This window comes from Patagioenas fasciata, chromosome 2 (genome assembly GCF_037038585.1).
Source record: "Patagioenas fasciata isolate bPatFas1 chromosome 2, bPatFas1.hap1, whole genome shotgun sequence".
Classification (NCBI taxonomy): domain Eukaryota; kingdom Metazoa; phylum Chordata; class Aves; order Columbiformes; family Columbidae; genus Patagioenas; species Patagioenas fasciata.
In genome coordinates this window covers 41,716,346-41,776,719 of record NC_092521.1, presented here as the reverse complement: position 1 = coordinate 41,776,719, position 60,374 = coordinate 41,716,346, and the positions used below count along the sequence as shown (strand labels likewise).

The following is a 60,374-nucleotide window of genomic DNA, read 5'->3' as shown; positions in this document are numbered from 1 at the left end:
CAAGTGATTTTGCAAATGCAATGCTATTAACCAAAAGAAACCTGAAAAATAGAGAAAATTTTTAAAGTTTATATTTTAGTAATAAGTGAATCCAAACCATCATACTTTATTAATTAGACTGCTTTAAACCATTTTTCTCTGTATGTCTTTCAATTCGCTGTTCCTTTCAGAAAAAGTACCAAATGGCTTCTTGAACTTACGTGGGTTTTCTTCTAGATTTTCAATTTATAGATTTTCACTGATCAGCCACAATTTGTACTGGATCAAACTAGGATTTTTCAAGACCTGACCCACTAGTAAGGAATTAAATTGCTGATTTATAACACAGTGACTTTATTCTATCTTAGATTCGCTTTTTTTTCTAACTAACTCAACATGTTTCTAAAAGAGCCATTCATGAAGGAAGAAAGTACAGTCTTTTGCACAGTCAAGTTTCAGAATAGAATCTGAATTTAGTAGACATGCTATGATGTGTTAGACTGGATTCATTCTACTTCACTCACTCTGCCACAGATCTTACTAATAACACTGCTGATTCAACAAAGTGGGATCTTGGTTCCCATCCACATTTGAGCTCATTTGATGCTGTTCTAGCAGTGTGAAGACACCTGAAAAGCTGCTTACTATTCATAAGTCTCTAGGGTTTCTTTACAGTCTTAGAGATGAGGCTAAAATAAGGATTCTTTAAAAATATGCAGTTCATATTATAATGCAGTTCATGTCATGAAAAATGTAATTAATTTTAAATGCAGGTCATTATAAAAGTATGTGTTGTACTTTCACATATATTCATTCCCATGCCCACCATGAGAATGTGCCTATGCTCAGCCACCTGGGACCAAATAACATGAATCACAAAACTCATCCTTCTTCTCCTAGTTTCTTCTGAGTGTATGATGTAATAAGTACTGCTGCCACCTGTTTGAGGATTGAACTTACTTCCTTTTCCTGTCGGTATAACTGGAGTATTTTTCCAGAGTTCACAAAGTGATTTCCTGGAAGATATATCTGAGTAAGAATTCTGAGCCACAGAACAGTCTATTTAAGTGTTTGACCATCAGGAGCTAGGATGGTGTTTCCAGTTAGGGATGCTAGCCTTGATGTGGACAAAGCACTTCGATGTAGTTCTGTTTCTTTTGTCCCTGGCTGCAGGAAGATAGACAGGAGGTAACAAGTACTGGCTGGAGGTATTCTCATCACTGATTGACAGCTTCGCCTTTGAGAAAATGATGGAATCTTGGTCAATCCAATATGTTGTTGCATGTCGTGATTAAAATCATACTTGATAATTTAGCATGCACATTCCCAGAGATTTTATTGTGGATGAAACAGGAAGAAGAATTAAGAAAGTGGTTTTAATATGAAACATCACTGTCTTTTTCAGTGAGAAATCCCAGGAGTTTGCTTTTTCTTTTTTTTTTTTTTTTTTTTCTCCCCCCAGACTATTATTATAGCACAGAACTCTGTGGTGCTCTTCCACCCCAACCCACAGCGTAATGGCTCAAACAGCTGCTCATCTGCATTCATAGAATGCTTGTTCTTTCCTTGTGAAACAAATGCTCACTAACTATAAAAATGGGTCCATGAAACTTACTTGACGAAACACACCAGCTTATCAGTCTAATGTGTTCTTGGACCTTTCTTTCTGCTCTATTTTCTTTTAATCATACTGAACTCTTAGTTAGAATTGAAGGAATCTACTATTTTTTTAAGTCTGTCAAGAACTATATCATCTGGTATCTCATCTGGCAGTTAACTTAGGCCACTGCATGGCATTTCTGTATTTCCATAAATACATATTTTACAATATATTTTTGTAACTAATTATGCACAACTTTTTTAATGGATTGGCCAACTTCTTCCCATCTGTAGAAGACTGTCATTTAGTAAAGCCTGACGTCAGTATCTGCAGCCTTCCTGGTTCCACCCTTTGGTCTCCTGGAAATTTATTCATCATTACATATATTCAGGAAGCTGCTTTTCCCAATGATGACAGCTGCCAGGAGGTTGGAAAAGATCAAGATCAATGTGGCTGTTCCAAATGTAATATTCTTTTTTTGGCTGGGTGCTTCTGGGACAAATTTTTCCCAGAAGTCAAAATTTAAATAGAGAATTAAATTACCTGTGCTCTTTCCTAAACCTTGCAAGTCTGAGGTTCAGGTGTATGCTGCAGATATCATGAAAGCCATCTCTTTTTACTTTCTCAATACTGTTTTTTTTTTCCCAATGCTCCAGGAAGCTGATCACATTAGCAGGCAAGAAATCCAGAGGTGCAGTCACCTCAACACCAAGAAAGCGTAACTACAGAGCAGATTACATTGAAGCTTGTTATGACACTACTCAGGTGGATGGAAGTGTCCTCTGCCATTATAGCCCATGCCACCAGAGCTCAAGCCGTACCTGTGGCCTGAGTGTACTGAGGATGTGTATTGCAATTCTTACCTTGCCCACGTCCCATCTGTAACTGCAGCCATAGTAACTGCTGAGCTCTCCAGGAGGACTTCCACTAGTGATAAAGGCTTCCACATTTCTTACCTGCCCCATGGATTATGAAACAGTGCTCACTAACTGTGAACAGCTCCTGAAGGTCTCCCATGACGGTAACGTGCATATAAACAGCCACTAGATGGTAAAAAAGAAAGGGGCTGCCCCCAGCTGCAGTCCTCTGAAATTGCCTTTATGGATATTTAGAATCACAGAATCATTTTGGTTGGAAGAGACCCTCAAGATCATTGAGTCCAACTGTTAACCTAACGCTGTCGCTAAACCATGTCCTTAAGAACTTGCCATTCTTCCATTATCTTCCAGAATCTGCTAAGAACATGGATTCTGGGATTTTGGCATCAGGAGACAGTCTGGCTGACACCAGACATTTTCCATCCCACTTTCTCACGCAATGGGCATGAAGGGATCACAACCTATATACTTAGTGTAAGACCAATAATTCTTCAAGCTCTGAAAATCAGTGTGCACACTAGATTGCAAACCTGCACATGGAGAGAACACCTTCAAGACTCCAGTTGCCTTGCTGCTGAGAGTACCTAACAGGTGGCATGATCTGGCTAGTTTTTAATGCACTAGCAGCTTTGATACAGGATACAGGCTCAGGACTCTCATGTCAGGAACAGTCCCAGTTTACTGACCTTCAATGGACAAGGAAAACTTTGTTAATCCCTATAGAGTGAAATAATTCTGGTGGAAGATTATAAAAATATATGTACATTTTTAAATGCCCTGTTATTACCTATAATTATTAGGTAAAAGATGAGTCCTAAAGAGTGCACTCCCTGATTTGCTCACGGTAGTACAGATTTCATCTTGAATTAACGTCTTCTTTCAGTTGCTGCCCTAGGCCTTGTGACTGCCTGTCTGCTCCGTGACTCAGTCCCAGAGCTGAGATCATTCTTGTTTCCAGCTGCCAAGGGTACGGGTTGTCCATGTAACTCCAAACCTAACAACTGAAGTTGCAAACAAAATACCATTGCTCCTGGTAGGATGTTCTTACTCCTGTCATCCTCTGGTAGGAAGCTACTGAAATTTTTATGATTTATAACTGAGAACATGTTGAATTACTGAATCAAAGAGTACCTGAAAAAATAGGTTCTTTTAAATTACCTGAAAAAATATGTTCTTTTAAATTACCTGAATCAGGACAAATACACTAATAATTTCTTGTGTTCTTTTAATTTTATTTAATTATTATGAATTTTCTTTGTATTCTTAAAATATAGTTCTTAAGGTACTCTTAAAAATAGAGGATATTTGCTGAGAAGTGCCTGCAGATAAGTGCAGCTGTCATTACAGTCATGTTTTCTACAACATTGTGAGCTATAGGCAGATTGCTAGATAGCCTGCTCAGTTAATAGGAATTTCAGAAGTCCTGCTTTATAGTGATATAGTCTAAAGACACACAACACAACACTTGCCTCCTATACCCTGTAGGTTTATCACAACATCGTCTTTGTCTGAATCATTTACCCAACAAGACAGTTCTGCTAAATGTGCAGCTGAATGTAGCCAACAAGAAAAAAAAAATAAGAAAAAAAATATTTGAGTAAATATTTATGTTCACGCTTCTCTTGCCTCAGCGGCGTGCCTCCATGCAATGATGCCTCAGTGAAAAAGCATCTCCTGACCACCACAAATGTGGCCAGTATGAGAAACTGTTTAAAGTCAGGGACTTCTTCGAGGTTCAAACTCATTTTGTATCCCAGTCACAGCTTATCAGGATCATTAAAGTAAAAGTGAGAGAACAAATCATTAATTGATTTCACATATATGGGTCAAGATCACCTTTGAAACCAATAGAAGTGGCATTTACCTAGAAACTGTAAGTCATAGAGCTGATATTAAAGTCATACTTCATAAACAGCTTAATCAAAGTTGTAACAAATAATTAACTCTTCTATTAACACCACCCAGATGTGGAAATAATCTTATTAATCATCCTGGGTAGAGCAGTGCCTGTAAATAATGTTGCATAACAGTTGGAACTATATAGAGCCTTTCTGTCTCAGTATTTTTCTTTTTCTTTATGTATTTGATGTATGTCTAGATACAGATGGTGCTTTTGGATTTGATTCTTTCGCTAAAAAGAGATTAATTAAAAATTATTTAATAATATGCTTTGTTAATAACAATAGCGATGATAAAAACAAAAGGATTTTTAGTACCTTTAGTGCCCTCGTGCATCTGCACCCACTTGCACCAACTAATATGTGCCATGTTCATCTACAAAAGAGATCAGCTCATGTTGCAGTAGTGAGCCTAACACTGGAAATTTGTAACTTTACATTAGCAAATCTTAGTGCCCTTTCTACTTAGTGCTTGTTTGTATAAATTACTTGTAAATGATACAAAACCAGATTAAAAGGTCCTAATTGTTTTACATGAAGTCCAGATGCGTTCCCCTCCATGTAATAGTGAGAGTTGTGCTGCCTGTTGAAATAATCTGTCAAAATTCCACAGGACTAGATGTATTTTAATATAAGGCTACCACTTCATATTCCATTCCTTCTATTTGTTAATTAAGTTTTTCTTCTCCTCATCTCACCCCAAATTATTCCTTATCATTTGAGAAGGACATAAATTGCTCAGAGTTAAAGGCCTGGCACCAGATTCAGAAAAGGCAGCCTGCCTTATGTTTAAAGCTGGGGAAAGACAGTGAGATGGTTACTCCCACCATAAATTGAAACTTTGAGGGAGGTCAGAGGTAATTTCTGACAAAATGCATTAGAGTACAATAATTGGACATCTAGTAGATTAGAAACTCCTGCTGTATTGGCAGGCTACTATTATTGCACAAAGTTTAAGGAAGTCCCTCAGGCATTCCTAAAAATCATGCATATGATGATACTGCCACTTTTCCCAATTGGTTATGAAAAGAAATCTTAGGTTCGGAGAGTAAAATGTGTCTTTCTTCTCTAATGTTGTATGTCATATGGCCACAAAAGGATCATCAAGATTTTGTAAAAAATAGACAAGTATCGCAACAGTGGTCTGAAATGTTCAAAAGCATTGACTGCTGAGACTTGTAGTGTCCTGATCTCAGAATATGCACCCTATTATTGTCCTCCCAAATTATCACACCACATCCAAATTCTAAGCAGTTTCACATAAAATTCAGTGGAATTACTCTGAAAAACAAAACAACAACCAAAAAAAAAACCACCCAAGCCTGAGATATAGTGTAAAATTATAAAAATAAAATGCAAAGACCCTGAGAGGTCATCTTGTCCATCCCTGTTCTAAAGGAAGTTCAGCCCTCTTTGACTATGACTGACAATCATTTCACATTTTAAATGACAAAGGAAGCAGCTCTGCAGCCTGGAGGGATTAGGTTTCAATCCTGTGACTTCCCTCCTGTAAGACTGAGCATCTGCCATCATAACCCATTAACTGGGGGTGTTTCCCTATTAATGTGTTTCACATCCTTGGTATTTTCTTGCTTGCAAGAAAGTATTTTTAGCTCTTCAGGAAATCTCAGCACTTTGGCTGGCAAAATCTTCCCTGTCTAAATTTATCTAGGCCAGGATTAGGAAAAGTGCATCTTAAAAGTTGCTCTTTGTTCACCACTTCCATGATGGGTTCCCGGATTATTTTTGTTTTACAAGATAATTTAAATATATCTATAATTTCCTGATTAATTGTGTTGATATAATACACAGAGTTGTTTTGCTTCCTTCTCTTTCCCAAAATATGTCTTACTGATTTCTGGTTTTGGGGACTATTTTTAAGTCTTCTTTGCATTTTATAACTCAGTGTTTCAGGAGTTATTTCAGAAATGCAGTATTCAGTTCTTGAGATATGTGTTCATGCAGCCTTTATGGTTGCCTTCGTGGACCTTCATGCAGCTCCACTAGCTGCCAAAACACTGGTCTCAGCCCTTGCATTCCTAGAAAGTAATACTCCAGAAGGCCGGTGGCATTAGCTTCTACAAAAGGGATAACATATAAAAGAGTATAGATCTCCCAATATATTTTTGTGGAAGACTATAATAGTACATTTCATTAATGACTGCTGAAAAGATTTTTGAGTTTGGTTTTTTTTCGGTCGTCCTGAGATCTGGCAGTTTCTCAAGCAAGGTTTGTGATAAAGAGCAACTGATAGACTGATCTTACACCTCTCTTCATATGTCAGTAGAAGAGAAACAAAGTGAATGGTCACGTATTGTATGTATACTCCTCCAGCATGTGATTTGTTATCAGGAGTGTGAACACAGTTCCCTCAGTTTTCACAAGCTAAATCTGGATTGCATTGTTAACTGCTTTTGATGAAATGCAATTCCAGAACTTTTTTTTAAATTCACCTATAAAGTCACATCCTAACTTCTCACATAGTTATTTTTCTTCAGCAGTTATGATCAGAAATAAAATTAATTTATATTGAAAATATCTTAAGTTCTAAAATCATAATTTCAACATTAGTGCAACATCAGGTTTTAGTACACAGTTCCACTCTCTTGTTTTCCTGTTTGAAGAACACTGGCTTTATTTGTAAATTGAAATTCCTTGTAATTTAGTGATAATGAATTTAACAATATTTTTATTGTATTTTTTTCTCAGCAAATAGCATTAAAAATCAATTGCTCAGTAAAAGCAAACACAGACAACTTACTTAGGAGTACAGCTAAGAGCCACTTCATTTGCCACATGACCAAACCACATCAGAGTTTTTAAAATATAAACCCAAATGGGAAGTGGAAAAAAAAAAAAAGCAACAAGCAATCCTTTTCTTTTTTAAAAAAAATCAGATTTAAAAGTTTGGGAAAAAGTTTGATCTGGTTGCTAGTGTTTTCTGCTCAAAGAATATATGTAAGCTGAGTTGTGCTTCCTTGGTGGTTTTCTCTTTGTATTTTCCCTTGGCCTGTATAGATAATGCAAGAGACATGAGGCTGCCAGATTCCTCAGAACTCCTTCAAAGTCCAACATCTCCTGTCCCTGAGGGACCTACGGTCATCCTCGCCACGGAGAACAAAGACTCTGAAGTACAGCTAGTGATCTTTATGCAAGCAAGAGGCATAATGTCTCTGATGGAATGATTTTATCCCATGCAGTCTCACTCATAGAAGAGAAAAACTTTGCAGCCAGTACAGAGTGGGTATTTCTTTGACAGCCCCAGACCTTAGCACTCTAACATTCTCTATTCAAAATCTGAATTTTAGCCAAACTGCACAAAGCTCATTGAAAAGACACCAGAATTTTATCTGTATTGAAGAATCTTAAAACTACAGGGATCAAATATGTACAACAGTAACACACTGTAACTTTATCTCTCCTTCACTTACTCCTTAAAATATGCTATTTCATCCAACCTCCTTTTCAAATCTGTTCCTGGCTACCTGCTGAATTAACTACTCTTCTCCTAATCCTGTTTTCAGATATCTTCCTTTTGGTTGTCCAAGTCTATTGAAGGATTCAGAGTAGTAAGTCACAGCCTTTGTGATTCTGGTAGCTAATTCAAGCAGGAGATAAGTCAGGAACTAACCATGGTTTGTTCACTAGGCGACACGCTTTTTGAGAAAAGCAAGAGGTCCAACAGATAGTCTTTATGTCCAAATCAAACTTGCTTTGTTGCAACATCTGTTTCTTAAACCTTCCCAATTGTTTTCTCAGTACATTTTATCAAGGAGAACTGGATCCTGTTGAAGTAGAGAAAACCAAAGGAACTGGCTCTAAGCAAGGCTTGTGGAAATTGTGGAAATCTCACCTCTGGCAGAACTATAGGGTGTAACATTAGACTGGTTTAGATAACCAGAGAGTAATAAAATTAAGTTAAAGTTATCTCTGATTGCCAGGGAAGGATATGACAGAACAGTTGTGTATATCTACCTCCTCTATGTCTAATGTAGGTCTGTCTTAGTAGTAAGATTATAAAGGAAGGGCTTGTCTTCAAGGCACAGTTCTCTGGTGTTCATGGTGATACTCCTGAGTCCACGTTTGTCCTGGTATTCCCATCTGGAGCTGCAAGGAGACCTTCACTTTGCACCCTATTATCTTGAAGTTAGGCAATGTTTATCCCTAAAAGACCAGCACCCTATATATGTTTCTTAACAACTAAAAATACATAATTTTTCAGTATTAAGATTCCTATCTGTCAATTAAATTTGAAAATGTTATTAGGGAGATATTTTCCCTTCTGCTAACATTTGTCCTGTTTTAATTTATTCTCCGTATAAGGTGATCAATACTTTCAAATAAAAGTAGTTCAAAATCAGTTTTAGAGCCAATTCCTTGAATAATTCTCAGAGCTTGAATAAGCACACAGCTCATTTTACTGATAAATTACAATGATTGAAAGCTGTTTGTTTGTGACTAGTTCCAAGGGCTTTTTGAAGAAAGTGACATTTGAGTCACAGCTCAAAAAAGACATCCTGTTGTTTTCATTGATGGTGGTTTGAAATCTTTAGCTAAATATTTAGTGGCAACCAAAAAACAAGATAGAGGGTGTCATTTTGTGACCATACAAAAATACAGTGCACACAATTCTCAAGTAATTTTTGCAGTTTAGGTAGTCATATCTCACAAGGGCATAGTCAAGTTAGAAAGGGTATACAGAAAGGTAACTGAAATGATGAAGAGAATGAAACAGTTGTCTTTTGGGGGACACAAAAAACCTGGGAGTCCTGAGTTTCCAGAGGAGAAGGCTGACAAAAATGTGGTTGGGGTTTATCTTGTCATAAAGCCAGCAGGAAATGTGAACAGAGAACTGTTGATCAGCTCCCACAGCTCTAGAACTAAGGCACATTCAATGAAACTCCTACTGGAGGTTGGTTTAAACAAAGACAAAAGGAAATACATTATTACACTGCAGACCATGGACTTCTGAAGTTTGCTGCCAAAGAAAATCAAAAGGCAGAGGGTTTCAGTATGTTCAGAATTGAATTAGGCAAAGTCATAAATAACTGGTCCTTAAAAGGTACAAAAAAGGACAGGAAGAAAAGTGCCCTCTAACACTCCTAACACATTTCTGCATGCTGCACAAATACATATGTAAAAGACTGCAGAAAATATCCAGGCTCACGTGGTCTTCCTGAATGAACATCTGTTGCCTCTCTCAGAATATACTGGGCTAACTGGAATCACTGGTCTGTTGTAATATCATGTCTCATATTCTTAGGAAAAAACCATTTTGTTTGTGCCCTGCTATTGGTGCACCTCCTTGATGTTAATAAATAAAATTCTCCTGCCTGATATTAAAGAACATCTTTGTGTTTAAGGTAATATAAGTTACTTGGTCTGCTTTTTACGGATATCAACTGCAAGTAAGTGAATCTATAATATAGTATTATATAAGTAAATGATCTATACTTGATGGCTTTATACTATAAGCGTAATATTTTAAATTACTTGAGATATATTCATAGAAGAATGGCTAAAGGAGGGATAAAGGTTCGAATAAAAACATGTCCTAGGGCAGAACTGTAGAAATGATGGACCTGTCAGTTCTAATAACCCAAGATGAAGATGCATACAAAATTATTACTAGATGATCTATGTCTCATCCTGTAACATCAATACAACCACATATCTGATAAGCAGACTGATGGAAGTATCAAACACATAAAACAATGCAGATTAACAGCGCAGTGCCAAACATGTGCAATGTGAACTTGGTTCACCTAAAAAATAAAAAACTCCCTGTAATTCTACAGAAAAGTAAGACCACAGGATCTTAAACCCGCAGGTTATTTCATGAAGAAGCATGGCGTGTTTCTAAGATGGCATCTGTTTGCAAAGGGCAAAGACATATATCATACAGACATAAGATGTAAAAGAGAAGTCTGTTTTGCTCTTGAGGAACCACAAGGCAGAACATATGCAGCTTTCTAACAGATCCAGCCACTTGGATGGACTACAGTCTTGTATACGTACAGCAGATTATAGACAGACTCTCAATAACTCTCACTCTGCAGGTTTGGTCATATTTCATCATTCACAGAGAGATTTTATGAGCAGTATATACACAGCTCAAGAGTACTCCGCAAGTATTTATTGGCTATCACACAGGATAAATAGCCGGGACTAACCTGGACCTAAGCTAAGTATTAATATGCTCACCATTGTCTTCCAATTCCCTATTTTTTTTGTTGTTATTCTCTCTCCTTCAGTTGCTAGCAAGTACCATCTCAATAATAACACTTTGCTTGTGTTATTACTTTTCTTATCTGACATGTCCATAACTCAGGTACTGTCCCACAGCTCAAACCCAATCTTCTCAAAGCTCTAAGCTACAGATGTGATGCACCAAACTGGACTCTGGGTCACAGAGAGCTGAATTTGAATCATTGGGCTGAATTACATCTCCTGGCTGGGTCATTCTTTGATTAAGTTGGGTGTGGACTCCTCTTGCTTCTGCCAAAGCTATACAGTCACCTTTTCCTTTTGCACAGTTCTTAAAACCTATATTTTTCTTTTCTACTTGTACATAACAGTGTGGCATGATTTAATTGCTGCATATGAAATCCATTTGCTATGCTGATGTAAAAGGTTATTTAAAATGGCTCATACTTTTGCTTGCTACTCTGACATCAAATTATTGTAAAAATAATGAAGCAATTAATTCTTCTGGCTGACAGTAGCTTTGTCTGAACCAAACATAAGTGAAATACTGAACAGAAGAATGGAAAATCCGTTCTGTATATTGTAGTAAGAAGGCTGGTGTCTGAATTTAGATTAAAAATTTAGGCTATAAACATCTTATTTACCACAGAAGTATTTACCTGATATCCTGCTGATAAAGCGATTAGTTGCTGAGTGGCAGAGCCAGACGCTGTTAATTCAGAAATCAACTGTAATCTATAAGAATGGCATTGTGGTAATAAGCAGCAAGCAAAGGTCCCTCCAGTGTGTTTTCTGCATCATGCTGTTCATAAACGGTCAGGTGCTCAGAATGCAACATTTCCAATAATAGCTTCAGGCAAGGCATCCCACAGTGTAACGCCTTAAAATGTACTGAGGACGCAGCAAATGAAGGTACAAATTATTCAATATTCAGTGGGCAGTCAAGAATTAAATATTTCAGCAATTATCATTGAGTCTCAGCAGTCAAACATTTCAGAATGCCAGTACAGTCAAAATGCTGTGAAGTCAAGCCAAGAGTATAGCATATGGCATGCTTTCCTTGTGTAGTGTTAATTTTGTCACAGAGGTCTAAAATTTATGGATTATATTGCTTCTGTGACATGTGTAGTTATTACAAGCCAATTCAATAACAGCTTTTTTAGCACCAGTTTGTATAACTTATGAATACATGAATATATGTGCCATGTTATGATTTGGAATTTAAATTCACACATTAAAATAACACCAAAATAAATGAGTTCATGAAGGAAGTAAGAATAATTCTGAAGTTAGAAAACTGACAAGATGAATACGAAATAATTACATGGGTGAGCACAAGATATTCTCTTAGTGATAAAAAAATCACTCATTTTTGTGATAAAACTTTTCATTACACTTTGTAATGAAGCTGCTTAAGTAATCCACACATCCGATTTTATTTGTTTCTTGATCTATGCACAACATGGTATTTGTACATACAATACAATCAGAGCAGGTAGCTACTTCCTATTAGAGATACTAAAATTCATGTTTTACTTCTGTGGTCATCGTGATTAAAAAGAAGCAAGCATTGCACGTGTATGTCCAAAGAGGAAGGTGACCAAAGAAATTTACACGTAATTCAGAAATGGGGAAGCAAAAGAAGACTCCTAATAAAAAGGGCAGTTCTAAAGTCAAAACATCTGCACGCACACAATTTCAAAGTTATTTTTATAAAAGGCAAAATTGGTAAAAGAAGGCAACCCATCTAAAAGACAACCCTTGTGTCTGTTTTCTGGCTGGCACTGAGACTTTAATTTCCTGCACTCTGAAAGCCTCATGTGAGATACACTTCCATTTTCAGCTCAAAAATCAAGATTTCTCACAGACATCCTGCAGCATCTTCCGAAGTGTACACAGAAAAAGTCTGAACAGTTAGAGGCTTTACATTCTCTTGGATTTGGTGACATTTTAGCAATATTCAGCAGATGCAGAGGCTTCTGCCAGTTCAAAGAAATACCTTTTCCAGAAGAATAGCTAATACATGTTTCTCTTGGAAGGAGATACAATCACTAGATGATACTAGACAGTCCCTTTTGTAGAAAAAATCTGTTGTCAGAGCACATCTTTTCATATCTAGTTCCTAATAAAAACCAGCAGGTAATGGGCACAGACTGAAGCATAGGAGGTTCCATCTAAACACAAGCAGAAACTTCTTTACTTTGAGGGTGCCAGAGCACTGGAACCAGCTGCCCAGAAAGGTTGTGGAGTCTCTTTCTCTGGTGACATTCAAAACACATCTGGACACATTCCTGTGTGATCTGCTCTGGTGAACCTGCTTTAGCAGATGGGTTGGACTAGATGATCTCCAGAGGTCTCTTCCAACTCTAACCATTCTGTGATTCTGTAAAGGTCAGGAAATAATTTTATTTTTAAATAAACAAAGCTATTTTAAAATAAGTTGTAGTTACTCATTACATATTGCTTCACACTTTAAATAGTGGTGATTTGAAAGAAAATTTTCAATGTTGTTCCACAGCAGATGCAGGTTTTAAACAAGAGTATTCTCTTGGAAATTTGAGAGAATTTTAGAAGAAATCTTCCTTGTCTCCTGGATTCCAGAAAACTTTTTTTTTTTTTTTCTTTTGGACATGCTATTAGACAAGCTTTTCATTAATCTGGGCTGCTAGAGAGTTCAGAAATACATTTGAAAACATTTTAATCTATGTGAGTTTTTTAAATGACATACCATGGACTTCCCCTTCAGCAAAAGACTGTACTTTAAAAACATTTGTCCCCAAATCTGGAGAAAAAAAATATGTGTGTACAATGGAAATAAAATTAAAAAGAAATGGTAGAAATGAAAGCCAGATCTGGTTTAAAATAAGTAGTAAAACACATATGTCACTATAAACCCGCAATAATATTCATTCAGAAATTATAAATAAGTAATTTTCAGGTCAAAACTACTTTAAAAGCACTCTACTAACAAAACCAAAGGGATGTTCTGAAGCAGTCCTGGCTAACTGGGGAGGTCCCAGTTCATTGGAAGTTGGCAAATGTGACGCCCATCTACAAGAAAGTCTGGAAGGAGGATCCAGGGAACTACAGGCCTGTCAGTCTGATCTTGGTGCCAGGGAAGGTCATGGAACAGATCATCCTGAGTGCCATCACGTGGCACGTACAGGAAAACCAGGCAATCGGGCACAGCAAGCATCGGTTTATAAAAGGCAGGTCCTGTTTGACCAACCTGATCTCGTTCGATGACAAGGTGACCTGCTTAGTGGATGAGGAAAAGGCTGTGGATATTGTCTACCTAGACTTTAGTAAAGCCTTTAACACTATTTCCCACAGAGTTCTCCTGGAGAATCTGGCAGCTTATGTCTTGGACTGGCTTCTGAGAGTTGTGGTGAATGGGGTCACACCCAGTTGGTGGCTGGTCACAAGTGGTGTTCCCCAGGGCTCAGTACCGGGGTCAGTTCTCCTTAATATCTTTATCAATCTGGATGAAGGGCTTGAGTGTACCCTTAGTAATATTGCAGTTGTCACCAAATTGGGTGGGAGTGTTGATCTGCTGGAGGATAGGAAGCCCATATAGAGGTATCTGGCCTGGCCAACTGTATGAGGTTCAACAAGGCCAAGTGCCGGGTCCTGCACTTGGGTCAACAAACCCCATGCAACACTACAGGCTTGGGGAAGAGTGGCTGGAAAACTGCCTGGTAGAAAAGGATCTGGAGGTGTTGGTCAACAGCTGGCTGAACATGAGCCAGCAGTGTGCCCAGGTGGCCAAAAATGCCAACAGTGTCCTGGCTTGTATCAGAAATAGTGTGGCCAGCAGGACTAGGGCAGTGATCGTCCCCCTGTACTCAGCACTGGTGAGGCCCTACCTTGAATCCTGTGTTCAGTTTTAGGTCCCTCACTACAGGAAAGACATTGAGGTGCTGGAGAGAGTTCAGAGAAGGGCAATGAAGCTGGTGAGGCATCTGGAGCAAAAGTCTGATGAGGAGAAGCTGAAAGATCTGGGGTTGTTTAGCCTGGAGAAAATGAGGCTGAGGGGAGACTTTATCGTTCTCTACAACTACCTGAAAGGAGGTTGTAGCATGGAGGGTGTTGGTCTCTTCTCCTAAGTAGTAAGTGATGGGACAAGAAGAAATGACCTCATGTTGTGCCAGGAGAGGTTTAGATTAGATATTAAGAAAAATTTCTTTACTGCAAGGGTTGTCAGGCATTGGAACAAGCTGCCCAGGGAAGTAGTTGAGTCACCATCCCTGAAGGTGTTTAAAAGACCTGTAGATGTGGTGCCTAGGGACATGGTTTAGTTCTGGACTTGGCAGTGTTAGGTTAACAATTGTACTTGATGATCTCAAAGGTCTTTTGCAACCTGAACAATTCTGTGATTCTCATGGCAGGAGGTTACAGCCAAGTACACTGTAAGCTCTTTACTTTGTGTTTTAACTTCTGACCACCAAGTTCAAAGCTGCACAGTTCTCTTGCAGGTGGTTTTCCAAAATGAGTGAGGCCTAAAGTAGCCTGGGAAGGAGCCCAGGACTGCTAACAGAGATAACAATTAAGAATGTCGTTAATAAATAGTATGATGTACTGTGGAGCAGGGATGAACACGTATTAGAGGAAAAAAGAAAGCAAGAGGTTACAAAAGAACATGGCTAAGGCTTTGGCAGGTAAAAGGAGCTGGGGTAAATGAATCCTACTGGGAACAGATAAGCAGCAGAAACTATAATCATTACCCTGCAGTCACTGTAGCAACAACTGATATCACGCTGCTGTTAGCAAAGATCTTTGAAAGACATTGGCAAAACACCTCCTGCTTGCAAAGACTCATAAGCTATGGACAGCCCTAATCCCACTGACAACAGCAAGGGACTTTACTCCACAGTGAAAAAATCACTTACCATGATTTTTAAGTCCTGAAAGTGAAGCACCTGTATGCACGGAACTGCTTTGAAAAGAAAAATAAATTCGCAAACTGCTACGCTGTGCTTCTGGTGTCTGGCTTTGTATCTCATTCTGGCCTGGACACTATAGGACTTCTTGAAAACTCCACTGAAATGCCTTAAGGATGATGTTCCCAGAATAGTCTGCTCATTTCTTATTTATTTTCAGTTTGGTAGTCTAATCTCTCCTCACTTACATACAAATCCCTGAAGATTAGCAGGATGTCTCTTGCAGGCTTTTATATCACCTATTGTACAGCCAGTGTTTCCCAGATTCATAAAGATATCACTCGCTTTATCTGATACCAAAAATTCAAATGACACCTTGCCCAAAGCATCCCACAGTCCTTGCATATTGTGTGAAAGACCCTGCTTTCATCTCAGATCTTTCCTCTCCTTTCAAGTCCCTTATTTATGCCTTTGAAGCCATCTGTTGTGTGCCCAAGTGCCATGGCCCCTCTTTTTTCCATCTGTTGCCCCAACCACTTCATTTCTACTCAGCCAACAGAAAATCCTCCCCTGCTTGTCCCTGCATCAGAGTCCTCTTGTAACCATCAAACAGCCTCAGAATGGAGGGAGAGACCAAGAGACCAGCTCTCGGGTGGCAGAAACTGCTTCCCTTTCAAGGCCATGTTGCAGGGTGTTTTTGCTCAGATCCTTCCAGCCTCCACTTTGGCCTCTTCCACGATCTGCCCCAGAGCTCTGGGGAGCAGCATTACATGAAGCACTGCTAGGGAGCCTGCTGTGACCTCACTGCTCAGCCTGTCTGTCTGGTGGTGGTCTGGTTTCAGCTCCAGCACAGCCTCCTCTCTCCTGGCCCCAGGTTTCATGCAGCCATCCTTACTCTCCCAGGAGCAGACCTGCAAGCTAACATCTAACACCACCCAAGTGACATGCTGAATGGGTGCCATCAGCAGCTTAGTGTGGTCAGAAAGGGCTCTAAAGGAGAGGCAGGAGGGTGAAAGGTCTGGGCAGCTGTCTGTGCCGATCTTTGCATCCAGCTCTGGTTTTTCACCTTCCTTCCCTCTGTACTAACTGCTCTTCCTCACCAACACTACCCTAATTGTGCTTCTATGTGGTTCCTTCAGCTCCTGCTCCTCACCCAGGGGGCTGAAGAAGTGGTACAGGGAGGTACAGAGCTACCTAGACCATCCTTTTAATGGTCCTGCAGAAACCCACCCTTTTTTGAAATGAAGATTAGACTGGACTAGAAGACTGCACAGTTCTGCAGAACCTGTGATGCCATCAAAAGTCCCAGACACTTAATGTTACTGAATTCACATTCAAAGTGTGAACTGAATGACCTTTTGAGCCACAGTCAGCCTTCCTTCCCCAAACATGATGACTGCTCTGAAGACTCCAAACATGCTAAACGGCAGTAGTTGCTGTCTTACTGTTCAGTGTTCCCAGGGGAAATGCCAGGCAGGTGGAAAGCTCAGACTGTTTGCTGTGACAGACAGCAGCGGGACAGGCTGCGGTTAATCACTGCCACAGCATCTTCCAGGAGGGAGGCTGGACTGAAATGCCTGGCTCTGGTGGCACACAGGACTTCCTGCAGGACCTGTCTTCCCAGAATGCCTGTGGCTGAACTGAGTGAGAGGACTTATTTCTGATGTCTCGTATAGTTTTATAGATATGTTATCAGTTTTATGCTGAGGTTAACATTGGATAAAGTGAAACCAATAGCCAATTTTAACACAATTCTGAAACAATGAAGTGCAGCACTCACTATGAGCTTTCTTTTGCTTTCAGAAGGTGTAGACACCTCATCAGAGAAACATATTTTCTGTTTGCACCAGGTCTGGTGTTATGAGCTACGAAAAACTACCTGCCAAGCTGGGCACTACTGACTTGGTATGTTGGTTACATGACGAACCATCACTTCATTCAGTCAAAGAGCCTCTTGTATTAGGACCAATATCATCTCCTGTTCTTAATTCAACTCTTCAACCATGTTTTTGTTTCCTCCATGGCCACAAAATGAAACCACAGTGGAACCAGCAAATGTGAAATGACCAAAGCTACGGAGTGGCAGAGCCTGTACCTCTGGCTGGATAAGCCAGCAATGAAGTACAAGTAGTCAGCAGGGATGGCTCCACAGTGAGTGATGGACCATCTGTCATTTCTTCCACCCCACGAAGCTCCTTGCCTGCCAAGAATATAAAATGTTACAATGCTAATTTTATACTGGCTGTGTTTTAAGGTAACAAAACCTCCTGACGGACCTGTCCTGTTAACATGGCCTGGATAATAACTGGTAGTATAGCAGGAGCATGAGTGGAAACAGCCCATGCGGACAGGACACCTAAAACTGCCTGGTCTGAGAGGACAAAACAGGATGAAATGAGGGAACTAATAATGACTAAGTTTGTTTACAATGGGCACCCTTTGGATTAAGCACCAATCAAAGGATTACCAAGAGACTTCTGAGAAAACAGTCAACTTGAGGAGAAATATCAAAGATGGAAGGAAACTTGTGGCTGTGGGGTGAGACCTGGGGGTGGGAAGGCACTCAGCGCAGCACTCCGTCCCCGGCCTTGGATGCTGCCAGGAGTCACCCTGCTGCCACCATCCCAGCCTAATGCAGCATCCTCCCTGTCCCACGGGGAAAGCGGGGCTGACACAGTGGAGTGCAGCAGGGGAAGGACTCACAGCCCGGGGTGCATGTGCGAACTTGTGGGGTGCCCTCTCACCAGCACACAGGTTAGCAGGCAGCAGGGAGCTGCACTGGTGCACATAAAGGCTGAGCAGCCCCATCTACCTCAGGAGAACATGCATGGCCAAAAGAAGGAGGTGCGCTCGTCACCCCCTGGCCTGAAAGAGAGGGGTGCGCACAAGTGAGCCTACTCCTGCGGCTTTAGAAATGGTGGGGATTAGGGTGTTTACAAACTTTTAGGTGCTTTTTAACATCTTGCAAGTGTTTTGTAACAGTGGTTTATCTGTTGGTCTGCTGATATTGATCCAGAATGTGAGGTTCACTGGCTGCCGGCTAATTACATGTCATTAATAAATCAGTAAATCACTTTGATCCTGATTTGAGTTAAACCGCACAAGTCAAGCACATCTCCCCTGCCACACTTCCTTGTGTTAAATAAGTCATGTGCTATTAAAAAAATTGTAATCAATTAGCTTAAGTACCCCTGAATCACACTCAAGTTACAATAGCTCTTTAACTCAGATGATTGACTGTTTCATTTCCTAGCATAAATATAGTTAGAAACTAACAAGCTTCCTCTTGATCTTCTAATTATATCGCTCTCCATCTCAAAGTAAGTTGCTGGTTTGGTGCATTCTTTTGTCATTCCTCTCTATTTGTGCTCACCCTTTAATATGAGTTCGTAACAGAGAAAGGAAATTTCTCATTTTAAATTGTATTTCAGTCTCTTCACATACATCAGTGTCATTCACAAGTGAACCATTCAGCCTGAGGAAGACTTCCCAAATGAACAAATTGTCTACAGTTTCTCATAATCATATGGTATAACTAAGGAAATTAAGAATGCTTGACGTATCTAGAGAGTGTAGAAAGACCAAAATGAAATAAAAGTTCTCCATTCAGCAAAAACATTGAAAAGAAAAATGCAGCTAAAGCTTTTAGTTCCTCAAAAATGAACTGGGAAGTGAGATGGTTTAATGATTAGTTCCAGAGAAACAACAGATCCCCTAGAATTTTACTGAAAATACTAATAATTAAACACAGCAAATAAATTATAAACATACAATACAAATGTACCGTGAAAAAATATACATAGAATTGTTATGAATATAACATAAAGAAAATGACAAAGTTACCAATCACTTAAAGTTTCAACATACAAACAAGCTCTAGCAAGTGGCCAGCCTGTGGCTGCTAGAGCTTGCCCTGACTTGAGACATTAAGCTGCAGCAAGGACATCCTTGCATCTGCAGATCAGGACCTCAGCAGGAACAAGTTCAGTGTCAGAGGAAAACCCCTGTATGGAAGACCTCCTTTTTATTATGGAAGCACAAACATTAAACTGCTTTACTGCAGTTAGGCAAGTCCCGCATTTGTCACCCTGTTTCTTGGGAGGCCAGATCCATTAGAGTAGTTCTGTTACCCTGCAGTTACTTCAACCAGTAGGATCTTGTTTTGTGGTCAGTGGTGGCTGTTGAGGTGAAAAATCAATTGCTTCTATAAACTCTTGCCTGTGGCCATGTCCTTTGATTTGTCTTTGTTTGACATCAGTTTTTGGCCTGAAAGCATAATAAATCCCCACAAAAGACTTGCATCCTTTATGCAAGGTTGCTACCCACTCTTTAGATTAGAAACAATCTTTTTACTCAGTATGTTCATGTTATTTAGTATAATGGGTCTATGACTAGGGCTCTTACATAATGCCAAAAACTCTTATGAGCTTGCAACCAAAAATTAATAATGAACAGAGAAGCATAAAGTTATATTTTCAGAGCTATACTGAAAAACAGAGCTGTAATAAAGCACTATAAAACTTCCTTATAGGAACAGTCAGAGAAGGCTGCACCTATAAAAACTAGTCAAATTCAGAGAAATATATTTTACAGCAAAGAAGAATTAAAGCCACACATCTTCAAATTAATTTTTAAGATGTCCCTGCTGTGTTCACAGTCTTAGGATGTGGTCTTCTCTGGCTTTAACTACATGAGCAGCACTTGCAAAGGGGCAAATGAATAGTGGCTACTTGAAATAAATGGTCTGGCCCGTTATCTAGGATGATGTAACTGGATATGATTTAACTGCATATACTACCATACCAAAAAAAAAAAAAAAATATATATATATATATAAAGTTAAACCAAAGACTACAATGGTCGGAAACAGGAGTATTAGGTTAACAGCGTCTGATAACTGGCAAGACCAAACAGGTACCCTTCCAATTAATTATGGTTCCCACATGATTCAAAGGTGCTTTGAAGACAGCAGGCACTGACAGTATTCATTTGTGAAGACATATGGAACAAGGGAAAATCAAATCTATGATATAAGAATTAAAAAGTTAGCTGTTATCTTCCTAGTCTTCCTGGCTTTTGCCACCAAGCATAAGCTAGAAGATTTAGAAGATTATTTATGTAGGAATTAAAAGTACCAGGAATAACCGGTGAGACTCCCCAGTGCTGCAACAAACCAGTTATCTATTCTATGATGACTTTCCCAACCAGTTATTTATTCTGTGGCAAGTTCTCCAATCTGGTGAAATGCTACATATGCTTATTTGCCCTGGCTTATACAGAAAAAGAAAAACAACAACAACAACAAAGACACCACTACTACCAAAAACAAACAAACAAAACAAAATAACATGAAACCAAAAGAAAACAAAACAACAACAATAACAAGAGCCCTTCACTATCTAAAAATAACAGCAATTAAAATTCATATTCTGTCCTGGAATCAAACGACATGTAGTTGTAACCAAAGCATTCCTTTATTTCTTGTTTTCCAATAGACTTTCTCTTAAACACTTTTCCTTTGTTTCTGTGAAAGCAAAGTAATTACTGTTCAACATTGTTATTGTTTCACTGCAGTTGCAAGTGCCAAACAAACCACAACAGCTAAGGCAACCATAATGATTACAAGAACCTGCATCTCCCATACATTTGTCTAAGGACACAGTCTCAGTAGAGCTACAGAATAATTAGAGGATTCAGCCCATTACTATAAGGCTGAGGCTTAAGATGTCTTTAAGAAGGCAATTAGGGGAACAAAAATGCACCATATAGTAAGTAACAGACCTAAATAACATGCCTGGATATCATGTTTGCTTTGTGTCCTTTTAAACATTTGTTTGGCTCATCAACTATTTAAAGAAAATAGCAAATCTAGCAGGGATGGCTTCTTATATTTCAAAGGAAAAGCACAAAAAAAAAAAAAAGCGCTCAACAAGAATTAGAAGGTTTTAGAGACTATAAGAGTTTAATTCTCACTGAGACAATGTTGCCACATAAAATTACTTTCTCGTGTGCCAGATCACTCATATCAAGAGCATCAAATGGCACTTGGACACAGGAAAAAAATCTTCCCTCAGAGAAGGTCATGAAGCCCTATGTCAAACCACCTCGACCTTGTGACAGTTTGTGATAGCATTTTCTCAGGGACTCTAGTCCTTATATAAAGAGTGAAAAGGAAATAATACTGAGAGACCTCTAGTTCTGCAAGCCACAAATAATATTTGAGTATCTGGCCATTTATAGATTGGCAAATATCTCTTTAGAGGACTGGAGGGTCTCTAAAGCTTACAGCCTCTGTGCACATCTGCAACTGGAGAACTGACACCTCCTCCGGTTCCTCCTGTATTTTCAAGCTAAAGGGAAAAATCCCCACTTATCATGCTATGATTTTGCATACAAGATCCACTGACAGGTCACCGTTTCCCTTTCTCTGTTGCATAGTTGACTGGAATAATGTCCTGTTAAAATATCTGTTCCCTTGTAAATGTGAAGCAAGAGGCTGAAAAGGCACAGAACACCAGGCATAAAGACATGAGGTACAAAGAGCATTATAACTGGCATTTGGATTGACCAGAACCAGCGTACACAATGCAGAAAGTCATCCAGATACTTCAGCTGAATCAGTTCTTCTGAGATACAAATTGCACAGATAAAAGATTATCACATATGTGATTCAGGTCTACATATCCCTTCCTGCTAAAACAGACTACAGTACATTGAGTTTGTCTCAGCTTATCTACTAGACAAAGATTAGAAAATTACTTTTTTTTCTTTCATAGGACATAACTTAGAAAATTTTACTTCATTTAAATACTCAATCTTATCACCTGCTTATAAAGAAAGACTTTGATAAAGGACTTGGGTTTTTATTTTATTCAGATACATATATAATCCGATCATTTCCTTCAAGAAAGGTTTTTTTCTGTAAGTTCTTATATAAACATATACAAAGCCCAGCTTGATTCAGAAATATTTGCCTTATTTCCACAGCACTTCTCACGTATCATAAGGGAGACGTGCATGTACAACTGGAGCTCAGAATTACACGAGCAGGTAAGAGTTACTGTAAGAATATCTTTTATTTTATACACATTGCACGTATCTGCTTTTGTTTTATTTTTAATAGCTAAGGATGCTTTTCTCAGCATCCCTCAATTTATTGTTCTTTGGTCAGTATCTGCCATGGTAGTAAGCCTTGAAAAAGGATTTCTAAAAGAAGGAAATAATGACGAGCTTTAAAGTCAGCTGGGAGGCAAGGTCATGTTCCAAGACGCACAGATAAAAGCCGCAAAGCCACAATCATCAGCAAGTGGAGGTCTTCATTATCACCTAAGATATAAAAAAAATAGCAACAGATCGGTCCAAGAAAGGCTTTGAAGCTGAGACCCAAGACGGTGTGTGAGAGCAAGGAGCAGAAAACAGGTGAGGGAAGCATTTCAGGGCAGGACCTGCCAGAGGAAACTGGGGCAGGCAGAGGAGGGCAGGCAGCCCAGGGAGCGGGCTACAGAGCCCCTGGTTCCTTCAGCTTCATTTGTGTGGATCAGGTAAATAATTTCAGTTTCCAGTGGAAGGTCATATCAACTCCATACCAACTCAATGTGAAGCGGTCATAGAATCACAGAACATCTTGATTTTGAAGGGACTCAATTACTACTCTTCCAATAAAGGAAGCATGACATGAAGCTGGAAGAAGCCACACTGAAAGTGAAAAAAGGTGAATTCTCATGTAACAGCTGATAGGCCTGCACAATACACTGCTAGATGATGGGTCCAGGGGAAAACTGGACAAGTATCATGAGGAGAAATCCACTGTCTTACTAAACAGGCCATATGCCATCAGCTGCTGATGGCTGGAGAACAAAAGAGTATTAGGAGGCATTCCCACTTATGTGTAGCCTTACCTGCTGGTGGCTTCAACTGGGGGCTGGTTGTATATTATAAAACAACAGACATCTTGTTCTTATACAAAAGTAATCTCCGCATTTCACTTGAAATGTAGCATTGTTTCCTTAAGATGAGTAGTATAATAATATTCAAAATATTTCACAATTCACGATGCAACTTTTAAACACTCAGCACATGGCTGTGGCTAAACAATTTGTGTTGAAAGACTTTTATTTTACTGCTTTTTCACTTCTGAAATATGGAAGTGATGTAGCATCCTAATTGCTGACGCAGTTATACCCATGCAAGTGCTAGAACTGTTGTGACCTTTCCTTGTTTTTCTAAAGTATTTAATTACCATAGTGACAGATGTATATATTCAAGTCCTGACTAATAAGGGCATCTAATAATTTTGGTTACATTAGATGTAAGATGGTGCATGATTGAGGATAGAACTAATCTTAACATTTTTGTTTGTAAGTGGATGGAATTTGTTGTTGGACAGTAGTTGTCCTTCTGCCTCCAACTACCTTTTGCATATTTCCTACATGACACGTCTTGCAAATCCTGTGGACATCTTGCATCCTCTTGAGGCTGTGTAGCCCTGTTACCCAAAACGTTCTGATGCAAACAGAATGAGACAGCACAGCAGACAAACCGCACAACATATCACACATTGAACGTAACTAACATAAAGCCTGGTATTACAGCTTGTCGAAAGCAGGCACCTTGCAAAGGGCCTAAAAAGCAGGGCGGGCGTGCGTGATACATTTCTTTCTAGTACTCTCCCAGCCCCCAGTGGGCAGGCTAGCAGGTAAGAAGAGATTGCAAAGTCCATATTCTACTGCCTGAAAAGTTCTGTCCCAGTGATGTCTAGGAAGGCTTTGTAATCGTCCACAGAGAGACCTGAATTTCATGCATTTTACAGATACACTCTGAGTAATCGAAGTAGACCTGAATAGTTCATCGCTCAGTGGTTTATGTAGGAAATCTCTCAAACCTTGTGCATCATCACATAACATCTGTGCAGTAGAGAGAAGGATAAAACATCATTGTGCAGAGTGGCACCCTGTGGTCTGTTCAACACTACGATTTTCCCTCCCTTCTACCAACCTCCTTTTCTAAGCATCTTCCAACTCTCACAAACGGTCAGCAGGTCTCCAAGTAAAACAGTTTCTCTCACTCCACAATGATGTTTTTCCCAGGTTGTATCTGATCCAATGCCTGAAGCAGGACTCCACAGGAGAAAAGTCCATGGGCAAAACCCAGTTACCTGTATCACAGTATCATACCACACATTGCTGTTTCTTAATGCTTTCCTCCTCCCCACCCCACCTCTGCCTCCAGGGCCTCACTCCAACCTTGGTGCCTTGCTCTGCATTCTCCCAGGCCCCTGTGCTCATCAGGCTTCACTTTTTACTCCCCCTTTTCACCCTGTCCCCATTCTCTCATTTTAAGCTCTCCTGTTACTTTCACTCCAATCACTACTCCAAGACGCTTTGCTCAGGCTTTCTGGTCCTGTTTCCCACTCCCGGTTTTGCCAGGTTTTTTGCTGCACTGTCTCTTGCTGCAGATTTTTGGTGCAACGTCCTCTCCTCTCCTCCCCTCCTTTCTCCCCACTCTGACCACGCAAATGCCCCTCGTAGGGGGTCACTGACAGGACAAGGAGTCACACAGCCAGGACTGCCCTTACACAGGCACCAACAGGCAAAGCAGGGTAGCACCCTAAAACGGAAACCCCCAATTCGGCTGCAGCGCCTCCTCCTTCGGCGGAGACCGCGCCACCGTTATTGCGGGCGCCCCCCGCAGGTAGCTTGGTTGGGCTGGGCTGGGCTCGGCTCGGGCCGCCCCCTCACGGCAGTTCCGGCGGAAGGCAGCGGCCTCAGTGGCGGCTCTGAGCCGCGGCGTGAGTGTATTTGCAAGGATGGTGCAGGACCCGCGGGGCCGGCTGGTGGCGGAGCTGCTGCTGCGAGCGGGGGCGGCCCGCGGCATCCTCTGCCTCTGCTCCCGCGCCTTTGTCGAGTGAGTAGCGGCCTTGCCGCCGGCGCCGGGCCCCGCGTGTCCGCGTCCCCCGTGGCCGGGGGTGGTTTCCACCGGGGGGGGGGTGCAGGGAGGGGTTGTACTGCTCCGGCCGTGGCGGCTGCAGGCAGGGGGAGGTGCACAAAAGGTTGCCTGTAGGTTTTGTTTACCAAACGATAACAACTAAAAGGGGGGGGGGGGGGGGGCGCAGAAGGGGCGGGCGGGAGCCCACCCAACCACCGGTGCCCGCGGAGGACCCTTCCCGGAGCGGGCACGGCCGACGAGCAGCAGCGGTGCCGCCGGTCGGAGCCCGATCCCTCCCGGGGACCGCGGGCCGCGCTGCCTTGTCCCCAGGCGGAGCAGCGGCCGTGCAGGGCTTGGCCCGCAGCGCGCTCGCCCTCCGCGACCGGGGCTTCGGCGGGCTCCCCCCGTCGCCTTCTCCCTTCCCCAAACGGGCGCAGAGGCACCTGGAGCCTCCTCGGGGTGGGGGAGCGGGCTTCTCAGTGAGGAGGGGAGGAGAAGGGATGCTGCCCGCGGGCTGTCGGTGGCAGAGGCGTGATTTGGGAGAAGAGGTCGTGGCCGCTAGCGAAGTTTTGGATGTTAAACACACTCGGTTTTTAGCTGAGACACTTAGAGAGATGAGGTGTCATCAGTGCTGGGTGGTGGCTGAAATATTTGCAGTTTTGGACCAAAGACACTAAATTCCTCCCACTTGAGCAGAACGTTTTGTGGACCAAAAATTTAATTCCCAGTTGTACTGTGTAGCAGCAACATTTTTCTGAACATCTCTCATGTGAGCTTTTCACATCAGGCTTTCAAGTGTTGCCTTGTTCATGTTTTTCTTCACTTTGTGTGTTTAGAATCACAAAGCAGCCCAGATGAGGAAGTGACCTCGAAAGGTCATCTGGGCCAGCATTTCATGGGAAGGGGAGCCTAGATAAGGTTGTCGATCACCCTCCCCAATCGTCCCCTGAAACCTCCAGCAATTAAGTCTCTACCATGTTCCCAGGGAGGTTTTTCACCTCAATGATTGCTCTTAGTGTAAAAAAAAAACAAACAAACAAACAAAATCATTTTAATGATGACCTTCTGTGTCAATATCTCTCTTCATTTTCACAGAGATCGAAAATTATATAAACTGGGATTAAAAGGATTTTATGTCAAAGATGACAATGACAGTACAGGTAAGATGATAAAATGTACTGTGTAATTTGATGTGCAGTTAAAGTGAGTTAGGTGTGGTTATTTGAGGTACAGCAGGACAGTACAACTGCTAATTCATAGTTTTGTTCTTATGCCTGGCTTGTTTTTCAGTGTTTTTGTTATAGGGATGAACATGAGTAATAACTTAGCACTTGCATAACTTTCAAGTTACTATAATCTTGATGTGGAAGTTTGTGTCAAACCAGGTGTGATGCTTGTTTGCACAGACTTACCAACTCACATAATCTCCACCAGGTGCACAGAGCAGATTAGCTGCAAGTATCTGACCTATTCTGAAATCATAATTTCAACTTCCCTAACTCAAAATTAATTATATAACAGAAGGTCTCTGTTAAAGAAGTTCCTTTTCCCTAGGTTTCTCATAGCAGATACACAGATATGGATTCCAGAAATTCTTCTAAACAAGTTCTGTAAGAAGCAGTATACCAAGTAATTTAATCATCTAAGGCAGCATCTTCCCTAACAGACTGCAAATCCTAGGTGTTTGTCTGGGAGAAATACTGTCCTGCTGCCTCTGCCCCAGACAAGACATTGGCTGTTGCTGATTAATCTGCTGGGCCAAAGGTAGAGAAGAAATAATAGCCCTGATGGGGGAAATTATTATTTGTATGTATATGAGGGGGACCAGAGAAGTTAAGTCTCTCCCTCCTTGCTTGTATTTTAGGAATAATTATGGTACATGCTCTGGCAAATTCAACACCTTGCTCCATCCTCCTGAATTCCCCACACATTCCTATCTGAACATAGTTCCTTTGGTGTCTGATTTTTCCATTGCCGTCTTGCTGGCTCCAGCATCGTAGAATAGCTTGATTTGAAAGGGAGGAGTCTGGACAGAAAGGAGTGCCCATAGAAGCTGACAATGAATAGCACAGATTAGATGGGGACAGTGTGAATGGAGTGAAGAAGGAGAATGGAAACCATGTTTTTTATGCACATATGACTGAAAAGTGGTGAGAGGAATCAGTTAAAAACAGAAGAGTCTTATGCTGTGGGATAATTTATAGATATATACGGACTGAAAAAAAAATCTTATGTTTTTCAGTTTTATCAACTGTGTTGATAAAACTACATTCAGTTTTATCAGCTATGATTCTGTGAACCGTGTCAAGAGCTTTTGTATTTCATAAGTTTCTTCAATATACAGTTCCTCCTTTCTCAGTGATATTCGTAATTTTATTTACATGTGTTGCTTAAAAATTTGATAGATGTGCAAGCAGTGTTTAGATAGTTGATCAGTTATTTCTGAGATAATTATGTTCTCTTGATCACACATTACATTTTTATAAAATCATATTATCTTTGTTAGTGTGCTTTTGAAAGATTTGTAACAAAACCAGCAGTTTCTTGTATTTTAAGCTTGCTCTGATACATACCAAAAGAACTCCTGTGAAGAATTTTCTTTTCCGAATACTGCTGTTTTTTGTTTTTTACTGGGCTTTATTACAGGTGAATGGTTGTGGTGGGTTGACCCTGAGCACCCACACCTCCTACCCCAGTTTATATTACTGAGCATCACATTATACAGTATTTACTATCTCTTCAGCCAGTTGAGGTCAGCAGTCTCAGCTGTGTCCCCTCCCGATCTCTTGCCCAACCCCAGCCTACTCGCTGGGGATGGCAGAGTGGGGAAAACAGAAAATTATGATGCTATGCAAGCACTGCTCAGCAATAGCCAAAACATTGGTGTATTATCCACGCTGGTTTAGTCACAAATTCAAAACACAGTGAGTACGGGCTGATATGAGGAAAGTTAACTCCAACTCAGCCAGACCCAGTGCAGTGTTTTGGCTGTTGAAGTCAGATTTTCATTCCTACTGATAGTTACGTGGAAAAATAAAAAGATTATTTTGATGGAAATTTTAAATGGGAAAGGAAGCTTAAGAGTCAGTTGTGCTAATTTTTGTAGGCTATGCTGTTGCATTGAGGTATCAGAACCAGATTATATTCACTTAATATAATTTGTTAATAGGGGAGGAGCAAGCATCTGAGGAGGAGAACCGTTGTCCCAATGTGACATTAAAGGTGGATACTAGTCATGCTCTTGACCTGGAAGAAGTTGAACTAGACTCGGAGGCCGAGCTCATGAAGAGTATGGGGTTGCCTCTCCAGTTTGGTGGGCAGTCAGCCCACAGGGACTTTGTGGTAAATCTTTATTTGCTTTATTTGTTCTTTTTATTTTGTGTTTCCAGATATAGGGATATGTCTTCTCCTCAGTTATTTTTCAGACTGCAGTTCATGGAAATGTATCTGAGCTGGCTTTAAGCTGCCCACCTCACATGCTTGTAACAACATACAGAACCATGGTCTGTGTAGTTTGTAAAATCCGTCTGTCAATTTGACTAAACAGGGTCAGGCTGTGATTTATGCTTCCATATCTATATTATCTTGTTACTAGAGAGAGGGAGTTTCAAACAGCCATGGTAACCTTAATGCTCTGCATCAGAACAACTAGTACACTCCTATCTGAGCACCTGTGTTCACACTGTCTGCCTTAAGCATTTCATTTTAGATAGTAATATAAAAAGCAAATTTAGCTGATAGAGCCAGTCTGGTCCAAAGGGCAGGAGTGAGGCTTGGGTGCTCTGAAAGGGCCACCTCTTTGGAGAGGAAGCTGTTTCCTTGTGTTTCTCTTAGCCAGCTTGAAGGTCAGTATGGGATGGGAAGTGTCTTCAGACATACAGTGATTCAGCTGCAGGATTTACAGAGGTTACAATTACAAAGCAATGCTTTTTTTGTTTTGTTTTTTGTTTTTTGTTTTTGTTTAAAGCACCCAAAGATAGCAAGGATTTAACATCCTTTTAGGCTGAGCATTATATGTTCATTATGCTAATAAGACACCTGAACAGCGTTTGGCTAGCCAGACACCAAGCAGCAGTAGGGCTCAGCCTCCACAGCCCCTACAACAGGTCCCTGATGTTACTGAGATACTGTTTTACTGTTAAGCTCAACCCAGTGACCCCTCAGTTCCTGACCAACCTCCTTTTAGGATTTTGTAGTGTTTCGTGTTGATGTCTTTCCTTTCAAATCCTTGAACTATTGATGACTTCCCTCTCAGCAGCCCAAACTCTGTCTGTAATTCTGCCTTTTACTGTGAGTGTCCTTCTATAGACTTTCTGGCAGCTCTTTCTCACAACTTCCTCAGAAATGTCAGCCAAGGTTATGCCGCAGGGCCCTACCAGACCCGTAAACCATACAACCTTTTGTGGGGAGAAAGCTAACAGCGGGATTGCCATGAGAGGGAGGGTTGCAACAAAAACAGAAATGTTCCTGAAGAGAGGGCAACAAAAGACTGCATACATGTTGTGGACTTCTAAGTATGTTTTTCCATTATATTTTAGGCAACAGAAAATTACAGAAAGAGAGGCAACATGAAGATTATGAAAAAGAAAAAGAAGAACAAAAAGGAATTACAGCAAAAATATAAGGATAAAATGGAGCAGGAATGCCAGAATCAAGCTTGTGGTGGTGATACCCTGTCCATTTCTAGTGAGCTGGCCCCAGCTACAGAGCAATGTGAGAAGAGCATCAAACCTCAGGTTGTAAGTGAAGGAAACTGTGAAAGTTCAGAAAGTCTTGCAAATGAGGCTTTACCCAGTGAACTTAAAGAAAAATGGGAGAAGTACTGGAGCGAGTACGGAGAGGGCCTTCTTTGGCAAAGTTGGCTGGAGAAGCATCAAGAGGTCTCATCATGTGAGACCACAACAGCCTCTGAGCCTTGGAATAGTCCAGACACCAAGGAAGAGTGGGAGCAGCATTACAGTGAACTGTACTGGTATTACTGGGAACAGTTTCAGTACTGGACGAGTCAAGGGTGGACTATAGAGAGCTCACATGGTGACAATGTGGAAGCTAATGGGGTTACCCAGGAGAGTGATCTTTTGGGAAAAAGGAACTTGGTTAGCCCAAGTGAAGAGCTGAGCTTGGAGCTGTCTCCCTCTAATACCAGAAGTGAGGGAACACTCCCTTCACATGCTGAGCCCCACAGTGAAATAATCTCTGGGGTTTGTAGTTTAAATCTGAATTTGGAGGAAGTGGAGCAGAGCAGTGCAGTGCTAACAGTAGCCCAGCAAGGTCCTCAAGAGCACAGTTCATCTGACAGTGAAAGCCAGAAGGAGCCCCATGATGGAGGAACCAGGAAAAGGAGTGCATCCTGTGAGAATAAGAGTGGTAACCGGTCAGGTAATACAAAATCAGCTAAAATTGATTCAAATAGAATTTCTCTAAGTGGTTATATATAAGATATATATATTATATACATTATGCCATTTTTAAAAAAGTTGATCAAGTATTTTGTAGAATGATTACATACTTGATTCCTTTTTCTTTTCTCTGCTTCTCTGGAGGATCTCTCTCCTCTCTAAACTGTATATTGAATGGGTTCATCAGCCAGAAGTGATTTTAACAGAATATGTACTTCAAAAATCTTCAGATGTACTACGGGAAGTGGCGAGAGAGCGTTGTTAGTGTGCATTTATTTATTTATTTTAATATTGGTATTGCAGCTGTGTCATTGACAAATGTGTCCTTTTTCATTGATAGTCTAAAATGAATGAAAACTCAGGTTGATGTTCTTGTCAATCTGACAAATTTTAAGAACAACTTTTTGAGAAAAAATAATAGTCCTGTAGTTCTATGGTTGGGGTATCCACAATTTCTCTGGACAACCCTGTTCCAGTGCCTCACCACCCTCATAGTGAAGAATTTCTTCCTTGTATCTAATCTAAATCGACCCTCTTTCAGTTTAAAGCCATTACCCCTTGTCCTCTTGCTACGTGCCCTTGTAAAAAGTCCCTCTCCAGCTTTCTTGTAGCCTCCCCGTTAGGTATTGGATGGCTGCTATAAGGTCTCACCAGAGCCTTCTCTTCTCCAGGCTGAATGTCTTTGCATAGCTAATGAAATGGAAACCAAATTTACGAACAAGGAAGAAACTGTTTTGAATTTGTATCTTGTAGGCATTTTATTTTTCTTCATGAGCTGAGATGATTTGAAGTTGGTCCAGCTTAAGATTATTACCACTATAGTGTAATTAATGCTGGAAGCTTGTATTGCTGTGTTGTCCCTCAAATAAGGACAGGTGAAGATGTGTGTTTGGCACTCGTACCTTGTTTGTCAGATTCAGATATGTACGACAACCTAACTGTAGCTGCAGGCATACTTTGGGGACAGGAAGATAAGGAATTAATTTACGCTGAAGGAAAACAGAATCTCATGTATGTTTTTTAGGTTCGCAGGGGTCATGTAGCTCAAATTCAAATGACAAAGAACAATTGCTGCTTCATGGCCAAGATGAGGATGAGGATGAAGAGCCTCCTGAATACAGATGTGCCAAAGTCAAGAGAAGGCAAGTAATTAAATTTATACAAGCTTTTTTCTCGAGAAGCCCAGGTCCAGAATCCTCCTGGTTTATATTAACTATTTGTTTAATTGAGATTGTGAATTAAAACTTCAGTACAAAACCAGAGTTTTCCATCACTGCATATCTTTACCTGGCAACAAATGGTAGACACTTCTTCTCTTCCATTGATTTATGAAAACATGTACAGCCTCGATGACTGCGCAAGGTGACAGTACTATTCTTGTGCCACTGAAGTATATGGGATGTTAAATTGGGTAGGACAGCTTGCTTATTTAGGTCTAATTAGTGTAGACGATACAAGAATGGTAGTAAATAATTTGTATTTTTTAACTGAATTGTTTGCTGCCAGTAAAATGCTCTGTGCTGTGGCAAGCATAAGATAGCTAATCTCTGTCTTGTCATGATCTTTCTTCTCAAAACTTTATAGCCTCAAAGATGGTGGAATGGCTCTTTAATAAATATACAAACTTAAAGGGGTAGGGGTGGATGGAATTATTATCACATAGTGCTGTAGCTTTGGTTTTGTCCTAATAATTTTGCTGTTGCCATAGCATTAATAATAGATAATAATATCAATGACATTATATATGTTGAAGGTAATTTGGAAATGGGGTGAACAAACACTGTCTTTCTCAGTTCCATGTGGAGCTTGATATTAAATATTTGAAGAGGTCATTTGAAATAGTTGGAATATAATAACCCCAACAGAAGGACATATGTCCCTAGAATTGGGGGTAAAAAAAACGAAGTATGTGTTCATATATATGAATAGACTGGTGTTATCTGCCTTACTTGGTTTCAGCAGTGTGTGGAAGAAATTACTGAAGCCCACATTTAGATGTTTTCAATATGTGAATTTCTCAGTGGTATATCTGTAAAATAAGGGTGTTTTTTTACACTACGTAACATTGTCATCTGCATTTTTTCCTAGCCATGAACTGGATGTGGATGAGAACCCAGTGGAAGATCCTGAGGAAACCTGTTCTGTGCTGGGTTTCAAGCATGGCGCTGGACAAAAGTAATTGCTTATGAGGAACTCGGTTTTTTTCGTATCAATTCAACTCTTTTTGTTATTCAAATAGATCATTCATCTCCATTCCCATCTTGTTAAATTTTTGAAGATGATTCCCAGCATTAGTCTCTGCTCTTAATAAAATTGTCATCCTTTGGCTACGGAGAGAGATGCAAAGTGCAGATGAATGATCAAGAACAGTGCTTTGAAGCAGAAGTGTAACTCGTAAGCACTGCAAGTGTAAATGTTAAATGCCTGGTCAGCTACTTAAATTAGAGATGGTCTTCTCAGTTTGGAGTCCTGTGAGCTTAGATCGTAATTTATATCTGTTTCACATTGGAATGAGGTTGCTTTATACTAATAAAATGCTGCTATACTAATAAAGTGTTGCCAGGGTGTTAACCAGTGAAATTTAATTTTTGGTGGTATAACATCAAGATACAATGGTCAGTGCTGTAGAAGTAACATCATAGGGCAGAGGCAGACTGTGGCTTAGCTGTAACACTCTGCAAGATGCAAGTTGTTTAGTACATACATACATACATACATACATACATATATATATGTATATGTTTCAAAGAGGAGTGTGTTTTGTAGCTGTTTTGTAGATTCTGTGCAGCCACCAAAACCAAAAAGATGTTTTAATCTACTGATGAAGACATTTTTTGATTTCTTCAGTCTGGTCTGGGAAATAGTTTCCACTTAAAGTTATAAAACTGTTAGAAAAAAACATGTAAAACCGATTTGGGTAAACATTTTCAAATAAAGAAAAAAGTTGTCATGAAAGTGCATTGCTTTGCAACTATATCCAGTGGCATGTATTTTAAGAGCAGAGCAAATGTTTTATAAAGAAATTATTTAGTCTAAATAGACATCAACATTCATGTTAAACTTTCTAGATTGGAAATTAACCAACTAAGTAATTTTTTGTTGTTGTTTTTAAATTTCAGATATGGTGGAATTCCAGATTTTACCCACCGAAGTGTACAGTACTTGGAGAAAAAAGCAAAACTCAAGTCCAGATTCTTGGATATGCGTAAACCAAGGAAGAGCAAAAACACACACATCTTCTTTACAGAGGAACCTGAAACGTCTTGCAAAAAATCTAAAACTTTGAAGAAGGTAGGTTTGCTAGCGTTGCTGTAATTCATAGATTTATCTGCTCATTTGTCTTCGTTGAATTATAAAAACAAAAAAAATAATAATTGTCCCAAGTGGGTGGCATTTTGTAAGTGTCTGGCTACTGCTCTTTATTTCTTTTCTTTTTTTTTCTTTTATACCCTGCTTAGGTGAAGGGTTAGTTAGGTTAAGGTGCATATGGAAAAGTATTGGCGGACTCCTGACCATCTCTTTATATATATAATATGATATAGTATCAAGAGGAATGTGAGCTTAATGGCAAAGTTATGTGAATGTCGTTCCTAACATCTGGGTGCATCATTCCTTTAGGGGTGTGTAGAGTTTCTTGTAGATACTAAAAGTATCTTTGGTTTTAAAATGCATATGAGGGCATTTGTTAGTGCTGGCATTTCAGCAGTGAGAGAAAACTGTTTGTATAGGTTAGTGTATTTCATGTTACTCCATGTTCTTAGTAATGCGTATCAATGTTTTTGTTTGCACCTCTACCTGCATTTATTTTCACCTATAGCTTTATGCTTTTTTTTTTTTTAAACTCTGAAATTACTGGTGAGTAGAAAAAGTTGCTCACTGTAGATTTTTCTGAGTCTCTTTAAAATCTGTTACCTTGGATTTTCAATGTTACTTTGCTGTCTCCTGGGATGCTTTCCATTCCCTAACACCCAAGTGCACAACACTGTTTTCTGATGCTGATAGCTCGTATTGTATTGAACTCCAGTCCCATTGCTATAATTTTTCATCAAAGACTTGACCATGGCCATCTTGTGCCCGTGGCCAGTATGCTTCGAGGCAACTTTTATCATGTGAAATAAACAAAAAGTTATACGTTTCCCCAGACTTTGTGGTAAGGGGCTGCCCCAGTCCTAGTACCACTCAGAACAACTGTCAGGTAAAAGTGAGCATCTGCGTGTGCCTGTGAGGAGTTTGGATTTGGTGTCTGCACGTTGGTTAGGATGTAATGTCAAGTTTTCTACTGTGCAGCAGAACTCTTCAGCACATGCACAGTTTGGTACATCTTGGAGATGCACAACTAATGGGTGAAGGTAGTTTTACCTGTTCATCCAAACCTGGCAGGCAGAGTGCAGCTTCTCCGAATGCAGATCACAGAAAAGGTAGTTAATTTAAAAGTAGTAGTCTTGGTCACCTGTGCTGTGGCAAGTCTGACTATTTGTATTTCAGAAATTACTTGAGAATGATATACTGTATTTATCAGTCAATTTTGTGGAGTTTCTCTTTTGCAAGTAGCTGATATCTCTTTCCCAAAGACAACTTGTTTTCCAGTGTTGTAAGAAAAGAGCAGAGTTAAGGACTTGCATACCCTCCTGAATATTTTGACTCCGGATGTTTTACTTTTTTTTTCAAAATACACTTGGTAGAGAGTGCATGCATGGCAGGCGCTTTTAAACTGTGCTTTTGGCATCTCATCATCTGTGATGTTTGACAATTGCAGGTGGAAGAGTTCCTAAAGCAGGTTAAGAAACCTGAGGAGGAAGCCCCATCCCAGCCAGTCTCCCCTCCAGCTAAAGTGGGGGCATCATCCTCAAGCAGTGATTCGGAGGGTGAGGAGGGCGTTACTGACACACAGACCGCAACACTGAAGGCTGAAAACCAAAAACCACCGTTTTCCAGTGAGGCTGTCACAGAACCTGGAGGGAGTGACGTTGAGGGGAACGCGGCAGCGAGCGGCTCCGGTGGCCAGGGCACAGGGAGGCCGGAGCACGGCTGTGGGCGGCAGCTGGTCTCCCTGGATATTCCTGATTATCTCCAGGCAGAGACGGAGGATGTCAACCAAGGTACATCCATCCGTTTCCTACAAGCTGGAAGTGAACAGGAAGTGTAATTAATACCACCTTCCCAAATCACAGCGTCGTGTGGTGTTTATTTTATTTATTCAGTTTATGCAAAGAGACTCGTCAGGTCCAGGGGATAATGATGCCAACTGAGAGTTGTGCTGGTGGAAGTAGCTTATTGCTGGATTGCCAGAATTCCAGGTCTTGTCTTCATAGATGAATAGTCATTGTTGATCCTAGAAGTGATCTAACAGGTCTCCAATTCACGCCCTTGTTTCCCTGTAAGGATGAGAGTGATTAACATCACGTATGTGCATGGACTACCAGGTTTTGCATTCTCAGATGCATGTTGCTGAGCTTTGGGGAACATGTGTTGTTGAAATTACTTTCTAGGAATTAAAGTATCTATAGCATGAACCTTTCTATAACACTGTAAACAGAGGAGACCAGAGGGTTATTCAGATTTCTGCATATAGTTTAATCCTTCCCACAGTAAATTAGGTTAAATTTCTACTATAAAACTTTTTCCCTAGATTGATTTTTATTCCTTATTCATATGTGGATATTAAATTAGTCTCTGATCCACTTGTTCACTCACTATGTAGAGTTTATTGCCATCAGTTGAAAATTATGGCTAACCTGTTAAGATTCTTAAATAATGGGTGAAGTCCTACGATTTTTAGGACTGTGACAGATACTTGACAGATAACACCATTCCTTTTATGTATAGGATGCTCTTTTTAAACTTAAACCAGTAATCTTCATTATCTGACAAATGGTAATTGTTAAACTTAAGCATTTTAAATGTTAACTCTGCTGATTACATTCCTAGCCTACAAGAACAGTAATGGTTAACTTTTTCAGTGTCTTCCAGCCATAGATGAAAAAATTACTGCAAAGAAGAAGGAGAAAAAAAGGAGAAGAAGGAATAAAATTGCACTGAGAGCTATACCTGCTGAGATTGCTGCTGATCCGGAGCTGGTCAAGTACTGGGCGCAGCGCTACCGGCTCTTCTCTCGGTTTGATGAGGGAATTAAACTAGACAGAGGTGCGTTTAGTGCAACATGCTATAAGATATATCCAAACCTGTGGCCCTTTTTGCGATTTATTGCTGATTTTCTGATAACAGGAGCATTCTTGAATGTGTGTATTCACCTCTGCATAAATTCCATCTCCCAGCAGGCAAATGAGCAGAAGTCTTGGAGTTTGGTAGAGCTTCTAGTGTGGGACACCCCTGTTTGCATTAGTCCTGATACTTGCTGAAGATCATACTGTAACCAAATTATGCCTGGTCAGGACTCTTTCAGAATCTTGATGTGTTTCCATTTCTGTATTTTGTAAAATAATCCTGTGAAATACTGATGGATCTAGCTTTGTTCTGACTTTCAGCAGTCACTTTCAAAGTTACTTTTTTTCATGTTTACATGGAAACCACTCCTGAATCATAAATTTATAGGTAAAGGAGGAATTAGGATTACTGCTTTTTTGTATTTTGAATTTATTTGTTTTGTAAGCCTTTCACTTCTGATACTCTCCCACATAAACTTGTAGGTTATTTGGTGCACCAGACATTGCTGTAAAGAAAATAACATCAGATAAGAGACAATATGCTTGTTATTTGTTTATTTGTTACAGAGTGTAATCGTTATGTTATGAAGTTTTTTGTAGCTGTCTCAGTGGACTTGTCCTTGATAAGCCAGAATCCTCAGCACCAAGTTGAACAAAGCATTTACTGAGATTCAGACATATCTGTTTGCTTCCATGAGACTTTGCTTAGCAAATCGCTAGACTGACCAGACTTTATAATCTTCAAAGCCTTTATTTACTGGCTGAATGTGTTGAGCCAAAGTTGTTGGGATTAATACTAAACCTTCAGTTGTGTGAGGGCCTCAGTTGTTGCTTTTTTAGTTAGGTAACCTTGAAATAAAAGGCGAAAACACACTTCTTCCCTTTCCTTTGCAGAGGGTTGGTTTTCCGTCACTCCTGAGAAAATAGCTGAGCATATTGCCATCCGTGTCAGTCAGTCATTCAACTGCGATATCATAGTGGATGCGTTCTGCGGTGTTGGAGGAAATGCTATTCAGTTTGCATTGACCTCAAAAAAAGGTACGCAGGTGGTGCATGTCACGCATTATTTTGTTTCTTCAATATTTTTCACTAAAAATTTGGGTGTGAACTTAATTCACTGATTTGTTTTTTTTCTCCAGTGCTTCTGAAGAAACAGAACATTTTTTTGCTTCACCAGGCTCACAATATGAGCTATCTTTAAAAAGGACCTGTTAAACTGCTTTTCTATTTTAAGTCAAGGATTTGTGTTGTACTAGTCAGTTATTTTTATGTGGCATAGTAGCTAGTCTGTCTGAAGACTTGCTAAAAGTTGAGTCCTGTTTGCAGTGCCAACTTGAAGAAACACCACAAAGCTGCTGCTTTTCCTAATGATTGTGTGAAGTCTATGTACTCCAAACCAGATTATGTGTGAATAGTATTTAAAACACTTGAATGATCACCTGCATGTGCAGCAGAACCAAATACAGAAAAGTGATAGTAACTTAGTATTAGTGTAAGTTCTTGTTACCAGATAATTAAACTGCAGTGAATCATGAGTGAGCTTTCTGTAAAAACATTGACTGCTTGATACTCCTCTACTTATCAAACACTTTGGTAAAATACCAGCTCATCTAATGCTTCTGAGCAATTTCTGAGCAAGAGAAATGGTAGCTTGTACTGCATTAAATTTGGTGGGCTATGATCCATTCTATAAATATTTTCTAGATTTCACATAGCTTTTTGTATTTCCTGGCTAAATTTTTATTTCTGTGATTATGTACTGCCTTTGTGTCACACCTTGGGTATGTTTTTCAGTTCAGTTTTTGGTAGTGTGATCAGCCAAAAGGAAAATGCTTATCTTCAACAAAGGAGAAGAATAGGTTTCTAATTGACCCTGTTTAAGCTGTCCAGCTCCTGCCAAGACCAAAGCAAGGAGGACTTCCCTCTCTCATAGGCAGACAGCCTTACCTGTCCACTGCCTGAGCTGAGATGGAGGATCGTTGTGATAGCAGATGTATGACTCCTGAAAGCTCAGGCTTCCCAGCTTTTCAGCAGCAGCTGAGCCTTCACAATCTTGGCCATGTGGCTTCTCTTGCTGGTTTGTAAATGTGGCGGTTCTGCTCTTGGTGGAACCTCTACTCCTGCCATGCAAGGGCAAGTCCTTCCACTTTGAGGAACTGTAGCTTCATGTCTACTGTGACCGACAAAACCAAAGTCGTCAGCTACCACACAAAAGTAGAATATAGATGTGAGTTTATCTGGTGGCTGCAGAAGAACAACTTCCTTCTGAAACATCCTTTTGGTGGTCAGGCAGCATTTGCAGTTCATGTTAACCCATGTGTTTTTTCTTTCTTGCTTTCATTTGCAGTGATCGCTATTGATATTGATCCTGAGAAGCTCAACCTTGCACGCAACAACGCAGAGGTGTACGGCGTGGCAGATCGGATTGAATTTGTGTGCGGAGACTTCATGGTACTGGCGGCTGACCTGCAAGCAGATGTTGTGTTCCTCAGCCCCCCCTGGGGGGGACCTGACTATGCAACTGCCGAAATCTTTGATATCCAAACGATGATTTGCCCAGACGGATATCCTTTCAAAATTATGTGTTGTCGTGGTTGTGATTTTCAGTCGTTTACAAGTGGTCTTCTCACTTTCTCCTCCTCCCTCTTGATGTGGACATTGCATGCCTGGTTGGCTGACTGGGGACAATCTGAATAGCAGCTGAAGTCCCAGACATACTGCATTTGTTTAGTCTGCCTCCCCCAACCTCAGCTGAATGAATTTGACCACCTAAAATTAAATGTTTTTATTTATTTTCTAAAAATTCATAGAATAATAGAATAGTATGGGTTGGAAGGGACTTTCAAAGGTCATCTAGTCCAACCCCCCCTGCAATGAGCAGGGCCATCTTCAACTAGATCAGGTTGCTCAGAGCCCTGTCCCGTTTGGCCTTGAATGTCTTCAGAAATGGGGCATCTACCATCTCTCTGGGCAACCTGGGCTGGTGTTTCACCACCCTCATGGTAAATAATTTGTTTCTCATCTCTAACCTGAGTCTTCCCTCTTTTAGTCTGAAACCATTGTCCCCTGTCCTATCGCAACAGGCCCTGCTAAAAAGTCTGTTCCCATCTCTTATAGGCCCCTATTAAATACTGAAAGGCCACAGTAAGGTTTCCCCAGAGCCTTCTTGTCTCCAGGCTGAACAACCCTAACTCTCTCAGCCATGACTTCTCAAATATCATGTCATAATTATTCTTAAAAAGAAAAAATCCTTTAAAGAATTTTAGTACCTTCTTAACTTAAAGCACTTGTTCAGCAGTTTTAACTCTTATAAAGGAGAGTTTTTTAAAAACTCCTTTCTAAGGAGTTTAAGGAATTTTTAAAGCATTTTCTAAATTATTATTTAAAAAAAAATGAGGTAATCAAATAGACATGTGGTGTATATATAAAGACAATAATGACTTTGTCATTAATTGAATATTTTAATTGATTTATGAAAGGTGTATCTTATTTAAAGTATCTTACTCAAACTTTTGTCAGTCATAGCACCTGCCTGCGACTTGGGAAATCACAAAAGAATGCAGGGAAAATATTAACCCTTTTAATTAATGTATAAAATTCAATACTAGCTTATTAACAGTGGTACAAGTATTCACAGAGCTGTGAAGGTATTAGCATAATAATTTAATCAAATATGAAGTGTGCTTTTATTTTCCCAAAATAATCTCAGTTGTTACCTTTTTATCTAAAATGCAGTCATATTTGTAAGAGCAAAGGTATGTTGCTTTGTGCGGCTGAGAGATATTCTGCAAAATAGACCAGAAAACAATTATCAAACCAATATACTAGCTAAAAACTACATTCAAATTTCTCAGATACTTTTCCGCATTTCAGTTGTGTTTTCTAAAAAGAAAAAAATATTTTTTTTCCTAGTTTCTGAGGCAGTAATGGTGAAATAAAGGGTTTCTGTGTTAAGACAATACTAATTTCTGCATTTCAGAACAGTGTGTAACTCACACACCCAGAAGAATAACTAGAATTTAGTTGCGTAATAATTGAATTTAGGACATGCTTGCAGAATGAATTAATATAAAGCAACTTCTCCCTCCCCATTCTTGTTTCTTCCTTTACTGGCTTCTACATTTGAAATTTTCAGGCTCTCCAAGAAGATCACCAACAATATTGTGTATTTTCTACCTCGGAACGCTGACATTGACCAGGTGTGTTACTGGATAAGGGCTTGGTAATTACAAAAAGCTCAGCTCACCTGAAACATAGGTATTATAAGCACAAGCTTAAGACTTTAGTCTGTTCAACGGAATGTGCAGGGTTTTTTTAAGTTTGAACCTTATGTTGTTTTTTCTGTGTTTGCAGTACGTATATTTAGAAATGGGAGTAGTAGATTATTTCCATTATTTTGATACTGTTCCTTCATAAAGCAACAGATTGGAGGTTCTTATAGAAGGCCCAAAGGCAGTAGTTTTCTTGAAAGCCAGACAGATACATCATTATAAAAGAAAAAAAATAATATTTTAACCAACTCTTACTATCTGAAAAGTTGCTGAAGTTTATGAAGAAGTTGCACTGTGCAGCCTGCAATCACTGCTATCTCTGACAAGTAGATCAGAAACAAAAGTCATGCCACCAGAGGTGGTATTGATGTTGTCCACAAAAATGTGTGGTTCTGTAGGGGCTGCATGTGTTGCGGTGATTAGATGCATCGCTGGCTTGGTAGAGACACGGTTTGTTTCACCAGTATGGGGTTTTTTGTATTAGAGATTTTTGTTACAATTTTTTTTTTTTTTTTAAGTAATTAGATGACTGTTATAATTCCCCTGAGTGTCTGGTTTAGTTTTGTCTGTATATTTTCTATGTTAATTACGTCTTGTAGATCTTTTTGCAAAGAAAGAAGCGCTGAGAGATTCTTCTCACTTGCGCCATGCCACAGAACTTCCCAGGATTATTCTCAACTTTTCCCAAAGCTGTGGCTGACTTAGAGCAGGCAAAGTCTCCAGCCACATCTGGTTTGTGGAACTGTTTGTGACAAACAGCTGACTTGAGGAACAGGCTGGAATTTATGTGGCCTTAGTAACAGCACACTGTGACCCTGTGCTATGCGCAGCACCATTTGTACGGCAGGTGATGATTCAGTTGCGTTTTGCATTTCAGGCTGGTGAAATGTCAAAGTGATTTATGAATCTTTGAACAGGGACCTTAATTTTAAGCAGAGTTTCTCTAGTTTCAACTTCTAACCACTGAGTTTTATCAAATGTTTCATTACCATGATGAAGAATGACCTTACCAGGTTTCTGCTCTGCTCATGAGCACTTTTTGCTGGATTTATAAATAGGCAAAGGCATCCACATTTCACTTATGTTTCTACCAAAGCATCAAAGAGTACTATCCACAGGCCTACACCTATGGATTCCTACTGAAGAACTGGGCACCTCTACATGGTTAGGTTTGTTGTCTTGCCATCTGTACATCTTGGTCCAGTTGGCTCTGAATGTTGTTGATGTTCTCCAGGTGTTCCTTGATGTACATCCATGGGTTTGCTTTTACACAAATGGCTGAAGAGTAACTGCTGTTGCTCAAAAACATGATTTTGTGGTCACAGCTTGTTAAAAGCATGTGGCTGGAGGCCTGGGTCAGTTCAGTCATCCAGGGAAGAGAAGTCACTTATGCCTTTTTCTAGAGATTGTGACAGTACAAGAAAAGGAAGAACTAAAGGTTGGTGATCTGGGAGTGGACCAAGAGAATGTGAATCTAGCCCACTGTTTAGGGAAATGTGGTCTTAACCCTGTGTGGACAGAGGCATGACCGTGACCATGATGCAGCTGTCCCAAATGTGACTTTAATGGATACTCTGGTCCATAGGAGACTAGTTTGACTGCTTTCATTTCTCTCTATATTTAAATTTCTGAATTCACTGCCTCTACACTTCCAGGACCGTGAATCTCTAGGAGGTAACAAAAAAAAAAAAATATTTATCATTGGAGTTTGTTAGTGGTCAGTGTAGAGAGTTGTGTTCTCCATTTGAACATGGTTTTGCCCACAGTTCTTATCCATGCTACTTTTCTCGTGGACCAGATAGGGTGGCTTCTCATGCAACAGGTGCCTTGGCAAGGGCCTGTGGACACCTCTGTTGGGGTGGAATGATGTAGCTTGGCTTGTGAATGTAGTCCATAAACTCCAGGGGTCTATAAAAGCTTGAGGAAGTAAACCTCAAGCACTTTTTGCAGGAGATTAATATCTTGAAGCTAAAAACTTGCTGAACATGTTATCTAAAGCCTTAGATTTTAATGGGAACTTAAAAACTTAAGTTTGATTTGTCATAACATTGCTCAGGAATTTAAGATTTGCCTTTTCTGACTCCTCAAAAATTACCTCTGCGTACATGCTTATACACATATGTAAGGCTTTCAGAAGTGGCTTAGCTCCTAGAATAGGTGGTCTAACATGCTTAACATGTGAGGTGGCAGTTGTTAAAACTTTCTTGTCCCTTGTTGTCTGACTTGAATCTACAACCAAGATGTGGTTTGTCAATTGAAATTGATTCAGAAGCTGACTTAATTGCCAGTGCAGACCTCCATGAAGATGATTATACTGACTGTGAGCCAATGTATCAGTGTAAGTTTGGTTCTGACAGTGGATCTCGAGCACAAATGGAAATAAATGCTCAGCAGTTAGAAGGAACCGTACAATAAAAGTACTGATTAACCTTGAGTTAAAGCGCTGCAAATGTAGCGGCAAATATGTGCTGCTTTTTAGAGCTAGATAGCTAAGATAGAATAGGGATCCTGCTGCTGGTGTGAAGGCAAGTGGTAGCTGACCTTGACCTGGCTGTGTTAGAGGACTCGGTGTTCATTGCCTTACTGGCAGACAAGACTACCAACCTTGTTCCACATGATTTTATTGCAAAAACAGTGCTTATTATGTCTGCAGGCACAGCATTTTCTCTGTAGAGTTACTCTTGTAGAGAGAGATGGGGTTCCTTGAATTCCCTTAAAAAGTCACTGAGTTTGGGTATAAAAGGGGAAACGAACTTCTGTACTTCTGCCTCGAGAGGGAGCAGCGAACCAGTGGAATATGGTTGATGCTTTTACAAGAAATGTGAAACATTTCCCTTAATTGCATCAATCTCCTTCTTTACAAGCATGTACTTGTTACAAAATTTGTAATGCTTACAGCTCCATTTTTAGGTCGAATCAATCTTCCAAAATATTCTTTCTAATTAAGGAATAATCAGGAATTATATATAATGTGTATGCACCTACATTAAAAATATATTGTTTTATTAATGTAGGTCCTGTGTGACACCTTTGTCAATACCCATCCCTTTGCAGCATCATTACACCTGAGTCTTTTCTTTCTTCAAGGTTTTTTCACAATCCTGAAAATAAAAGAAAAATGAGGGGGAGTTGTGGAAGCTACCAACCAGAAGTATATTAATACTGCTTCAGTTTTGGGGGGCTAAATTTGTGTTTGGCTCTCAGGGGTGTTTTTGAAAAGCAAAACAAAACCTACTTACAGTAGGAAAGAATTAGAAAACGCTTTCAAATAGGCTTGCTTATTTACAAAATTATGCCTCAGGAAAATGAAGTGAAAACATTTGATAAATACTTCAGTAGTTGAAAACTGATCTTGCCTTCTATGAGAAGAAATGAGGTACTAATTTAAGCTGATATTCACTTTTTTTTTTCCTTTAATAATATGCATGCCTTGGCAAAGCTTGGATGAAAATAAATTTCTTCCCCTTGCTCTGCTGTTGATTGACTCTGCTGGAAGTAGGGACCCTGCAGTCAGGGAATGCTCAACCTTCCCCAGCATCCTTCACTTCTTGGCTGGTACCTCTTCCTGTATCTGTATTGAAAACTTTGGGTGCATTTTTAGCATTTACAGATTTGATGGCTTGTGCAAAACTATAAATTGAGTAGATTCATGGCTTTGAGGTTTGGTGGGGCTTGGGAGGGAGGTGTTTGGTATTCTTTTGTTGTGTATGATAGCTAGGCCAAATCTAGTGAAATAATTTAATTTCTTCTGGAGACTTTGTTGTCCTAAATGTCAATATTACCAACCTGACTTGCGCTCGCGTTGCTGCCACAAGATACGAATTCTCTTCCTTGTCTGGTGGTTGAATTGATTCCCTGAGCCCAGAATTAAGCAAAGTACTCTTGATCCTAATAGTCACACAAAGAATACACATCATGCAGGTGCTTTTTTTCCATTCCCTTTGTTCCCATATCATCATCTGTTTTGAGGGAGTCTAGAGTAAGACACTGAAACCTTTTTTCTGTCTACAAGTGCCTGGACAGGAAGGTGTTTGCTGTGTGTCTGGTTTTGAAACTCCAGTTGTTAAAAAGGACTGGTCAATGATGAAAGTGTAAAGATGGAGAAAACTAATTTTATTATTTTTGTTGTTACTTTGTTTATTTTAATTCTAACTGATGTCATTCCCAGAACAGAAAATCTTACCAGAGAGATCAGCTTAACAAAATAATATACAACCACCTCTGCAAATTAAGAAATTTGATGGGAGGCTGGCTAGTAAAGCTGCCACTGTCTCCTTTCATTTAGCTGCAATTTTAGTTGAGGGTGATGAAGTTGGACCAGATGATCCTTGTGGTCCCTTTCAACCTGGTATTCTATGATTTTGTGATAACTTGAGACCTAGTCAAATGTGACTTCACAATGTCTCATTTAGTTAGGAGTAAATATAACAGTGAGCAAAGCAGCGGGTGTGAGGTCAGGAGATGATCTTGGGTTAATTGGATTGTATTTTTAAGATGCTTGGGTATTACGGGAGTTGACAGGTAAAAGATTGTGGGCTGATGTGTTTTTGCAGGCTGATCATTTTTATGTCAATATAATTTCATACACTTTATCTGTAACTATCATGTTAATAACAGCAGCTTTTAAGCAGCCCACTTTAAACTTGCTTATGTTCTCTGTCCTGGATGATGAAAGATAAAATGAGATTCCCTCAGCTTACACCAAGCCAGAGTGGCGCTTCTAGACTTCAGTCTTCCTAAAGCTCATAGTATGTGAATACTGAATGGTAGTTTCCCAACCTTGATCTTGAAAAAAACAGTCTAGGCTGTCAAAGGGTGGCAGCACCACTGTAGCATAATTCGCTGTAGACCTGTACATTTTGAAAAAAGCTGCCTGAGATAATTTTGTTTTATTACATTCAGTGTAAAGAATACCATTGCCTTTTTTTCAAGTGGGTTGGGATCTTTTTTTTCCGTGTCGCCTTTAGGTTGGTTGTGTGCAGAGGGGGTTCCTCTTTTTACTAGTGTTCCATAAAATGAAATGAATCACAGTGTCCTTGTGTGACTGCCTATTAAGCCAAAAAGCTTGTATTTCTCATACCCTAGAAAAATTTCTTGGGGTAGAAGAAAAAAATGATGAGCTTTTTAATCCACAGTAACATTAGTTGGTGGCTTGAACAGATAGGAAGTTACTTTACTAAAGGAATTTCATTGTGATTAAAAAAAAAAATCTCCAAGGCCAGTAGGAAAGCCTTTGAGCTCAAAAATGTCTGAACAATATAAAGCAAGTTTGCACCTTAAGCACCTCATGCACCTGAAATAATCTGCCATGTTCATTTCCCTTTTCATACTTATTTTCTGATTTCCCCTGTTTCAAACTTTAGACCAAACCTGCTGGCTGCATTTTTAATGCTCTGTGACCATAGCTCTGGGCTATTTCCATCAGCCGTTGCTGAACTGAAGGGTGAAGCATCCAGGTGAGAGGGATGCAGGGAGGCATTACCTCAAGCTGCATCCTTTGCCTCATCCCAGACAGGCATGTGGCAAGTGCAGAATTACCCAGCACAGCAAACGAGGCAATATCTGCCCCCCCAAGTACAGGGGTTTGGGCTAAAGAACATCCAGGATGAGGAGAATTGTTATGTTTGCCCAGGAAAACACAAAATAAGCAAATTTTGGACTTGTCCATTTTTTTTAAGAAATTAAGAAACCGTTGTAGCTCACTGCAAAAGCAGGAGATATGTGTCGGTATTTCCAAAAATAGGTGAGCACCTTTGCTTTTCTCAAAACATCATTCCTCAATCTGCTGTTATTTTTAGAGGGTGTCCCTCAGCCAAGCTGGCACCCCTCTGCAGCTTGGTGTGTGGCAGCTTTCCCTCGTTACACCGTCAAGGCTGAATGAGCCTTTCCAGGGAAAGCTTGGCAACTCCGATGTGATTAAATCCAGCAATCTACAAATAAGCATTGCTGCAGAGGATTTGCATTTCTCTTCTCTGAATACTGGGGAGAGGTTGAGGAGTGTGCAGTGCCAGGTCCATCCCTGCAGACCTTACACCCATGTGCTTATTTAGATTTTTGTCACCTTTGGTTTTATGAAATACCTTTAGCAGTTGTTTGGAATTAATTATCGTGGATTTAACACTTGGAGACACAACACAGCATATGTAACTTCTCGGGTGTCCTTCAGCAGATGACACCCCTCAGTGGAGAAGAGACATTTAACCTGTGTTACCAATGAAGCATTTTGCTTATTTGGTCTTCTAAGAGGAAAGTTTAGTAAACACTTGTGTTTAATATCCATTAGTCATAGTCAGATATGGTAAGTGACACAAATTGTGCCCCGAAAGTGGGTGTATGTAACCCTGAGACAATAACTTCAATATTCATATGTTAAGTTAACCAATTAATATTTTGGAATAGTTAAACAAAATTAGCTATAAAGTACAAAGCTCCTAACGCTTTTTGGAAGGGTCATTCCAGCTTTTGTTTGTAATAAATTAGAAGTACAAACTTCTTCCTAGAAAAAATACGGATTTCCCCACAATGTTAACTGTTTTTAGGATTTCAAGTAAGAAAAGATAAGTTGTAAAATTAACATTCCTGATCACTTGCCAATTTCAGATTCTTGTGCTATTTATAAGTCAGCTAGCTTCTGCTTTTTTACTTAAGTGGCAGGTTCCTCTTTGACAAGAACGTGGAGATTTTTTTCCTATTACCATTAAATTGAAGGACAAAGAAACGGCTCACACTTTTGTTTATGTCTGCAGGAACAAAAAATTAAAAGACAGGAGGAAAAAAGAAAGTAAATGCTCGGTTTAGATAAGTGTGGTAATTTTCTGGACAGGTCAATAAAGGTTCAAAGTATAATTTAGATTAATCTGTTGTTTCCTTTTGATAGTAGGCTGTTTTTTTACTTAGAGTAAAATAGAGGAAGTTCAGCATGTTTATATTTAAACCTGCACTACAGAGTCAAGTCTCAAAGGAGTTCACAGGCGTTAATAATGCAGCCTGAACTTTTAAGTTTCAGCTGCTAACATCACAGACTTCTTGGTTTAAAGATCAGTTTAAATCTACTACAGGTTTGTAGACTTTGGTCACTTTGCTTGGGAAATTTCCCTGTGTATGAAACTATAGAAATAGTTTTCCTGCTCAGGCAGGGAAAGCAGCAGCAAGGAGTGGAGATGACTGTGGGGCAGAGGCCCCCACTGCAGCACAGGGCCTCGGTGTCTGTCATGCAGCAGTGGGAAGCAGTCAGATGCTCAATTTTGGTGGTGTTGTCTGTCCTGCTGAGAAATGGATAGCCTGTATGGCTGTCATCTCTCAAAAGGGTCATCATGAGTAGGAACAGGAGAGGAGTCAAGAATCATAGAGTCATAGAATGGCTTGAGTCAGAAGGGACCTTCCAAGGTCATCTAGTTCAACCCCCCTGCAATGAGCAGGGACATCTTCAACTAGATCAGGTTGCTCAGAGCCCCGTCCAGCCTGGCCTTGAATGTCTCCAGGGATGGGGCATCTACCGCCTCTCTGGGCAATGTGGGCCAGTGTTTCACCACCTTCACTGTAGAAAAAATTTGTTCCTCATGTCTGGCCTGAATCTCTTCTCTTTTAGTTTGAAACCATTACCCCTTGTCCTATCACAACAGGCCCTGCCCACATTGCATACTCCAGTCCAAAATTCAAAGTCCGCTGCAAATGTTGTCTGTCTCTAATCATTAAGCATTAAAGATCTTCACCGGGCTTGGTCAACAGAGCATGAACAGTGAAATTCTCACTCCAGTGGTTGTAAACACAAGAGCTGGGCCTGGCGCTGCCTGACGGGCTCTCCCTGCCTGCAGCTACTCAGCTGCCCGCAGCCTCCCCCCCAGCACCGACCAAGACCCCTCTGCACACAGCGGCATTTCTTCTGGTTGCAATAGCAGCAACAAAAAAAATGTTAACTGCTTTTTGTGAACTTCTCTGCCTCTTTGGTTGGGTTTTGTGTTTGTTTTAGTTTGTTTCTTTGGGTTCCACCGCCCCCCTCCTTTAGCACAACCTTTATGCTTCCTAATTTCAGGATTTTGTTTTACTCTTCCCCTAAAACTTGGGCTTTTGACAACTTTCCAGTCACAGTTTACAGGTTGCTTTTGCCACAATTGGGTGTCTCAAATGCCAAGTGCCCTGAAAACTGGAGCCTAGTATCTCTTCTTGTATGGTGTGCAAAACAATGACTACTTATCTCTAGTTCTGGGATCCTCCTATTTTCCATTACTTGGGGTTGGGGTAATTTTTCAGTCACAAAAAAGCCACAAACCACTTCTGTGAGTAAATGGAGACTCTGAAAGAGGACCAGAGGCATTAGGTGACAAGAAATATTGTCACCAGTATTTAACAGAGTCAAAGATGTGGTTTACATATTTCATTTGAATAAAAGGTTTGGGGTTTTGCCTTTTGGCCTGTGCATTGATTGATTTGGTTTTCACTCTTTGTTTTTCAGGTGGCTTCCTTAGCAGGGCCAGGAGGGAAGGTTGAAATAGAACAAAATTTTCTCAATAACAAACTGAAGACAATAACTGCTTATTTTGGTGATCTAATAAGGGATGACATCTCCTGAACTCACTGTGGATTCTTCCAAACCCAGCCTCCTTGACTGCTGCTTTGCTTAAGCTTTTGTACAGCTGGCTGGTCAAAAATGACTTAAAACCATTTTCTGCTTTAATTTCTGTTGACAAAAAAAAATTGTTCTGTTTATTGCTACTGTCAATAAATGTTTTATAATAATTTTTACAAAATTATGAATGCAGAGTAGCTGTCAGTTTAGGAAAAAAACATCTTTATAAAATGCAGTCTTGCAAGGTTCAAGCCCAACCAGTCAAAGGGGACTCCAGGATTTCTTTGTAGTTCTCACCTGTGCAGCCTCTGTACTTGCTCTGGTTTTGAGCATTCAGAGAGGGTCAAAAAGAAACACGTGAAAGCCACTGTGTGTCAAGAACTGTCTGTGCTTGAGAAACAAAAGCACTTGAAGGTAAGATGGAACTGGGCAACCAGGTGCACTACCAGAGGTTAGCCCCAGTTCTCCTCTTGGTCTCTGGGAAACCTTTTTAGGTTTGTTGGTATGGGATGAAGGTCCCCACATTTCTTAGAGTGAGTGCTCCAGCTTGCTGCAGCACAGGGAGAGAGCAGGGTGTGTTTGTGGCTGGTGGCAGGGCTCTATCAACCATCTGGTTTTTGTTATTTATTTTGGGGTTTTTTTTTTCCCTCCTTGCCAGCCCTCTTCATTACAAAGAGATTTTATGGAAACCTTCTGATGAAAGGTTTGTCTTAGTAATCAGAGAGGTATGTGTCCCCCTTCTTTTTGAGGCCCTGTGCAGACTTTGGGGACCACAGAAGGTGCTCACCTCTCCCTGGGGAGGGCTCTCTGCTCCCATTTGGGGTCTGGGGGGAAAGAGCATCTTTTGGCCACATCTCCAAGCAGAAGAGGAGGCAAGTGAGGAGTGTCTAGGACATGGATAGGTTCCAGTATAGGTTGAGAAATTACATATTAGAGAGCAGCGTAGGGGAAAGGGACCTGGGGGTCCTGGTGGACAGCAGGATGACCATGAGCGAGCACTGTGCCCTTGTGGCCAGGAAGGCCAGTGGCATCCTCGGGTGTATTACAAGGGGGGTGGTCACTAGATCGAGAGAGGTTCTCCTTCCCCTCTACTCCGCCATGGTGAGACCCCATCTGGAATATTGTGTCCAGTTCTGGGCCCCTCAGTTCAAGAAGGACAGGGAACTGCTGGAGAGGGTCCAGCGTAGGGCAACAAAGATGATTAAGGGAGTGGAGCACCTCCCTTATGAAGAAAGGCTGAGGGAGCTGGGTCTCTTTAGTTTGGAGAAGAGGAGATTGAGGGGTGACCTTATTAATGTTTATAAATATATAAAGGGTGAGTGCCATGAGAATGGAGCCAGGCTCTTCTCAGTGGCAAACAATGATAGGACAAGGGGCAATGGGATCAAGCTGGAACACAAGAGGTTCCACTTAAATTTGAGAAAGAACTACTTCTCAGGGTGATGGAGCACTGGAACAGGCTGCCCAGGGAGGTTGTGGAGTCTCCTTCCCTGGAGACATTCAAAGCCCGCCTGGACACATTCCTGTGCGACCTCACCTAGGCGTTCGTGCTCCAGCAGGGGGATTGGACTGGATGATCTTTTGAGGTCCCTTCCAATCCCAAACATACTGTGATGGATATAGCACTTTCACTGAAATGCACTTATCGTAAGTACCCAAGATTTTGAGCCTGTTTTTGAGGTAAGGGTGTAGGAACATATAATGGTTTCTAAGATGGTAAATTAATGCTTATTCTTCTGTACTTGGAGTACAGCATAGTGTTGAAGGCAGTAGAGACTAACACTAAACCATAGATTAGTGCAGACAAAACTCTAGAATAACCATGTAGAATAACCAAATAAGAGAAATTTTTTTTCCCTGTAAGGAAGGAAATCCAACTCTTCAAATCAGGTTGGAGACCAAGCTATTTGTATGTGTATGGGATGTTAAAAAACGTGTGCAACCTAGCTCAGTGCAAGTTTGAAGTGCAGTAAAATAGTACTTGTGGCATACTTTTTTCTGACTTCACTGTCCATCCAATACCAGGTAAGTGCTAAACTGTTAGATAATGGTTCCATCCATGCTTCATGTAAAGTATTTTAGGTTAGTTTGAAGATATTTTTTTGACTTTATTTTAATTTGCATCGCTTCATTTTGTCGCTGTACTGCAGCGAGGAAGAAGTGCTGTGATAGTGCCAGGCTCTGTGGGAACTGGAAAGAAATTATCTGTTCTTCAATATTCCTTAGAAGTCATGAAGAATGGCAAGAAAGTCCCTCTTTACATCTTCCTCTGCCAGAAAAACACCTTGGGTTTATAGGTAGCTTTTGCTACTAGGAGGCAGGGGAGGTTATGAGAAGTCCCAGTATTGCAGCATGTCAAAACATGAAGCACCAAAAGAGAAATAATATCCTTGTTCATGCCAGTTCCTCCCTGTAATGAAAAAGAATAAAAGGGCTTGCTTTTTTATTTTTTTTTCTTGTAAATACAACTTGAAGTCAGAATATGCCCTGCTGGGTTGTGATAAATGTTTGCCCTCAATTTCTCACTCAGATAGAACAGTCAAAATTCCCCAGAGCTGTGAATTGCTAAGTCTGTTAAGCCTGAAATACATCTACCAGTATTTTTATTTTGTTGTTAGTAACCTCAGCCAGCAAACACTTAATGGAGGATAGGTTCATTCATGATACGAGTTTCTGCAAAGCATTATTCTGCTCTATATTGTGAAAAACAAGTTACCATGGGCTGAGATGCAGTTAAATTTCCGGACATGTCATGCCCAGAGCTTTCATACTCTTTTGGGATTTGAGTAGTATTTTGCATATGATACATTAGGCTGCAAAGAAGTTATGTTTCTACAGGAAAGTAAATAGGTAAAAAGGTTTGGTCTTTCAACAATTTTAAGCCACAAAATAAGCTGTAGGAAAAATGCAGATTTCTTTTTTTAAGTTAACTAATATTTAGACTAAATGCAATAAATACAGAGTTTTATATTTTCCACTGTGCCCTCCTCATCTCTTAGGTTTATCTTAATTAAATCCAATATTAAATCAAACCCATCAGTTTCTTTTTCTGGTGCATGGTATGAAGAGAAGCAATGGAACAAGTGCATTATAAGGCTGAAGCCTAATTGCAAATTAAAGGGGAGCAGAGCATCAGCAGGGTGGAGCAACCGTCTCTTCATGGCAGGACAGTTAGTGATGTGCCCTCAGAAGGAAGCCCAATTAGTGTTTTGGTAGAAAATCACTGTTCCATGGAGTTTTAATGTACAGGTTTCAGAAAATCTTCTCCAAGTGTAGTGGTTCTGAAATAACATCTGGGTCCCTATGTGCAACACAGGAGTTATATAAACAAATTAATGTTACACTACAGTGACCATGGTAACATTTAGAAGAGGGAAACCCCGTAAAATAGCACAAGGAAAAAATTACTTGCAGTAACTCATTGAATGTATCAGTAGAAAATGGGTCATTTTCACTTTGTTTATTGTTTGCATTAACTGTCCTCCCCCCACCACACAAGTCTTCCCACCTCCAAATACTGAGGAAGGATGGTAACTGTAACACACAGTATAAGCTAATTTATCATTGCTAGTTTAGACTTTTCAACACAGGTATCTGGGTTTATCCTGCCACTGGAATATGTTGATGCAGTCTGGAGTACTTTGAAAGATTTTCAATGGCAAGGAAGTTTTATATTTCTGTATGAAAACAGAACAGAGATATTTTTAGAAGCATGTGGTGCAGTAGTGAAGGAATAAATGCTCTAAAACCAGACTTGAAATCGATTCAGACCCTCTTGTTTCAGCTGTCAGATGGTGAAGCTGTTAAGTGGTCTCCCTGTTCCATCAGTGTGCTACCCATTCATAGACTGCAGGGAAGCACTTGTAGGGGTGATGTGAATTCCCCCAAATGCCCAAAATAATTCATACCAAAAAGTAAAGTTGCTTGTTACTCGGCTGCAGGAGGCATTGCTAGCTGAAAGGAAGCAACAGGAATGGCTAAACCAGCTGGAGTGATTGACCCTGGTGGGGCTGGAGATTTACCCAAGCAGTGGAAAAATCCCAGCTGCAACATGCAGGGAGGAGCAGGGAGAAAAGGCTAGGTCTGCAAACAGGACTTGTCCACCCCAGGGTTTGGTTTCCATCTCTACTCAGCATGGTCCCAGGATGTCTCTTAAAGATAACCCAGGGCCTGGCAGTGCCTGAGCGATGGTGTTGAGCAGGGCTGTGGCCCTGCTGGGACAGGGCAGGGCGCTGCTCCAGGGTTCCACTGCTCCAGGGAATTGCCCTGCCGGGCTGAACACCCACAGCTCTGCAAACAGCCCCTGCAATGTACAGCATGGTCTCACCATCTATCTTCTCCCATCAAATTGAGGCAGTCTCAGATTTCTCCGTATAAAGACTTAAGGATCGGTGTCTTTTTAGCACGTCACGGCAGGGGTTTCTCTGGGTGTCAGAGTGTGGTTCTGCCACCAACCCCTAATGCACTCTTCTTCATGTCTCATGAAAATGCATTTTCTGAGCTCTTCCGTTCGTCTCTGAGGTCTTGATCTGTCACCTCACGATGTCCCAAAACCAGATCGAGTTCCAAAGCAGTTCCCAGCAGCATGGGCTTCACTGGAAACCCAGAATGTCGCTCTGGGTTTCTGGGTTCTCAGGCTGCTGAGGAAAAAAAGTGCTGTTGGAGGCAGCCTGGGTTTGATGACAGCACGATCCTTCCCGTCTCCCTCTGTGGCTCAACTCATTTTCTTCCTTTTTCTCAAGGCTGTGCTGCAACCCTCCTGTGAAACCCCTGTGGGAGTGCAATGGCATCACCAGAGCTTTAGCACTGCATGAACATGAGTACAGAGGCTCACAGTGTGTCTTTGGTGTATTGAGAGTAATGCAATACCTTTCCCCAATCTTTTATTCTAAATATGTGACTAAAGAATCGGCATCAGAGAGGATATTCTTCTGCATAGCTATTGCAGGTTGATGCAGGTTGAACAAATACATTTTATCATTTCAGCGCACTGCTACCCAGAGCTCTGGGGGTTCTGCACATTGTCACAGTGTCAGACACAGCGATGGTGACAGTGGCAAGAGCTTTTGTGAAAGGTGGTATTATGATCTGACAGCAAAACCCGTCCTAAGGTATTCATTAAATTGTTCCAGGCACTAGGACAGCCTATGATTATGTCAAACAGGGGAGCAAATTGTACACCCTGCTTTCCTGGTGTATGTGAACTTAATCTGAAAGTCTGCCTAGGAAGGTTAAACACAGACAGCTTTGCTCAAGAGAACTCCAGACTGGAGGAGCCCATTGCTCTGGAGGGTCGCTCAGGGGGGACTGCACGTGCCAAACCTCCCAAACTTCCATGCCAGTGCATGAATGATTTCCATGGATGCAAGATGCAGCTGGGTTTATCCAAGGTGTTCCCTTGGACCTCAGAGCATTTGGATATTCCCAGTAGATGCAATGTTATCAGCAGCTCAGGCTCAGACCTGTACTTCTGGAAAGCCACTGTCCCCAAAGGGGAAGCTGGAGTACCCCAGAAAGCGGCTGTGTGGGGAACCCTGAGATGCAGCTTCTGCTGTGGGAGAAACTGTGCTCTGAGAAGTGCATTTAGTGCTGGGTTTTCACACCGAGAAGCCCAGTTCTGCCAAGAAAAGTGAATCTTGTGGATGTTCTTCACTTAATACAGAAATTACCAGCCAGGATAATCATAGAATCATTTTGGCTGGAAGAGACCCTCAAGATCATCAAGTCCAATCATTAACCCAGGGGTGTCAAGCTCATTTTCATGGGGGGCCACATCAGCCTCACGGTTGCCTTCAAAGGGCCAAATGTGATTTTAGGACTGTATAAATGTAACTACTCCTTTGAAGGCAACCGTGAGGCTGATGTGGCCCCCGGTGAAAATGAGTTTGACACTCCTGCGTTAACCTAACACTGGCACTAAACCATGTCCCTACAAATCTCATCTACGCATCTTTTAAATACCGCCAGGGATGGTGACTCCACCACTTCCCTGGGCAGCCTGTTCCAATGCCTGACAATGCCCTTTCCATTACATTTTTTTTTCTTAATATCCAATCTAAACCTCTTCTGACACAACGTGAGGCCATTTCCTCTCATCCTATCACTTGCTCCTTGGGAGAAGTAATCAACACCTTCCATGCTACAACCTCCTGATTAACCCTGTCTAGAAGAGATGCTGTTGTTAGGTTTGAGAACAACCTTTGTGATCATTTAATGTAGAGCGAGATATCTTCTAGAAGCTAATGCTCCTGATGGCTTGGGAACAAACCAAGTACTAGGAGCCGGACAGAGCACAGGTCCAATGGAGCTGTGTTCAGGCTGCAGAGCTGAATGCTGTGGTGCCTGTATTGTAGCTTCTACAAGAGACACTGTTTGTGTCCACTTTTGATTCTTGCTGCCAAGTTTTGCGACTTTACTGGCAATCTTTTGATTTTTTTTATGCAGTTTGTAGAGAGCATTGTCTGGAAAAACAAACTAACTAACTAAAACAAAACAAAACAAACACACAACAACAAAAATAGCTGACACAAAACCCAAACCTGGATGCATTATAGTAACTCAGAAATCAGATAAGAATTTCCAAAATGTAGCTATTTTGCAACTGCTTGGTAGGTAGGTCCACCTCATGTTTTGGCCTGAGGTGCAGAGGTGAAGAGAGACTGAGATGATTTTTCAGTAGTTGGGATTGATCATGCTGCTTGTCTCTGCTGCTATTCTATCAGCTTTGTTTAAAGAACTGAGGGAATTTATTATAAATAAGTTGAAGGCTGACTTCTTGCATGCTTATTTTCTCTATTTAAGAGAAGAATGACCTAATCCAAAATTATTGTCACTTGTTACACAAATTCCAAGTGGAGAAAATCTCTTCGCAGGTAGAAACACAGTTCACAAATGGACGCAATTACTGCAGAATTGAGGTCTGCCAGCACAGAAGACTCAGAAAACCCCAGAAGATTCGTGATCTCAATGAAGCCCAGAGCCGGAACCATTGATGAGCAGATGTTTGACAGCTATGAACCATGAGAGAAGTGAACCTGAGTATTTGGCCAGCTCAGAGCATGTGGACAGACATGATTAGTGGTGGGGATTAGGGTCCTGGGAAAAATGTCAGGAGAAGAAAACCCAAGGAGCAGTGGGTCCCCACATGGAAGTCAACTGCTTGGGTGAGATGTAAAAAGAGATGAAATTTATAGCTTATGGTGTATAGGTTTATATGGTCTTGCAGAAAATTCTTGAGTTCTGAGAGACAAAGAAAAAGCAGATTGTGGTGCCCCGGCTAGTGCAGTGTTTGAGGGAATGCCTGGGAGCAGATCTGAATTACTATACAGGTTTGCTGGTGCTAAAGATGCTGCTGCTTTTCACAGCAGGACCATTAAGAGCAAAGTCCATGGCAACTTGCAATAACTTACATAAAGCAATATTAAGAAAATATCAAATTCCTGCTGGCATCCAGGTTGCCTTAAGCAAACAGTCTCCTTCTTTCCTCTCTTCAGCTGCAATATGGGTTTTGTATTGCCTCTCAGACCATGCAGGGAGCTTTATTTTTCATTTACACAGGAAGAGCAATCAGATGACCTTGGTGACAGGTGTCAAGTCGTTTTTGAGACTACGACAAGTGGCAAGGCTAGGATCTCCACCAGCAGTATCATTTCTGTGGCTTATCCCAGAGGAAGTAAATACATGAACTGCTCCGTGCTGGCCACAGCGGGACTCCCAAGCACTGAGCACACCAGGAAAACTGAATTTTAGAGAAAAATACCACAGATGCTTCAGCTGGTAAGACTGGGAGCCAGCTGTCCTGTGCTGAGGGTAATGAACAACTGGCCAATGTGGCCTGAATAGGCAGCAAGGTGGTACCAGGTACCCTCTTCACAGCATCTGAAATGCTTCAAGCTCCCCATGAGCATCTGAAGAAAGCTAGGGGAAGGAGGCATTGCAACCAGCAGCCAGCCCCTTTCTATGTGGGCTAGCAACTATGCTGTCCTTTCCTGTTTAGTTTTTCATTAAAAACAGGTCAAAATGAGTCAGTGGCCTGAGGTGGTGACACTTAGCTGCTGAGGTGTGACAACTGTTAGTTTTCTGGTCATAAGAGAAAATAGCAATGCTGCAGTTTGCTGCTGGCACTATAAAATGTATTTGCTAAGATCACTGGGGGTTAACACAAAGAGCTGTGAATAAACACAGTATACAATAGAAGTTTAGAAGTCATGACTTTTTTCTGGTGCCTGGTGATTCCAGCTGAACATTTACTCGGTACCATGGATGGCATGAGCCCTCAAATGCCTTTCTTGTAGTTGAAGAGAGATTCTCAGGTTTCTTTCCGTCATGTCACCACCTACCAGGGCAACCCAGATTCCAAAAATCAGTGTCCAGCCATGCAGGAGAGGTGACTGCAACTATATCCACAAGGACAACACAAGCACCCTAGAGAGGGAGCTAGATGAGAAGAACCAGTGCAGAGGCCCCATGGCAATGGGATTTTATCACACAGCAGCTCTAATCCAGTCCTGTGGGCTCAGGATACGTTGGTAGTCAAAGTGATCATCTGGCTGTTTCCCCTGGCAGGAATCCAGCTTGCCCACACCAGGACTATGCTGCAAGGTGAGCCGCAGTAAGCAGGGGCAACCACAAAATTAATTTTGAAAATGTGTTCTTGATCTAGATTAAACTACCAGTCTAGAGATACCTAGAGATAAAAGGTGGCCTACCCAGGGACTTGCTCCCCAGCTCAGCATCTCAATGCTCTCTAGCTGGAAGAACTGGAGGGCCAACGAGAACTAAAAAAAAAAAAAAAAGGTAAAAATAATAATAAAAAAAACCACTGCTAGCCATCTGCGCTTCTTCTCTATTTCTATGCATGTCTGTCTCTACAGACAGCAACTGAATACTTCTACTTTGCATGTCAGTATAATTTCACTTTACCTTCACTTAAAATTCATCTCAGTTCAAGCTGAACAATTTCAGATTGGCTGGCCAACTACTGTTATCTCATTCTGTAGGGAAGAGCAGTCAGCTGGGGCTGTGAAAGCGGTGCCCACCAGCTGCAGGCAAGGACCCTGAAGATGCACAGGGCTGTTCCTCCACTGAGCCACAAGGGCTGCAAAGCTGCAAAAGGCCATGGGGAATTGAAGTACCACTGGCATAGCACGGGACAGGAACACCCAAATCCTGGCTGCCTCTCCAAAACTATCGTTCTTTACCTTCCATGGCATTTTCTACAGACTAAAATTGTATGTCACCTCATGTGGGAATGTGGGAGCTGCACCCTTACAGGCGTTGGCTCAGAGATTAATTTAATAATAAATATTATTCTGTTAATTATATATCTACCTTGGGTTTTCCTAAAATATCAGATGCTGCTAGGTAAACACCATAGTTACCTAGATAGGTTATCTCACACACTACCTCCACCTCTTTCCCATTCTTCTCGATCTTGTGAGGCACCAAGTGGGCAGGGATGCTGTCTGTCCTCACACCTGCGGGTGCTCAGGACGGCGCTGCTCTGGAGTTGCAATGCAGAACTGGAGCTGCTGGGTGTAACTCGGAAAAGAAATTATGCAACTCATTCTAAGAAACTAATCAAGTGGTAGCAAGTAGAGCAAGACTATTTTGAAATAAGAATGAATTATTATTGTACACTAAGCTGATTATGCATCCAGGTTGAGATGTACAGAATGGGTGGGCTACGCTATAGCTGGGAAAAGCCAGGCACGCAGCCAGCCCCATACAATGTGTGTGTTTGTGCGGCTGGTGGCAAGCAAATCCCTCACCCTGCTCAGAGAGTACTGTAAATGTGAGCGGGGTCTGCCAGATGGCATACATCCGGAAAGACACAAGGAAGGAGCAAAGCGTAACCGCATTGTGCATAGCAGTGAGCACGCTGGGTCTGGCTGCAGATGGGAACTTGCAAATCACAGCCCTGGTGCGAGCTCACGGGAAAACGCTGACAAAGTCAGACCCCAATTCCGCACCCAGCCTCCTCTGAGTAACTGAAAAATGAGGACGAGGGTCCGGATCAATCTCATCTTCTAAGGCTGCACTAATCTGGAGGAAACAGCAAGCCTGGATGTGGCTGAGCTGCTCTTGGTGTAGGGCTGTAGGAAGACAAACTGTCTTATAGTGCTTTTGCAGCTCATTAGCTCTTGGGTTAATTAGAAACTGGATCATCCTCTAGATTAGATGGGATTAAAATTCCAAAATCAGAAAGTACAGGGAATTCAAATATGTTCCCTCTTCCTCCTCCTGCTTTCTTTGCTTGTTCCTCTCCATGGGCAGCCACAGGATAAGGTATCCTGGAGCTGCTGAATGCCAACGTGGAGTAAGGAGGTGGAATTTTTATGTAGCTGTTTCCTCAGTTGTGTCATGCTATTGCTTCCAAAAATTGAATTCTACGAAATGAAGACAAGAATGGCTGGAAGAAAATAAAGCTTTTATTTCTTTTTTTTTTCCTCCATGTGCAGTCTGTATTTGACCAAGTTTCTTGCTTCTTTACAAAACTTTTTGTCTTTTTGCCCTTTCTTGGCAGGCTGAGAGCAACATGGAACCCATGTCCATGTCCTACTCACCTGCCTCAACTCAGGACCCAGGTGGGCAAGACAAGGTGCAGCT

The 60,374-nt window shown here is 40.9% G+C and overlaps 1 protein-coding gene across 1 annotated transcript; it reads left to right on the top strand.

Moving 5' to 3' along the window:
* Window positions 1-25,171: 25,171 nt before the first annotated feature.
* On the top strand, window positions 25,172-49,947 carry TGS1 (trimethylguanosine synthase 1). The gene is made up of 13 exons (XM_071804101.1): window positions 25,172-25,345; window positions 26,462-26,526; window positions 28,536-28,708; window positions 29,905-30,745; window positions 31,790-31,907; window positions 32,854-32,940; window positions 33,885-34,056; window positions 35,522-35,864; window positions 36,736-36,909; window positions 37,824-37,967; window positions 39,277-39,495; window positions 41,052-41,128; window positions 49,653-49,947. The coding sequence occupies exons 1-13, from the start codon at window positions 25,248-25,250 to the stop codon at window positions 49,767-49,769; spliced, it is 2,628 nt and encodes an 875-aa protein (XP_071660202.1). The 5' UTR covers window positions 25,172-25,247; the 3' UTR covers window positions 49,770-49,947.
* Window positions 49,948-60,374: the final 10,427 nt, after the last annotated feature.

Coding starts and splice junctions, on each gene's coding strand:
- TGS1 (XM_071804101.1), top strand. CDS start 25,248: ATGGTGCAGGACCCGCGGGGCCGGCTGGTGGCGGAGCTGCTGCTGCGA. Junction 31,908..32,853: donor TGTGCCAAAGTCAAGAGAAG/GCAAGTAATTAA, acceptor ATTTTTTCCTAG/CCATGAACTGGATGTGGATG. Junction 32,941..33,884: donor AAGCATGGCGCTGGACAAAA/GTAATTGCTTAT, acceptor TTTAAATTTCAG/ATATGGTGGAATTCCAGATT.